The sequence below is a fragment of the Eumetopias jubatus genome, unplaced genomic scaffold, assembly GCF_037043125.1.
Source record: "Eumetopias jubatus isolate StellerSeaLion01/CBP00866 unplaced genomic scaffold, mEumJub1_p1.0 scaffold_2, whole genome shotgun sequence".
Lineage (NCBI taxonomy): Eukaryota > Metazoa > Chordata > Mammalia > Carnivora > Otariidae > Eumetopias > Eumetopias jubatus.
Window position 1 is genome coordinate 182,465,327 of NW_028274808.1, and position 71,609 is coordinate 182,536,935.

Here is a 71,609-nt window from a genome sequence, read left to right on the forward strand (position 1 = left end):
GATGGAGGGTCACGGAGATTCCATTTTAGATGAGTGGAGGTGGGGAGGCTTGGCGAAGACAGGATATGGGAGAAAAGATGAGAATGAAGTGTGGGGTGGTCCTCTGTTGAATGAAGATAGGTGATGGGCTGTTATTCCTCCCAAGGGCAGACGTGACAACGAAGGAGTCCTGTGTTGTCTTGGTCCCTGGCCTGCCTGCGTGGGGGAGGGGCTTCTTAGAGAGGAGAAGGTCTTCTCAGCATCCCTCCGCCTGCTCCCCCACTGATGAAGTTGTGTGGGATGTTGCCCAGTGTCCTCTTTGGCTGGAGACAGAGCAGCTTGGGGACTGCGGAGAGCCAGCCGGAAGAGTCAAAGTCAGAGTAACAGAAGGGAGACTGACCACCACTCAAGATCACATTCCTCCTGCCTCTTGGAAGTCCTTCATCCGTTTAGCAGAGGGGAGCATCATTTCCCAGAGCTGCTTGATCAGAACCTAATTATCCCTGGAGCCATGAGTTTGAGCAGTGGGGTTCCTGTCACCTGGCATTGGGAAATGGGTCAGCAGCCAGGACAGAATGTGCTCCCTGCCATGTGGGCAGCATCACCAAGCACACACCGCAGGGCCACAGCCCCGGTACACAGACACTTTCCCAACTGGACACACCTTATTAAAAAGGGAATCATGGACACTTGATCTCCTTGGGTGGAGAACGGCCATCTGGACCTACTACTTACTCTCCCCTCCACCAAACCCAGAGGGCAGCTCTTAGCCTGTGACCTTCTCAGTCTCAGCCCTGGACGCTGCCTCTTCTAACTTGCTTTTGTCTGTTCAGTGCTGGACAGTTTACGCTGCTCCTACCTTCCTGCTCGATCTTCCTGAAAGCCCACAGCTTCATAAAGTCAACAGTTCTGGGGGCTGGGGGGCTGGAGCTTCCATACGGAGACACGAAACCCAGAGGCGTCCTGCTGATTTCCAATGCCCAGCAATTGGTTCAGGGCAGAGCCAAGCCCCAGACTCTTCCTTCTGCTCAGAGTCACCTCCATCCTCTCTCTAGTTTGCCCTTTGCTGTCTCCTTCACTGGATTTGGTCTCTGTTACTGCTCCTTAAGAGGTGACTACAGTTCCTTCCTCAGCCGGTTCTTGCTCAAGCAAGGCCTCCCTGTTCCATGGAGACTTTGGTACATTTGACTTGAACCTCTGGCCTGTGAAAGGCCATGCTCTGCCCATGATTGCCGCAAGTTCCCAGGGCTTGGGTTGCCAAGGTCCCTCTGCCTTGGGTCTCTGCTCTGAGCACAGAGTCTTTGTGTCATCCAGTGTGGGTGACATGAAAGCTTCTTCTGTTGGCTTTTACCAAACAAAAAACAAAAAACAAAAAAACACTCATCCTGAAGCTTGTGTGTTTTGGGTGGTTATTCCAAAGATCAGGGAGTTGTGAGGAAGGGCTCCTAGCTAGCAGGAGCTTCTTCATCTCTCAGTCTCCATCCTTCCTTCTCTCCCCTTATTTCTCTGGCCCGCTTTAACCCCCAGCAAAACATTCTGTTCCTCTCCTCCCACGAGGCATTTAACCAACCTTTGGGTCTCATGCTCATACTATTTTTCCAAGCAGACCCATTGTTCTCCATGGCAAACCCCCAGGTGTCCACCTCCTTACACAGCAGTGATCTCTTCCCCATCTCTCCCAGACCCCTCCCTGACCCCGCTGTCTTCTCTGCATTTCGAAGCAAATTTCCACCTGGCCCCTGGGCACGTCCACCCGGATGTTCCAGTTCTAGACCCTCTGTTCTTCTCCCCCAGACCCTCCTCCTTCTTCACCCTCATCCTGTAGGGTGCCCTCCATGGCCAGCAGTGTCTCAAATTCAGCCACGTTAGGGACAGCGTAGGAGTGGGGATGGACTTTCAAGTCAGATGACCCGACTCTGAATCCTGAATCCACCACGGCCTCTGCAACTTTAGGCAAATTACGTAAGCTCTCTGAGCCTCAGACACTCCCCCTGTATGTTGGGGATCCTAATACCTCCTTGGTGGAGATGCATCAAATCTTAAGTTAGACAAACTTATATAAAGTGCCTGGTACAAACAGGCATTAGAAAAGTGCTAGCCGTTATTCTTGCCTTTGTTATGTATCAGTGGCTTTGCTCATTCTATTCCCTCCAGGCAGGATGATCCTCTCTTTGTATCTGTCTGCTCAGATCCTACCCATTCTTCATGGCCCGGCTCCAGCAATCGGGCCCCGGGAAGCTGGTCCTGGGAAGCCTTGCAAATTAGGAGAAATCACTCCCTCTTCTGTGCATTTATGGCTCTCTGTGCTACTAAATCCTGTTCAGCGGTGAGCGTGTAAGAAGAAATCACTGCTCATAGTCTCTCGGGTCCAGAAAGACCCGAAAATCTTTGATAGCAATTTTTCTGGAATTCCTCAGTTTTTTTTTTAACTGATCAAGCCCAAAGGTCTCTCCTTCCAATAGCAATTGTAATATGATTTCTTTCATTCCTCCTGTTATTTATCTGTTGCTTAAGTGTCAGCTCTTTTTTAAAAAGATTTTATTTATTTATTTATTTGAGAGAGAGAGAGAGAGCTAGGGGGAGGGGCGGAGGGGGAGGGAGAGGGACAAGCAGACTCGGTGCTGAGCATAGAGCCCAACATGGGGCTTGATCTCATGACCCCCGAGATCATGACCTGAGGAGAAATCAAGAGTTGGCCACTTAACTGATTTAGCCACCCAGGTGCCCCTAAGTACCAGCTCTTTGAGGGCAGGGCTTCAGTGTCAGCAAACTTTATAGCCTTAGTCCTTCACCCAGGCTTTGCCATATTCAAGTAGCTCAATAGATAGATTGAAAGTGCCCCATAGATGCTTGTGGAATCAACTGATGATGTATAAAAGAATGGAATCTAATAAGCGGCAGATATCAGCTCCTGCTAGGCAGTAAATTTCTAGGAAGCAACCACTGCTAATATTCTCTTGCGTCCAGAAAGGCCTAGAGATCTTTTATAACAGCTTTGTACCACATCCCCCGTAGTTCCTGTCAACCATCGAACCCAAATGTCTCTTTTACTATTTTTAGCAGATCCCGAGAATCACAGCTCAGGTCTCTCCTTGGGAAAGTCCAGGAGTGTGCTTAGCTGTCTCCAGCGATCAGGTCCTTTGGGATCCTCCTCGGCTTGCAAGCCAGGTCACTCTTCTCTCTGGAAACTCCTGGATTTGACTGAGCAGGGCGGTGGCACAAGGGCTGGCCATTTCTGCCTCTGGGAACTGCTGTCAAAGGCTGGCTCTGTTTCGGAGCCCCCTGCCAGGGCTGGCTGACATCTGTGGGGTCTGAATCACAGTCTAATGGTTCTCCTACCCCAGCCTGTTTCCCATCTTTTCTTTTACAGGCGTTACCCCCCTCAAGCCCCCCCCCCAAAAAGCCTTTGCACTTTCTTTCTATTCCAGCTCAGCTTCTGCTTCGCAAAGATTCCAAATAGCACACCACTGCAGACCAGTGTCCCAAGAGAGCTTGGATGGAGCCAGAAGGGAGAGTGACCTCATTTTCCGGGAGCCATGAACATTGACGGCACGTGAGGAAATACAGAATCCTGAGCTGAGCCAACATCACCAATTTCAGCCTTCAGAAGCCTTTCCAGTGGCCTGCCCATATACCAGGAAGGACAATAAAAGTCCTTTGGTTTTTATGGGGAGATCCAGCTGTAATTACATTGTCCAGAATATTACAGTAAAATCGATCAGAAAGCACACTATTTTTGGGGAAATTTTTCTGATTTCCCAAATGAGTCCAAAAACAAGACATTATTGATGAATCCTATTATTCCTCTCAGCGGAGATATAGATAAAAATAAGTAGTGCTGCCTTGGAGTGTCCCCCTCCCCCTCAGTGGAGAACCTGTGGGATGGGGAAGGGCGTGGAGCCTGGCTGGGGGTGCTTTATCCAACTGGCCGTGTTGTGGTCTGGAGGCTCCACGATTCACCCTGCTCTCCAAGGTGACCACGTCTGTTCCTCCCTCTGCTCTTGTCAGCCTTCAGCAACTCTCTCATGGCTCCTGGGGATTGTGGCCAAAGGTCAGGCGTCCTTGGCAGCGAGGGGACTTTTGTAGGGGACCTTCATCTGCCCGTCGCTCTTTTGCCCTCAGCTAGTGCTTCCAGGGATATTTGGAGAGGTCCATCTTATAGGTCACGTATATCATCTAGAAATCATCTAGACCCACCTCTTGAAGGCTTGAAGAATGGTCCTATTCAATATGGCTTTTGGACAATAGTCCATCATGAGAGAGAAGCTTTCATCGAAGGACATTTAGGTGGTTTCCGTATCTTGGCTATGGTGACTAGTATTACAATGGACATGGGTGTGCAGATATCTCTTTGAGATTCCGATTTCATTTCCTTTAGCTAAGTATCCCCTAGTGGGACGGCTGGGATCATATGGTAGTTCTATTTTTAAGTGTTTGAGGAACATCCATACTGTTTTCCGTAAGAGCTGTACCAATTTACATTCCTACCAACAGTGGAAAAGGGGTGGGGGGGAAGACGCCTTCAAATAACCTGGGCAAGATAGAGGAAGGAATGTCACTGTTTCTGCTTTCTAGACTCTTGTGGAAAGCATTGATATGTTTATTTCCAACTCATCCCTGACCCTGGCCCCAACGCCCCCCAGCAGGATTGTGATGGAGTGACACATGGACATTGGCTGCCTGATCTTGGGGAGGCCATTTACTTTGTCCAGGCCTTGGTTTCTCCATCTGAAAACATCTTCTGTTGCAGGGTTATCGGGAAGCTGCAGCTGAGATAATGAGGGTGAAAAGGCCTTGTTAACTTTGAAACCACCGCGTGAACATCAGACCTCATATGACACCTTTCAGAGCTACTTCAGTTCTCCTGCCAGGGAGGGTAAATATCCCAACAGGGACGCTTGAGATAGAAACCCTCCCTGGACTTTGTTTTTGGGCAAGCCTTTGTCTGACATGAACCAAATGGCCTGCTGAGGACAAACTCGGGATTTACGACTGCCTTCCTCCTGAAATAACCACTCTTGAGTGTCAGCATTTGGGCCAGTGGACACACTCCTTTTCCCTTCCTTAAGTGATGGATCACCCACTCTCCCTCTGAATTAGCAGTCTTCGGGAGCCACGTAAATTCTAAGCTCTGATGATCAAGAACAAGGAGGCATGAGGTTTGTTTAAGGGGGGGATATTTGTCCCAGCACACGGCTGGATCTGGTCTTGCCCTGCTGTAAGGGGAGTATGATGGGAGGGGACTGGGCTGGAGTTGCCACCCTCCCACCCCCTGGCGAGGCTTCTGAGATTCTGCCCAATTGTCGGGGGGCTGCTAATCCAAGTGCACAGGATGTCCACCTGGATTTGCTGCATGCACAGGGCAGGCCAATGGGAGCAGGAATCCACAACTGGATCATACTTGCCATGTCCATCATTGTATTCTCAGAGTCTAGCACAGTGCCTGGCCAGTGGGAGCCACAGAGGAAATATTCCTTGAACAATTAAACCGATCTTTCCAGTTTTCAGATAAATGCATGGATTCTCTTTCTTGGGGGCTATGGAAAGAAAGTGTTGGGGAAGAACCAAGACACTTCTGAGGTACTAGCAGGCTTTTTTTTGACATAGAAATGTCTTATTTCTTTGGATACATTTTAAGCTTCTTGAGGAGAATCTATCTATATCCATAGACATATCTGTAGCCACAGTGATTTGTGGTCCTCAGTGAACAGGGAGAGACCAATTAGCTAAGTGCTTAATTAACTAACCTGTACTACTTAGAAGAATTTTCACATTCTTCAAGTGATTTCATGATTCGAGCAACCCAGGGTGATGGGCATTGTCAGGAAATCAAGGCTCCGCGAAGGTGACCTGACCAGGTCTCTTTGGTGGTAAATGGTGAAGCTGGGATTCAAACCAGGCCCTCCAACAACACATTCTGTGATGCCTCCCACTGCCTCAGCGCTTCTTAGCACCAGATTCTGAAGAGTGCGGGAAAGGGCGGCATGGGGAAGGCTCTGAAGGCAAGTTCTGGACGCTTTTCTTCAGGACAACTCTTCCTGGAAGACATGGGTGGGATGAAGAGGAGGCCCATAGCTAGGTCTGGAGGTAGCAGGGGAAGTCTTAGTCTATTTTCTGATTTCAGGGACTCTGTCTGAAATGTCCCCCTTGATGTTTAGCTTATGCCTGAGAGCTATGCTCAATCACGAAGGTCCTTGGGATTGACAGTCCAATGAATAAACAGCCACTGGGATTAAATGTGGACGCATTTCAGATATTTCCTTCAGTACACACTTTGATGTGGGCTGGGGTCAGTTGAGCAGAGAGGCGTGAGACCACAGAATAACTCAGATGCTATAGAATGGAAAAATGATAAGCCCCAAGTATCTTTAATTTAGTCTTGATTAAAATTAAGTTGAGATGAGAAGCCATAGGCTTCAATAGCAGAAATCTGGAAAAGATATATATCCTCTGAGAGTACAGAGCATTGAATTAACCATTGCTTATGGATAACAGAAGAGCTTAGAGGATATTTACAGACCCATTATTAAACATTTTAGTTACATCTGTACTCATTTGGAAACACGTCTTCTTAAAGTAGAATTTCTGTCTAAGTCTGTTTGTTAAGAAGAGCAAAGAAATTTCCCATAAAATTATCATATTGGCATATACATTTGAGATTGTGGAAGACTGTCACACAGAAAACTGTCCTTGTCTTAAGGGATAGACTTCATTTACAGACCCACTCTCTGTGACTCACAGATGTACTTCTAATCAACTCAACCCAACTCAAAGATGGGCACACGTTCTTGGAACTAGAAATGGAGCTTATAAGTCTGGCTTGTAAATATAAATAAAGAGATGTATTAGTCAGCAGTCTCCAGAGAAACAGAACCAATAAGATACATATGAAAAGATTTATTATAGAAATTGGCTGACGCAGTTTTGGAGGCTGAGAAGTCCCATGATGTGCTGTCTGCAAGCCGGAGACCCAGGAAAGCTGTTATTCAGCTTTGTCTGAACGGAGTGGGGGATGGGCAGTGGGAGAGGGATGCGGGCACACTGGTGTAAGTCCCGTTGAGTCCACAAGCCTGAGAAATAGGAGAGCCAATGCCCGAATTCGCCCTTCCTCCACCTTTTTGTTTTATTCAGGCCCTCAGTGGACTGGATGAAGCCCGCCCACACTGGTGAGGGTGATCTTTATTCATTCAACCAATTCACATGCTCATCTCTTCCTGAAACACCTTTGGGTAGACATACCCAGAAATAATATTTTACCAGTTATCTGGGCATCTTATGGCCCAGTCAAGTTAGCACATAAAGTTAGCCTTACAAGTGACTCTTATAAAATAGAGCGACTTGGAAAATAAAGTTACTCGAACTGGTCAACTTTAAAAAAAAAAAAAAAGCGCAACATTTCAGAAGTAGTAGAAGAAAACAGATGATGAAAATGAGAGCATATAGTAATGAGGAAGAAAACAAAGTCAGAGTAGAGAGAATCAACATAAGCATAACCTGATTCCTAGAGAAAACTAATAAAATAGACAAAACTTCGTCAGTATTGCTCAAAAAGAAAAATGAACCCGAACAATGCAAAAATTAAAAATTTTCCCTGAAAAGGGAAAGAAAAAGGACATTACAAACTTGGGGAATGAAGGCAAAGAGAATTGAGGGACACAGCTGTGGACATGGAGTTTTACCTGCTTCCTAGTTTCATCTTAGCATCAGGCATGTGGCCTGATGTCTGAACGGACTAGTTAAGATTCATTTGGTTGCAACAGAGCAAAACCCATACCTTGACTAATGAAGCAAATAAGGGAATTTATGGTCCCACATCACTGCAAAGTTGAATGGGATGGCTTGATCAGATGCCCAAACAATGCCATCGAGATGTCCCCCCCAGGTGGATGTCTTTCTCGGGATATGCAGTTTCTCAGGCTTGTGACCACAACTCCTAGGCCAGTGGGAAAGCGAGACTGCTTCTTGACATTTCAAGCAAAAGCCCTGACAAGGGATTTTGTTAGCCTTGATTGCTCCAGCTGGATGATGTGTTCTACCCTGAGCCAGTCACTGAGGCTGGGAGAATGGAATGTTCTGGAAAGCTCTAGTCTTGACATGAGCAACAGGAGATGGAAGTATTGATGAAATAAGTCACATGGATTAAATGTTGAGAAGGAGTCATTCCCTCCAAAGCAAAATCGTGACCTACTGTCATGAGAAGAAGCAGCTGATCCTGGGTGAGAAATATTCCACACTGGTGTTGGGGCGGAGGTGCAAGAGTCACCAGAAACCATGGGCAGCGTCCTGAGGGTCTTTCTGCTGATTGAGGAAACCGTATGAGATATCCATAGGCAGCCCTTTGAGAACATGACTGAATTCAAGAGGCCAGTCGGGGCAAATTTGGAATGAATTCCAGACTTGTAACACTCACTGAGTTTATGAAGAGGGGAAATGGCGGAAGGCAGAAATGGCATCCACATTTGATGAGCAGCCAACCACAAGAGTGGCATATTGGGGGTGATGTGGTCAAAGAGGGATTGGCACACTCTTTGATAAAAAAAAAAGTGAATGAGACTTTTTAAAATTTTTACTCCAAGGACTCCAATTTATAGCCATTCAAACCAAGTGCTTTTGAGGTTTGGATGAATAATTTTTCTTCCGTTGTTACAGCAAGCCTCCAAGCCAGGAGTGTTTGACATTAGGGAAGCCTTTCCAAAACTTACAGTTCTGGGGAGAAGACCAGCTGGGGGTGGGGGTGGAGTTTGGTTGGAAATAGGGAAGGGGGATTAGAAGCATGATGAGGTCTCCGAGATTCTTACAAGATTTACAGTTCGGCTTAGGATTTGAAGATTATTTTTGGTCTAAAAATAGATCCCCAAACTGCAATATTCTTAGATTCACGCTCTTCTGTAAGATTTCTGGTGCTCCTTTGCTGATTGCACCTGAGAGATATTTTTCTCTTGAATGTCTGTATGTCCAAAATATCATTCATTCACTCATTCATTCCTTCAACCAACCAACATGACATTGAGGACTTACTGGGGTAGAATCAATGTTTCATCCAGGGTATGAAGATTTCCCATCCACCGCCCCCCTATCATTTCCTTGCTATCCCCACTGGTCAGTTAGCTGCCAACTCAGCCGCACGTGGGTGTCTCCTGGACATTTCAGAGGCAACATCTCCAATACTAAACTGTTTATATCATTCTCCCGGCCAAACTCGCTCTTCTCGGCTTTCTCATCTCAAGAAATGGTGCTTCCATCCCCCACTGGCTCCAGTGAAACCCTGGGAGGCATTCTTGACATTTCTTCGCCTTCATGCCTAAATCCAACCCAGCACCTAGGGGGCTCTCAATCAATATTGACCGAAGGAACTGACAGGTGGTTGAATGAGAAGGGGGATGAACGAACAGTGCTTTGAGCAGCCCACCCCTGCCATTCCAGCCCCTGCAGGAACGCCTGCTCGTGTCATGGAGACACAGCTGGAGTAAGCGTACATCTGAATGAGCATTTTTACATTTTGAAAAACTCTTGCTATTTCCTGGAAACAGATTGTGTCTCTCTGATTGTCCATTAAGTTTTTTTTTTTTTTTTTAACTGCTGAAGATCCTGGAACCAAACCAAAGTAATCTGCATGTCCATTTTTATATCTTAATTTATAGACTGCCCCTTATAATTTACAAGCTTTCACTTGGTGTCTCTAACAGAGCCGAAACAAATTTCAACCCAGCCAGTTCTGCTACCCTACCTGAGTCTTCCCTCTGTGCTCTTCCCCTCAGGAACTTTCTAGTTTTTCAGGTTAGGGAGAGTAAGGACAATAATAATGATGATACGTCACATTCACTTAGGGTGGGGGAAAGAGAGAGGAAGGTCTGATTACCCCTCCATTTTACAGATGAAAAGATAGAGGTTGGAGATGGGACCGATAGGACCAAAGCCTTGCTTACGAAGAGTGAAGCTGGGCCTAGAATCTGAATTTCTGGAATTCCTCATGCCAAGGGTCTTTCCAGGACACTAGGTGAGGGTCTTTCCACCTCGGTACCAGTAATATTTTGGTCTGGATCATTCTTTGCTGTGCGTTGAGGGATGTTTAATAGTATCTCTGGCCGGTAGCGGCCACCCCACTGTGAAAACCCAAAATGTCTCCAGACATGGCCAAGTGTCACCGCTGATTGAGAACCATGGTGCTAGACTGTGTCCTTGCCCTTGATTAAAATGGAGGCACAAAAGTCAGGAAAATTCATTTCCTTTTAGAGCGCCTCTTGGCCTCCATCTCTCTCCTCCAATCCCAGGGTTTTGCTGGGAATTGCCCTGCCTGCAAGATCACATAGACCCCTGGACAAATACCCAGTCCCTCCTGTGTGGCATTGGGTGCTGTGCATTCTTGGTCACAATGAACTCCCGGGGGTGGATACAACCAGGTGAGGAAATTGAGGCTTAGAAAGGTTATCACTTGCCCACAGTTATAGCCGGTGCATGGCAGGCTGGGATACTAACCCAAACCTGTCTAGTTCTGGGGACGGAGGTTTGCCTTCTCTACCCTCCCCCCACCTCCACTCCACTCCACTCCAGTCCACTCCACAGGGCTGAGAACCGAGATTTCTTCTCCTGGGGCAGCAGGAAGTCACCGCGCTAGAAAAGCCTCACCCCTCCTCTCCATAAAGCAATAGCCCATCCCTCCGAAGGCTGGTGCCTTCCACACGTGCAGGACACACATCCGTGATGGACGGTGGGTGCCCGTGCCTGTTGCCCTCCCGAGAGTCTGTGTCCTCAGCCCCCAGCACTGGGCCCTGCTGGGTAAAGCCTCTGTGCAAGGCCTGCCAACACAGCAGAGAGCGCCTGACTCAGCAGCCAGCTCCAGAGTAGGAGCCTCCTGGCTGGGTCCTGTGTAACCTTGGGCAAGAGAAGAATAGCTCTGAGCTCAATTTTCCCATCTATTAAATGGGAAGACCCCCTTCGTGGAGTAGATGTGGCAATTAGATGGGTGATGAATGTAAACTGATGGACAGGGATGCCAGTGCTGGAAAAACAGTGCCCTGCAATGAACGTCCAACTCCATCCGTGAAGTTGCCTATAACAAACCCGCTCTCAGCTCCCGAACTTCTTCTGGTCAGCCCGTAACCCCCATGCACCATGTGGAGTGACTTCTTTAGGGCTCTCTGCCCAGCTAGACGTCAAGCTCCCCGAGGATCCCTATGGCCTGCCCCGCCCCCCCCGTCCCCTCCCACAGTGGCCAGCCCAGTTTGTGCTCAAAATTTTTTTGTGAGGGATAGATGACTGATGATTCCATTAGTAATAACCTTTTCCAGCAGGTACTGCCTTTTCTGGGTATATCTCTCTCTCTCTTTTTTGAAGATTTTATTTATTTATTTTATTTATTTTAGGGAGCGGGGAGGGGTAGAGGGCGAGGGCAAGAGAAAATCTTAAGTGGGCTCCATGCTCAGCACTGAGCTCGATGCAGGGCTCGATCTCAGGACCCTGAAATCAGGACCTGAATCAAAACCAAGAGTCCCACACTCAAACCACTGAGCCACCCAGGCGCCCCTCCGGGTATATCTTAACAGACAAAATGATTTTCCTTGGTTAGTAGCTCGGATGGTGCCCTTGATTCCCTACCCTGAGCAGTTTGGGCTCTTTGCCATTATTTTGGTTCTGCTCTGGCCATTTTCTCTGCTTCCCCCAGTTCACACCACCTTGTGGTAAGATTCAAGCTCAGTGTCTCAAATGTGCTGAGTGTAAGAGGGGCTCCGTAGGGTCCCAGTCCCCAGCCTGCTCTGATCCCCATCTCTGCCCAGCCACTTACTCCTCCACCTCCAGCCAGCTACTGTGCCTCGGTTTCCTCATCAGTGAATTGGGGAGATGAACGGGACCTGCCTCCGAAAGTTAGCAGAAGACGAAATGTACGGCGCCTCGGACGTGTGGGGCCCGCAATCTCCACGGATGTCTGTCCTTTCACTGGGATGGGGGCACTGCCCCTGAGCCTGCGGAGCCAGGGAAAACTTTCGGAGGTGTAGCTCCGTAGCAAGCCCTAGGCCGGCCCCAGAGCAGCTGGCAGGGGCGAGCACTGCTGTAGCCCCTCTTTGGTCCTGCGTTCGTTCAGCAGGGAAAGGTGGCGGGCTTCAGTCACCGCCTTCCCCTCTCGGGGGGGCTGCGGGAACGGGCGCCAGACCCCGCCGAACTCAATGGCCAAATTCACTTCATTTCCTCGCTTAAAAATTAATAAAGGCTGCTCAAAATTCTGTACTCTTCAAAGCACCCAGCCATCAAGGCAGTTACCCCGGTTCCTACTTTTTTTTTTTTTTTGGCCTCACACTTTGTCCCAGCTGAAAGGAGCCCAGTGCCTCCCCCAAATCCTTTGGAGCCTTAGGAGCGACTGCGGGGATCTGAGCCCCCCGCCGCTCAGCCTGGCCCCCGGAGAGGGGGGGGTGTCTCCGTCCAGGGCGGCCCCTCCCCCCAAGGTCACCCAACTTTTTCCCCGGGCCCCGCGGCTCCCCGGGAGGGTCGGGAGGGCCCGGTCCGGGCGCGTGGCGGGGGGCGGGCACGCGGCCCGCATTAGTCATTGGCCAGAGCGGGCGGCGGGCGCGAGTGCTGATGTCAGGCGGGCGCGAGTGCGGCGGGCGCAGCGCCGGCGGCCGCCCAGCAGCCCCGGCTCGGGTGGGGGGGGGGGCGCGAGTGGGGGTGGCGGGCAGCATGCTCCTCGGCTGCGGCTCGGCCTCCCACACCCGCGGCGCCCTCGTCCTCGCCAGCAGCGGCCGCGGCGGAGCAGCGAGCGGCGCCCGCGTTTGCGGCGGTGGCGGCGGCGGGCGCCCGGGCAGGGAGCGGGCGGCGGGGACCCGGCATGGCGCTGCGGCGGGGCGGCGGCGGCGGCGGCGGCGGCGGGGCGCTGGGGCGGCTGCTGCTCTTGCTCAGTGCCGCGTGCCTGATCCCGCCGGGCGCGCAGGTGAGGCGGCTGGCGCGCTGCCCCGCCACTTGCAGCTGTACCAAGGAGTCCATCATCTGCGTGGGCTCCTCCTGGGTGCCCAGGATCGTGCCGGGCGACATCAGCTCCCTGTGAGTGAGTGGGACCCCTCCGGTGCCCGCCCCACCCCGCGCCTGCCGCCGCCGCCGGGGAGTTGCCTCTGGCGCTGGGACCGCGCGACCCTGACCCCACTTCCCAGCCTCTTTTTGGGGCGCGCTGTGGGACGTGGGTGGAGTCTCGGGCCCTGGGGACGGTGGAGGGAACCCGAGGCCCAGAGCCTGGGAACCCAGACAAGTCCCCGTGGCAGTGTTGCTTAAAGTGTGGCCCGCGTGCCACCTGCCTCAGACCCACCTGGCGGGATGGGGTGTGTGTGTGTGGGGGGGAAGCTCGTGTCAATGCAGATTGCCGGGCCCGCGTTGAATGAAGCAGGGTTTCAGGAGTGGAGACTTGGAGTCTGCATTTGGCGTCCCAGGTGATTCTGGGAGTGCGTTAAAGTTTAAGAGGGGTATTTGGGGAGGGGTGGTCTGGTAGGGGCATGAATGTGCAGCCGAGCGTGACTGGAGTGAAGGTAAACAGGGGAGGGATGAGGCCTCACCGGCCCACCTCGCGTCTGGGGCGGTGGTTTACACCGTGGCCTCCTCCCGACCCTTCCACACTGCAGGTTGGGAAGAACCCAAGTAAAGGCATGCAGCCTCTGCAAGTGGGGGGCTACCTCCTGAGGCCTGGAAGAGGGGAGCACAGGGCTTGGCAGAGCTTTGGGGCATGTGGGGCACCCAGGCCAGTGGCCAAGTGCTGGAAGGCAGCCTGACTTGCCCGGAGTTCACAAGCTTCTTGCCCCTCTCTCCCCACCACACATTATGCTGGCTGCTTTTTCAGCGCTGGAGGAATTGACAGGAAGGGTTCCACCTTATTTCTTCACCTGCTGAGAGATGCTTTCAACCCGCCCTCACACAGCCACTCTCCCCCACAACTGGCTCTCCTAATGGCAGTGGAAGGGTCTACCCGGCCATATCTTTACTGCTGGGAAATGTTTCTGGCTGAAAGCGCTTCCTCCTTCCAGGCCAGGGTGCTGGGGTGATGCCCACTCAGTCACAGAGGCAGGGAATCCCAGGGGCGAAGTTGCTCAGGTCCCCTGTAGGACACTCCCCTGCTTCCCACCCCTGGCAAGGTCCGGGGGTGAAGGGGTTCCCACTGGCATTACAGAAACTCAGGATGACCTGGCTGGCAGGAACGGGGGGCCTTTTTGATTACTGATGTTGCTAAGTCGTGTGACATGGAGGATTCCAGAAACTGGAATTCCCCTTGTTAAATCCTTTAGAACAGCAGCTGCTTAATTGATCTGCCTGTTAACTGAAATAATTTTGAATGAATGTGTGGCCGGTCCTGCTGTGGCGAGAAAGGATAGGGGACCTGGTGGCAAAAACAGTCAAGCGGCTTGCCCCCTCAATGACCATTATATCTGGCAGATGGCATTGCCTCCCACCGCACATTCAAGTTCAGGTGTCTCTTGAGTTTTCCCCCAAGGCTTTCACAGTGCATTTAATCAGAAGTGCTCTGAGTGTCTTTCAGAGATGTGCTCCCAAGGGGAATGCTTAATCCTACCCCTTCCCCTGCGGACATTAATGCTGTGTCTACACAAACAGAATCATGGGCAGAGGTGAAGCAACTATCCATTTTCAGCCAGGGCCTCCTGTAGTTAAGAAAAGGAAGTGAGGAGATTGATTTAAACTTGCTGAGATAATGTCTGTGGAAGGAGCTAGACTGATGGTAAAGGTTTCTATTATTCAGACTAGTTTTCATATTGATCCAGCTCATTGGGAAACGGCTTGACTCTTCCCATTTCTACCCCTGAGAAGCCCCTGGTTGACTATTTTAAGCCTCATCCTGCGTGGAGGAGTTTGAAACACAGGTGGAGGATAAGACTGGTTGCCCAGCCTGCAATCAGTTCTAAAAAAAAACAAAACAAAACCCCAAAACCCTAGGCCTTGTTTTGCTTCTCTTTTGCCTATAGGAGCCTGGTAAATGGAACATTTTCAGAAATCAAGGACCGAATGTTTTCCCATCTGCCTTCGCTGCAGTTGCTGTGAGTATGGGAAGTTCTCTCTGAAAATGGGGATCCTGAAGGTGCAGTCCTGGGAGGAGCCACCTCTGCCTCTTTGGTGTCAGTCCTTCCTTAAACACCCCAATAAACTCTCAGTGTTAACTGTCCTGTGGTGTCCCCACCTATCTGAGTCTCAGGCTCTTTGCTCAGTGTCCCCTCCTTTTGACACACGTTTTCCTCAAGGACTTTATCATAGATCCCAACACCTGTATTTGGCAACTGTGGGACATGATTACACTGAATGATGGCCTGAATTTCACCTAAATGAAGTGTTTCCCAGACACCTCACTTTAAAAGAAAACCTACATTTGGGGGCGCCTGAGTGGCTCAGTCGTTGAGCGTCTGCCTTCGGCTCAGGTCATGAACCCAGGGTCCTGGGATCGAGCCCCACATCGGGCTCCCTGCTTCACGGGAAGCCTGCTTCTCCCTCTCCAACTCCCCCTGCTTGTGTTCCCTCTCTCTCTGTGTCTCTCTCTCTGTCAAAGAAATAAATAAAATCTTAAAAAAAAAAAAAAAGAAAACCTACATTTTAAACTCTTTATGTGTCTCTGGAAGTAAAAGTATTTTTAGTTGACCGACTATGTAAACGATTGGGCAGCATAATATATGTTTAAATGGAAAATTTTGTTTAATCATCCCTACGAGGAGAGTATTTTTATTTCTCCCTTTGATGGACAAGAAAATTAAGGCTCAGAGAAGTTAAGTAACTTGTCCAAAATCCCAGCCAGAATTCTTTTTTTTTTTTTAAGGATTCATTTATTTATTTGAGAGAGAGAGTGTGAGTTGGGGGAGGGGTAGAGGGAGACAGAGAGGGAAAGAGAGAATCTCAAGCAGATTTTCCGCTAAGCGTGGAGCCCCTCACGGGGCTCCATCTCAGGACCCTGAGATCATGACCTGAGCCAAACAAAATCAAGGAAATCAAGAGTCAGATGCTCAACCACTCAACCAACTGAGCCACCCAGGCGCCCTCCCCTCCTCACGCCCACCCCCAAGCCAGAATTCTTTTTTTTTTTTAAGATTTTATTTATTTATTTGACAGAGAGAGACAGCGAGAGAGGGCATACAAGCAGGGGGAGTGGGAGAGGGAGAAGCAGGCTCCCCATGGAGCAGGGAGCCCGATGCGGGGCTTGATCCCAGGACCCTGGGATCATGACCTGAGCTGAAGGCAGATGCTTAACAACTGAGCCACCCAGGCGCCCCCCCAGCCAGAATTCTAACCCACACTCATAAATGCTCTGCATCCAGCCACTCTTGGCGAGTACTCATGTTATGCCCGGTATCCCAGTTCAGTTATTGTTTGCTGATGAAAGAAATGTCCAAAAAACAGTTTTCAAAAGCAAGTCAGTGATAGGCAAAGTCATGAGTACATAGCTCATTCTGTTTGTTCTGTTTCTTAAATTTGAGATGAGATTAAAAATAAGCAATGTACTACAGAAAAATATGAGGAAATAGCCTTTAGGAGGTCACTTCTCATCCTAAATAAACTTAATGTTGATATTTTTGTTCTTGAAATGTTATGGACCTACGCATAACATTGTACTTAACATTTTAAAATCTGTAATTTCTTGGAAATTTTAGTTCTATTAAAATATACTTTCCATATGCTAGAAATGCAATTTTGGGTATCTCACCAAATAGACTTAAGTGGTGACTAATAGAAACCTATGTGCTGATAAAGAGTGTTCTGAAGATTTCTTAAACTTTATTATTTCTCATGGGAATGTATAATAGAGAAGAAAGGATTTTATTTATTTATTTATTTATTTTGGTCTCAGCTGTGTGACTTTGGTCAAGTCACTTAACTTCTCTGGGCACACATTTCCCCCTTTAAAAATCGAGTCGGATTGGGTCCTTTTAGATCTCTGATTCCAGGATTGCTTGTGCATGTTAAAGCATTCACTGGCTGTTTAGTTGTGGTGAGTTTAGAATGTTTTGAGATACAACTATCAGGTCTTATTTACTGAGACCCACCGGGGAGAAAGGGTGGAGCAGTGGGGGTGACCAGAAAAATCTAGCCAAAAGGAATCCACTTGCCACCATCCATCAGCATCTGTGAATCGGGCTGTGCACCTAATGAGCCAGTCTTAGGCTGGGAAGAGACCATGTTTGCCATGGATCAGAACATAGCGAAAGAAACTGAAAGAGTTTCGCTATGTTACTCAAGGTGCCCATCTCTGCACTGAAATCCATCCTCTACTTTCAGATTGCTGAATTCTAACTCATTTACCGTCATCCGGGATGATGCTTTTGCTGGACTTTTCCATCTTGAATACCTGTAAGTTCTGTGCTTTGTCTCTTTGCTGAGCCTTTGGCATGTCCATAGAATCGCTGTCTTGCTTTCCAAGCAGGAACAGCATCTCTCAGAGAGCTTAGGGGTGGAGAAAAAGGAGAAAACCCCATTCTCTTTTCAGCACTGACCTTTTATAGTTTACTTGTGTATAAACATGCTGGGACAGGGGGAGGTTGGAGACAAAGCGGGTGAAAGCAAACAAAGAAGGAAAGATATTCATTCATTCTCTGCTGACATTTAATTTGGCATGTAGTAAGCACAACTGGAAATTGCGTTGGATATTTTTACCTCTCATAACTAGGCATGGATTTGCTGATGAGCCAGAAACAAAGCTGAAGGATTCTGAGCGTTACTTATTTTTAAGTAAAGTCTCCCTATATGGGGATACACCTTCATGTTTTTAATTTGACTCTCCTAGATCCCGTTTGCAGTATCTCCTGTGGGCTGCTGCTGAGAGTCTAATTTTATTTTTTCTTCTTTAAAAGAAGACGGTTTTTGTTTTTGTTTTTGTTTTTTCCTTTTCAGGTGTGCAGTTTTCTTCCCGTAGCAATGAGCTTTGCCCATGTTCTGATTTCGTTTCCTGATTTCTTTTCTGATTTGCCCCTCCCTGCCCCCTTCATGTCCTTTTCCCCCTTAAAAGCTTTCATCCTTGTCTTTTGTAACTTTGTAATAATATTAATCCTGCTATCAGATGGGATTTCCTTACTTAGCATTCAGAGGGATTCTTAAAGCCTCGTCTCTGCTTTCTTATCTGAGGTTAACAGGTAGATGTTTGAATTCTAAACACATCCTGGGTCTAAAAAAACTCTGCTGATTTTATGTCCTTAGGAAAGAGGTCTCTGAGGGAATTCTTCCTCCAGAGTACACATAATAAGTATACTTTCCTAACCACCTTGATGGTATACGTAATATGGAAAGCAGGGTATGACGGAAGCTAAGCCTAACCAGGTTCTATCAAAGCACACGAACAGCTGGTGGCGGTAGTGAATGTAAAGCTATCGGTTTTCTCCTGTGAGCAGTTCATCTTATTGCCAAGGTTATTGAGGGGAAGTTCGCTTATCAGTCTATACTGAATTCTATTACTGAATAGACCCCTGATTAAAAAAAAACAAAACACATCAAAGATGTCAGTACAAGAATCAAGAACGATTTCACTAACGAATGGCTTCGTGTTGCAAAGCCTCTCCCTTGGACTATCTCATCAAAGGCCCTCTTACATTTGATGTCATGGGATGCCATAATCTAAAATTTAGTTCCCTGTAGTCCTAGGGAATAGTTGGAGTGCATTCGCTTCATGTATTTCCCATAAAGACTTTAAAGCATGGTCAGAGTTATTACTGCAAGGTCCTGTGTGCAAGCCCTAAACCATTTTAGCACAGAGCAAGAGGTTTGGCCCATGCTCAACTTCATTATATTTCCTATTTTCTAGTGGCTTAGAGATCTTGAGAGAATCCTGCCTTGTTACCCATTTGTTCAGAGATTAGACTGTGTAGGACATGCTGAAGTGAAGTTTGCCAGAAGCCAAGCTTAATGGAATTCTCCCTCGGCAAAAACTTGAAGGCAGAGATGTAAAACAATGAGTTCCCCTCAAGAGACAATGATATTAATGAAAGTATTAATAGCCAGGCACTGTGAAATATAAGAAGGTTGGAGTGGGGAAGATGTCTGGAAGCATTCCAGTCTTGCAGAGATTTAAGAATTTCTTGCTTTTGTATAGGGCTTTCTTTCCCCCCCAAGATGTTTTTACCCATGTTGCCAGCTCTGAATGTGAAGCTTTCCATGCTGCTTCTGGAAGGAGCGCAGAACATACACTTGTGTGCATGCATTCTTGCACACAAACCCAGCTCCCATTTGGCAGCCAGTGCAGCTGACCTAACCCTCAGAGATGAGTGTTTTAAATTCATGCATGTTTTCAGATTTTGTTTTGAATATCACTTTTTAGAGATACTAAGTCGAGAAAATTCCGTTGAATGCTACTGCTTTTCTCTTTAGGTTCATTGAAGGGAACAAAATAGAAACCATTTCAAGAAATGCATTTCGTGGTCTCCGGGACCTGACTCACCTGTAAGTCCTGTGAAAAATGTTGCGGGTCCTTTAATGGGTGGCATAAAATCCACTTCCTGGTGCCTTGTGCTTTCTTGGCTGTACTGTCCATATTGTTAACATTCTCTCAAGGAAACTAATTTCCAGGTTGCCCCAAAGGTTTCTGTGTTGTTGATCGGACACCAGCCTAGTGTCATTACCCATGCACTTGGCTTTATGATCTTTTCCATCATCCTGATGAGCTGTTGTGGACCATGTGACTGTACGTGCCGTAAGGAGTCCGCTGAGCCATGAGGGGAGGGCGGCCGGTTATGGAGGAGGTGGGGAGGAAACCTCCACCCACCCACACCTGCTGTGTGCCGGGCACATGCCTGCGTGCTTCATGAGCCTTCTCTTCTTTATCTTTCACGATACTTAGTGAGTCTCCATTTTACAGATTTGGGAACTGAGGCTTCCCTGACTCATTGAAGAATGTTGAGTGCGGGATCAAAATTAGGAAGAAGTGGAATAGAGACATTTTTGTGGTTGCTCTAATTTGAATGCAGATAGCTTTTTCTTTTATGTTGGATTAATCTGCAGCTTAAGCTAAGCTCTCTGGCTTCTTTAATAGCTTTCTGGAGGAAAAAAAATTAAACAAATTGATTTGAATTGGCATATCAGAATGAAGCAAGTACACACACTTGGCAAACTTAGGAAGCTGGAAAACATTGTGGCGGTGTTTATGAAAATGTAAAAATAGTCATTGTCTTGGTAGAAGCAATTTATTAACCAGGGCCAGGTCCCATGTGCATGATAGATATTTTGTGATTGAGTAAGATAGCATGTCTCATCTTGGTGATAAAAGGAAAATTGGGAGAATAGGAGATTGTTGAGTGGGGGTTTTGGGCAGGGGTGATAGAACCTTCAGCAGGTGTAGCCTTGACTGATACACATCTAAGGAGATAATCATTTACATCAAGTCCTGATACAGCCAAAGGTGTCTGTCGACAGGCTCAGGGAGCACTTGATTCTGGAAGCCTACCAAGCAGAAGCCCTGCCTGAGTTAAATAAAGTTCCTAGAGTAAGAAGATGAGGGAGGAGCGTGGGAGGGAGGTCCAAACATCTGGATCGGCACTATCGCTACCGGAGAGTTTCAGACTTTTGTTGCCATTATTGCTCCAGGTTTTCCTTCCTTTCTGGAAAAGTCTTGTTTTGTTGTTGTTGTTGTCTCGTTTTGTTTTGTTTTGTTTTGTTTTTTCAGATTGAACCCAGATACCAAATCCCCATATTCCTGTAAAGGTTAAGATAATGGATTTGGAGTCATGTAGACTTGGGTTCAAATCTCAAAGTCATCATTTATTAACATCGCTTAGCCTTTCTGAGCCAGAGTTTCCTTATCCTGAAGATGTGGGTGATTACACTGACCCCATAGGATTATTGCACATGGTGGGTTAATGCTTGCTTGCGAAGCATCCAGCCCATTACCCTTGGTAAACGCTCAAGGGCTCAAGGTATGGTTGGCGTTGCTACCATCATCATCATCAACAGCAATATCATTGCCTCCGTCCACTCATGAAGAAGTCTCCATTTTCTCTATGGACTGTTGAGGACCCTTGGCAGTGCGAGCGGCCAGACAGGGTCTGCTAAGAAGACAGCTGTGGGTGTCTGGAGAGGAACAGCTGTAGCCAGACAGATCTGGTTCCCAGAAGTCAGGAATGAGGGGCTTTGTTTTTGAGCAAAAGCTCTGGGCAGATCATGAACCTAAGCAAAGCCCATGTGACTGACTGAATTAGCCCAGATGTCATTTTCATTTGACCAATTGGCTATGGGTCATTGGTCTGAACACAGGTGTGACCATGCAGGTATTGTGCATGCATGTTTGCATATCTTCGCACAGGTTTGCTCAGGGATGCATGGACTTCTATACATGGGTAGATATGTGTATATAGTGTGTGCGTTCATAACTGTGTGTGCATGCTTGTTATTTGTGCACACAACCACATGTGTATACAATGCGTGCTTATGTGTTAAGAGGCACCTCCTATTCTGTGTGACATGTAGAAAGCAAGAGTCCTTTGGGTACTTTTTTTTTTTTTTTTAGAAAGAGAGAGAGAGAACATGCAGTGGTGGGGGAGGAATAGAGGGAGAGGGAGAGAGGAATCAAGCAGGCTCCACGCCCAGCGCAGAATTCAACCCAGGGCTCTATCTCATGACCCTGAGATCATGACCTGAGCTGAAATCAAGAGTCAGATGCTTAACCAACTGAGCCACCGAGGCGCCCCAGGTCCAGAGTACTCTCCCAATGCAATAATACACCTGTTCCAGTGTGCATTGCCATTCTGTAGTCAAGCCTATAGAACCCGCCTCTCCCCAGTTCTCCATCCTCATTTCCTGAAATGTCTGCAGAGCACTGATCTCTCCGTGGACCCCCGTGCACACCTGACTCATCTTATAACGGCTTTTCCTCACATCCTTCCCTTGCCTGGAATGTTGTTTCTTCTACCTTCCACCTCCTATAATCTGCTTTTCCTTCAAAGTCCAGATTAAGTTCTGTCTCCCCTCCTGGAGCCATTCTTGATCTCCCCTCTGCCCTTCCCAGAGCCCTTGCTCTGGTTCCACACACCCAACACTTGACTGTGGCAGTGGCCATACTGGTTGGTACTGTTTCATGATGTCAGTTTTATCACCCCACTCCCCAACTGCATTGAAAGCTCCCTGAGGGCAGGGCCCAGGCAGATGGTTCATTAGCTCTGCTCTTCCCCCAGGCGTCTAGCTCAGGACTGAAAGCCAGCACGACATTCTTTCTGATTACCTGGTTGATCAATCGGTTCCTTACTGAGTTGGATTTTCCTTACATACTCTGCTTCTGGGCAAATCAGGTGACTTTCAAAATTGACTCCTTAGGTTGGAGATGTAGGTAGTAATTAAAGCATTTAATGCATTGTCTAAAGAATGAACCAGTCCTCCCCACTTCATCCCAGTTTCTGTAAACTTCTAAGCAAAGGGACCAAGAAGTCACTATCTGGACTTTGATCTGGTTTTTATCTTTTATGACTTTTTCCAACACCTACAGGCTCACATTCTTGTTCTCGAGAAGCATAGATCAGCTTTCAACGCATTGAAGAAGCGGTCCCAATCTGTAACTAAAATCTAGGACATTTGTTTTCCAGCAGTCCTATAAAGCCCAAGGGACAGGTTGCTGTTAAGTAGTTTTAGAAATGAAGTAAGTGCCATAAATTTGTAGACAAAATGAAGTGGAAAGTGAGATGTTATGCACTTAGCGTGAGTGGAGTGGATAGTCCATCTGAAGAATTTGGCTTTCTGAAATCTAAATTGAACACTTGGAAAGGTTGCTAAACATAGTGCTTTTTTTTAGCTTTGACCATTCCATCTATTCTTGTCACTTCAGTACTATACGTTTCAATTAACTAAAAATGTTTAGCTAAATAATTAACCTTTAATTAGCTAAAAAAGTTGTTTGGACTTTCCAGAAAAAATGGCCCTCAACCAACAAAAAAGCAAAACAAACTTTTTTTTTTTTTTAATTTCAGAAAGCTACTTCTAGGGCATGTTCTCTCTGATTCCATAGTCGGCCTATTTTCCAACATCTTTAAAGATGTACCAATAAATCATTTAGGAAAGAAAGGTAAAATAATAGATGAAATTGTATTTTAATCCATTTGTGGTTACCTAGGTGGGAAGGCACATAATTCTGAAATGATTAAGTCTCCCCATAGTCTCTTGGTATCTTGCAGCAAGTATGTTTGGGCAAAAATGGGCTCAAAGTTTTCTCTGAGAGCTGATGCTAAGGAGGGAGGAATGCCCTTTTCTTTAATTCCTCTTTCTACAGTGGATCACTGTGAGGCTACGGAAGGCTAATTTCATATATATTTTAAAGAGGTTGGTGCTGACTCGCCTGCGTGTTTATGATTTATGCGTCTTGCTGTTTGTACTCCCCCGTACAAGAGAAAACAAAAGTAGACATCAGTTTCTTGGCTGACTCCCGTTAGAGCGTGATGCCCAGGGGGGAAGCACAGACTTGATGTGCATCTTTCAAGACCCAGCATCTTTCTACGTCAGCCGCCCAGCACCACGGACATTCATCTTCAGCAGGATGATGACAGGGCACTGCATGATCCTGAATCATCAGGAAAAGAGTTGATGATATTCGTTCTTCCTGGAGAGGGAGAGCAGACTGGGACATTTTGGAAAGATCTTCAACACTGAGAGCAAAAATGCAAAATGGTTTCTGGTCAACCTTCGTTAGTGAGAAGATGCAATTGATCACAATCAGTTGTTCTCTAAACATTGTGGTTCTTTGCGCTTTTATATTATCATGGGGCTAGAGCTGAGCACCGTTATGTGAAAGAGAATTTACTGAATCCTTTCTTAGAGTCACAAGTCATAGAATTCACTTAGATGGGCTGTGAGGGAACTTCTTGGACGAGACTATACACCTTTTCTTTTATCTTTCTCTCTTAAGTGCTTCCTTCATTCACTCAACAAAGACTTAGTGAGTTCCTGTTAGGTGCCAGGCACTGTTTAGATGCTGGGGATACAGATGTGGACTAACCCAAAGTCTCTGTCCCCATGTTGCTTATGTATAGGGAGAATACACAGCCAATAAATGAAGAGGTAATTAAAGTAGGTAGTATGCCAAGGGACAGTCGTGGAGTGAGGATCAACAGAACAGGGAAGGGAGACGGTAGAGGTCAGGGAAGGTGTGATCGTTGAGGACAGACCTAAAGGAGAGCGGGCTGTGTGCTGGAATGAGCTGTGTGGGTAGCTGGAGGAAGACCATTCAGGCAGACGAATCACAAGTTCGGAGGCATCGGGGTGGGAGCATGCCTTGCCCGTTTGAGCAATAGCAAGGGGCCCAGTGTGGGTGTTCTGAGTAGTCAGAGATTCAGTCCATCGGTAAGTGGGAATGGGGGTAACTTGACAATGGAGAGTCTTGTACGCCATCAAAGGGATTTGGCTTTTATTCTGAGAAACATAAGATGCCGTCCAAAGTTTAAGAAATGTATATAAATAAAGAGCTTAATAAATGCTTCTTTAAAAAACAAAGCAAAAAAAAACTTATATTGTACTTCAGCATCTATAATGCTGTCTTTGTACAACAAAACTCATTTCTTTATCTCAGTATCCATATGCAAAGCCAGAAATTGAACCGGGTTGTGCTGAAGAGGGTTAGAGCTCTGTTTTAAATCATTAGCTTTGTTTCAGGGACTTTGGAGTGACAAGGCATGAGGATAATAACCACATTAAAATATGACTTTCTTGTTCTAGTTCTTTGGCCAATAACCACATAAAAGCACTCCCAAGGGATGTCTTCAGTGATTTAGACTCTCTGATTGAACTGTAAGTAAGGAAAATTAAGTTTATGTGTGCTTGTCATTGTGCCCCAGTTAATCATGTCTTTAAGCCCCCTCTCCCCGTCACTGCATTTCTTGTATGCTGTAGTTAGGAATCGGTGACAAGAGTGCATGGTGGGAAACAGCATACATACAGTTTATATTGTATTAGTTAGATCTTGCCATGTTGGAATACACTTAGTAGCATTAGGCCAATGGTAAGGTAGGCTTGCTGGTGTGAGATTTCCCTTCTCAAGATAGCAGATCCCTTTGTTTTATCTTCTAGTGTTTGTCACTTCTCACTGGACATTGATCAACAAGATCTTAAAGTTTTGATCGTGTTCACAAAAGTGATCTTCTTAGAATGTCCTGATTTTGTTTGTGAGAACCTCCGTCTTGGAGGGGAGGCGGTGTTCTAATGTCAACCCTGTCCCCCATCCCCCTCTCCAGCATGGCATGGTGACAGTTTCAGGACAGTTTGGAGACATGGTAATAGGTTAGCTCTGTGAGCTCTCTGCAGGCTCTAGTTAAAATCATGATAAGTATAAGAAGTAAGATGTATTAAATACAAATTTTTGAAATTTCATATAAGTATATGAGGATGTTAAATCCTGCCGGAGTTCCATATGACCGCTGAAACATTTCAGGCCTGTTTCTCCGTCGATGCATTTGTGTTTCATTTTGTTTCTTAGCGATTTAAGGGGCAATAAATTCGAATGTGACTGCAAAGCCAAGTGGTTGTATTTGTGGTTGAAGATGACCAATTCCACTGTCTCCGATGTCCTCTGTATCGGTCCACCAGAATACCAGGAAAAGAAGCTAAATGATGTGCCCAGCTTCGACTACGAATGTACCACTACAGGTATTCAGAACCTCTATCATTGAAGACTGTTGTGGAGGATAATAGCTTTGTTTTTCTTTTAGGTCATCCACAGGGAATGGAGAAAAGCGGGTGTGAAGGTGTTCTGTCCAGATTATTTTAGGCAACGTTTAAGCGTTCTAAAAGAGATGAATTGATGCGGTCAGGAAAATATCTCAGCAGTTTGGAAGGATTTTTGTTAACTGCCCTTTGCCTTAATTTTGATTCTTTACACAATTCCAATCTCTCTGACTTTTTTTTTTTTTTAAGGGCCAAAGTATAAACTGATGAGTTGGGCATAAACACATTTACAAGTCAGGTTTCACGGAAGGTCAGTGCAGAGAGGCCCGCATTCCTGCTCTCGGGATCTACTCTGGTCACTCCTCTCCTGATTGAATAATGTGAAGTTTACTGAATATTCAGCTAATAAATACCAGCCTTTAACTTCCATAAATTCCTTTTGTAGTTCTACGTACAAAGAGATAACTTGGTGAATTACAACAAATGGCAAAATAGAAACATGAGGGAACAACTAGCTATCTAAAGGAAAAAAAAAAAAAACTCCCGTTGAGGAAAAATGTACAGAAACTTTGATTTTGCATTTTTCCATGGCCTGCCTCAAGGTTTCCGTTTATACATTTTACAGGTTATAAGACAAAATTAAAATACTAACTGCTTCCCCTGTCGCGTCTCATGGGGAGCAGGGGCGTGTCTCCGTCTGAGAGGCCTTGGTGGAGTTCCTCCCGGCTTCTAAGGCCAGCTTTTAAAGGAAAGCAGATCAATCCCCAGTATGAAACCTGCTTACGAAACTCATAAAAATAACCATTTCAGCTGAGAGCTGATACCTACAAAGCCTCAAGGCATGTCAGGGGGAATAACAGGCATGAGAACTCAGAAAACAGTGACAGAAACTCAAAAGGAAAACAAACAAAAAAACAAAACAAAAAACCCTCCAGGAACCAACTGTGACATTTAGGCCAGTCTGCTGCCCTCCAAACAAATAAACAAATAAGAACCCACAAAGTAAAAACTATTTCTAGATATCTTCGTAAGTAAGGGACTTGGCAAGTTCTCTCTCTGCCGGGAGAGAAGCCACAGACTCGTGGCTGCCCATGTCTTCCAGTTTGAAAAGGGCCTTACTCAGCTGTGTAATTGGGAGGTACCCTTCGGCCAGCAGAGACCACGAGCAGGTTATTTGTTATATCACAGAGCAGCGCAGTAGATCAGAGCTCAGAGTCAATGACATCTGCACCAAAAGGTGGCATTCAAGGCCATTTGGTGTGAAATGCCAAACCACAGCTCCCCGGGGCTCCTTTCTGCCTCCGCTCCAGTTTTTCTGGAGAGTTCTCTATCTAAACCTCAGGTGAAGTGAGCCGCTTTTTCATTGTTCTCTTCACACCTGGCCAGAGTGGCTGAAAATTTTGCCAGTCTCTGGGAAACATGACATGGGCTATCCAGGGCCTGGGAACAGGGAATAATTTATATGAGAAAACAGGATTTCTGATTTTTGCACCCTGGGGACGGTTATGAAAATGATCTGGGCCCTCAGAATTGTCTCAAGGGTAAAGGGGGCTTGGAACCAAGGTAGCCAGCTCTGGAAACCTGTCCTAAACCCAGAACCCATGGGGCAGCATGAGCCCCCTAACATTTTAGGGCATCCTCCCTCTCTTATATATGTCTTTGCTAGAAACCTTCCTACTAAAATTTAGATAGTCAGCACTACTCCCTGGTAACAGGCAGGTGATGATTCTGTCTCTGCTACTGTTTTCTCCCTTTAAGACCCACGAACAAATTAGCTTTCGCTTATGGTTTCCTCCATCAAGAATAAGTGGCGTACCCAAGCGGCGCCCACCCCTAGATATAGTCCCTGCCTTGTAAGAACGAAGTCAATAAATTCTGATTTTTTTTTTTTTTTTTTTGGTGCCTGTCTTCCACTCATATCAAGCCTCCTCCTTTGGTGCTTTATTAAAGGCTGGGAGGGAAATGCGTGAGGCTGGAAGGCAGATAGAAAGCCCAATCTAAGAGCTTGGGGACTAGTGAGGACGGCATCCTCACTACATTTTTGGGAAGAAGTGCATTCGCTGAGGGCATTATTTTTCTCTTAGCTCAGATTTTTGGGAAAGGCGGAAATTCTTCAGGTAAGGGAAGGAGAGGAAGATCCTATTTTTCCCAGAGAGAGGAAGGTTCTCTTGCCATTGTGTTGTGGTGCCCGTGTATAATTCACCCGGCAGAACCACCGCCGGACTGTTTCAGCTTCTAGCGTAATCACAATCCTTCCCTAACCCTCCGCTTTCAAGTCTATTTTTAACCACCTCAAAAATCCCTGTCATCTACTCATGATTCCCCGTGTTAGGTGGGTAATTCGCTAAATTCCTTAGAGGGAGTGCATTTTGCATCATAATTGTCCTGTTAGCTTCCCTATCGCTGGGCTGATGAAATGCAAAGAGAAATAATGCATTAATGTGCAGTTTCTCTCCCAATAGGATCGGCATCATGTATAATTTATTTCCTGCAAGGGCTATAAATAGCTGTGTAAAAATCTGTTGATTCCAGTGGGAGCAAGGCCTAAATTGTAAGCGTCCCACTGACATCATGAACTTAATCCAACGTGAATGGCCGCACTTTGTGTGGAGCGTGCTGTTAATACTTTAACACTCGGAAATTGATGTCATATCAATGTGTGTATTGTTGGAGATCTTGGCACGACAAATGTGCTTTCGCCGGTCGTGAAAGACGGATTAAAATGGGGACGGGAGAGGATCTTTACATTCCTCCAGCCCTCCCCACCCCCCACCCAATACGTAGTGACCAGTCATTTTCTTTTCTTCCTTTCTTCCTTTTCTCTTCTTCCTCCTCCTCCTTTCTGGGGGTCGGGGTGGGGGACAGGGAGAGGGACTCTCCTATTAAGAATTAGATTTATAATTCAGATGATTTAACAGTCTGTGTTGTGCCAGATAGTCAGCATATAGAAAATATTATGAAACCAATGTTTTGGGAAAACAAATGAAAATAGAACCGTTAAAAGCGAGATTTGTAAAATGCTGTCTAATTTTGGCAGCTCTGTTTCTTTCTGGTTTTTTTTTTTTTAAATAAAAAACTGAAACTTTTTGGTCTGCCCTTTAAACAGCCTGCATTTTTCAGCGAATGCTCATGTTTCCGAGACGTCGGCGTGCAGGCGGGAGACGTGGGTTGGAGGCAAGGCAGGACCGTTTGGAACCTTCGGGGCTTGCGTTAGCAGAAGGCAGCCCGAGAGGCAGAAGGGGTCTGTGGCTGTCCCAGAATTAAAAGGCCGCAGCCGAATTCTCGGAGTCCTTTTCTGTCTCCAGAAAAGGAAGCAGACGATGACTGCTACCATTTCCTTTTTTCTGTGTATCTACAGGTTGAGTTTTGTCCGTTTTTACTCTTTGATGTGCTCTAGTATCTGGGGGGTTTGACAAGGGACGGGGCTGGGAGCCATCGTGATCCTTCCTGAGCGTTCACGCAGCAACTCAACACGGTCATTGTTCTACAGCCTACAAAGCTAAGGTATCAAACTCCCCATACACGACTCTAATGCTAACGCTTACACTCTCTTCCATAGTCGCTACGGCAACCTCACGAAATAGGTGTCACCCTTATTTCACTGATGCGGACCCTGAGGCTCAAGTTTCTTGCCCAAGGTCACAGAGCTGCAGATAGAAGTGGGAACCCGAAGCCTAGCCTGTCTTAGCTAAAGCCTCAGCTCTTGCGGCTGCTGTGCTCCCGGCTCTGGGGGTGAGGGCACCCTCCGTCCACTACTGTCACTTGTCCCTGCTCTCCCTCGGCGACTTCGGGCTGTCAGGTGCAGAGGCGGCCTGCTCTTTCCTTCCCCCTCCTGTCCCTGCACCTGCGTGCATCGTTCATTCATCCCCAGCCTCCTCCCCACACGGTCTGCAGAGTGGACCACAGGGTGGGCGAGGCCAGCCCTCCCACACTCCTATGCCAGCAAGCATTTATGAGGCACCTACTGTGCACTCAGAATGGGGATGGGAACACCTCCAAAAGTGAGCATGTACTGAGCCCTCACTATGCTACGCACCACTCTATGTGAGTAAGAATTAAAATATCCAATGAGGACACTAAGCCAGGCAGAGGTGCAATAACTTCCCCGAGGTCACTCAGCCAGACGTCAGTCACAGCTCTGCCATGTCATCTTAGATGCCGTTAGGATGGACACTTCCTCAAGAGACAGCCCAGGGATGGCTGGGACGGAGGAGGCAGGCAGCCCTTTCTCAGACCTCAATTCCATATTTATGAAGCCCCTACTACGTGCCAGGCCCCGAGATGGGCGCTTCCACCAACATTACCAATGCGTCCCTGCCATCAAGCTAGGCAGGTAAAAATTCGTCGCCCCCGTCTGGCACCGAAGTAAACTGAGGCCTTGTCAGGGAAAGGGCGCAGCCTCGGGCCTCAAGTGCAGGGGGTGGTTTCAGGGAGTCTGAACCCAGGCACAGGGCTCTTTCCTGTACCGCATGCCATCCTGGTTCCCTCAGCCCTGTTCCCTTCTCCCGCCCCTCACGATACCTGCTCTTCTCATTCCCGCTCTACCCTTCCCACCTCAACCCTTGCTCGGCGTCTCTCAGGCTCTCCCTTCCTTTCCTGCCTCTGCCCCATCAGCGTTATCCTGCCTTTGCTCACCACTGAGTGGCTCACCCCTTTACTGTCTTTCTCACTCGACCTCTTTTATGAGGCTTCCTCCGAACCAGAGTTATTTCTTGAGTGGCCACCATGGGCTTATGCCGTGGGAGGCTCTCAGGAGGGTGGGACCCAGGCCTGACCTCAGGAAGCCCTTGGTTCAGGAGGCACAAGACGCTGGCTGTGCGGGCGCACACGCTGTCTGAGCTTCAGCTTCTGGCTCTGTGAAAGGGCTCAAGGCTCTAAGATCTTTCCCATTTCTCCAAAGCTGACTCTGCAGTTGCCGTGCTGGAGATTCGTGAAGAATGAGATCGAAAGAGCCATGCCTTATGATGGACCCAGTGAGGGGGGAGAGAGTCCTGTGCATTGGATCTGGGACGGCTCTGCAGGAGAGATGGGGCCGGAGTGGGCACAGCTAAGGGGTGGGTGGGCAGGGGATGGGCCGAGCCAGGGTTTTCTCAGAGGAACGACTTCCCTCAGCCAGACGTCCACCATCATTTGACCTTGGGTGTGCTTAGCCTGCCAAGAAGCGGTGCACATGGAAGCATCTCTAGCCGAAGAAATAACTTACCTTCAGCTTTCTTAGTGTTTTGTTCAATTGTTTGTTTTAATTCTTTCTTCATTGCTTCCCTAGCTCCCACACACTACCCCTCCTTGCATCCCACGGCACGCTCACCCTGTTCCTTGGTAAGCTGGTACCTCCCTTCCAAGAGAACACAGTGAGTCAGCGGTAGCTGAGGGGGCCATACCCCGAGGAGTGCTGACTTAGCACTAAGTGTAGGAGTAGAACACGTGTTCTGATAGGATGGTTCCACATGGCTTGAAGATCCAACAGAACTGTCATTGTTCGCGGACCGCGGGAGACTGTCCACATCACAGGCATAGCCGTCCCTCACCCCCAAGTCCAACAACCAATACACGTCCTTCGGTTCACTTCCCTGCTCTGCGGGCTTCACAAATCTCTGGGTCTGTATCAGAGGGCTTGGTTTGGTTCCCCGAAGTGCAGCGTGCCCTGTGGGAGTTTACCTTTGGTTTTGAACCTGGAGTTGGGGAGCGTGGGAGTGTAACCACGGCCGAAACAATCACCTTGGCAGGTAAGCTTGAGCAGCGCCCCAGCAAGCAAAGCAAGACAGGTTTTTTGCTTCCAGGGCCATCCTGAGAGGGCTAGAAACAGCATTTCCCAAACCCATGCGACCACTGCCAGTCTCTTCCCAGAGTGATTTGCATCTGGGCAGTGTTGAGGCAGTGCTGTTCCGTGGCATCTTTGTGCTGGTGTTTTCGAGAGCCAGGTCTCCCCAAATTTGTTTTAAACTTTGCAATCCGGCAGCCAAGCTGTGAGCTATTCATCATCCTGTCCAAGGCAGAACCCTTCTGGAACCTTCCAGAGTAAAACATGCTGTGATATGCGTGTTGCTTCTCTCCGGTCCCCCCTCCTCCCTGCTCATCTTTGGAACCAATGCTACAAAGGGTAGAAGGGAAATGGAGGGCAATAATTCCCACAGGGGATCTCATGGAGACTTTTTTTTTTCTTTAAATACCCATTCCCAGATTTTGTTGTTCATCAGACTTTGCCCTACCAGTCGGTTTCGGTGGATACGTTCAACTCCAAGAATGACGTGTATGTGGCCATCGCTCAGCCCAGCATGGAGAACTGCATGGTGCTGGAGTGGGACCACATCGAAATGAATTTCCGGAGCTATGACAACATTACAGGTGTGTTGTGACTTCAATCAGATGTATTGACGGCCTCAAGCCGGTGAGAGAAACAGCATTCTGGCATCCCAAGGAGGGGAGGCGTGGCTCTCTGACTTGGCTAGAGTTGGGGAACACGTTCCAGCCCACCCTCTTCTCTCTGATTTCTTCTCGACTTGGTCAGTTATTGGTGAGAACAGAAACTGGGGGTGGTGATCTTATTTGTCGTTTGTGATCCTTTGAAAGGGGAGAGAGGATGGGTTTCATATAGTGGGAGGCATTTTCCGGTAGTGGTGAGAAGTCACCTGAGAATCCCTTAATCCTGAGCGCTTTGGGCAGCCTAAGACCGCAACAGCTTTTTATACAGCTAAATGATACCTTTGACTTCTGTTATGCTGATCGTTAACTAATGTGCTAACATATGCTCATGCACACATGCGCATGCACAGACACACATCCATCCATGCATGCACACACAGACCGCATCCATCCACGCACACACACACAGACCGCATCCATCCACACATGCACACACAGTCACACATCCATCCATTCACGCACACACAGGCGCATATCTATCCAGGCACATACACACAGGCGCACATCCATCCATGCACACACACAAAGACGCACATCCATCCAGGCACACACACACAGGCGGACATCCATCCAGGCACGCACACACAGACACACATCCATCCAGGCACACACACACAGGCGCACACCCATCCAGGCACACACACACAGACGCATATCCATCCAGGCACACACACACAGGCACACATCCATCCATGCACACACACAGACACACACACATCCATGCATGCACACACACACAGGCACACATCCATGCATGCACACACAGACACACATCCATCCAGGCACGCACACACAGGCACACATCCATGCATGCACGCACAGACCACATCAATCCATGCACGCACACACAGGCACACATCCATCCATGCACACACACACAGGCACACATCCTTGCATGCACACACAGACCACATCAGTCCATGCATGCATACACAGACACACAACCATCCATGCATGCACACACAGACACACATCCATCCAGGCATGCACATATCTGTGCATGCACACACAGACACACATCCACCCATGCACACACACACAGACACACATCCATCCAGGCATGCACACACAGGCACACATCCAGGCACGCACACACAGACACACATCCATCCAGGCACGCACACACAGACCCACATCCATCCATGCACGCACATACAGACACACTGTATGGCTTGTTCCTGCTGTCCTCTTGCCAGGTCCTGGTGATCACTGCTTCCTTTAAATAAGTGCAAACAAAATAAGAATAAATGGCTATCTAAATTCATGCCTTTGGGTTGAGGCCTAGTTAATGCTTCTTTCAACACTGTCAGGAACCCAGTGTCTCAGTGCTACTAAAAATGGGCCGTCTACTTGCTTTTTATTTTTTAATTTATTTTTTCCTTGCTTTTTAAATAAGTAGGTTAAGTTGATAACGTTTTAAAGACTTCTCATTTATCAAGTGCAATCTGATAATAATATTGACTTTATAGACAGCACCACAGTAGCCTAATTGTGACCCCACAAGAGGATTTCCTTTAGTGCTTCCCGATTTGGGGTCAGAGCAGTATTTTGCTGTTGCAGCATATCAGGTAGACATTCTGGATCAGGAGGCTCCTAGGAAGCTCGCAGGTGCAAAGTGGTTTTGCAGCAGGTGCAGGGGTGGAGGGAGGCAGGGAGAGCGAGGTTCCACCCCTCCCAGAGCAGAGATGGTAATGAGCCTGATCTTGCAGCACTGGGAGGTCTTTGAGGTGCACAGGCGCCCCAGAAGCTCCAAAGATGCCATGTCAGATGCGCCTCCGCGGTGCGGCCACCTGGCCTCCTAGTGCTGAGCTCACACTCCCGAGAGCAGCCCCACCCCCGCCAAGCACGCACTCAGCACAGAGCACCGCAGGTGAACCTGGCGAGAAAGCTCAGGCATTTGGACCCTAAACCTGGTACATATTAAAGGAAACAAGGAAGGGGGGACCCGCTATCCATGTGCTCTTTGCTTCCCTCTTTTTCCAGACTTGGGAAATGGGTGAGGGATGAATGGGCTGGCCCCCTGGCCTCCCCTCCTCCCACCCCATGCTAGGAGATGGGAGCAGAGTGAAGCTTTGCTTTATGCGGGGTGGGGAGTGGGGTCCACACCAGGGCTGGTTGCCAGGCTGCTTGCAGGCCCATGAGGTGCCAGGAGCCGGTTTGTCTCATTGGAAACTCACCACAGCCCCTTGAGGTCTTAGCGCAGGTTGCCTGCCTGCAGGTAGAGGACAGAAGCCCTGTTCAAGAGAAAGGGGGCATAGAGATGATAAAGAGCTCGGCTTGTGAAAACTGATGGACGTGGATTGTACTCCGGACTCTGCCAGGCACTGAGATATAATATGGACTGTGGCCTCTAGGGCTCGGTCTCCTCATCTGTAGGATGGGCAGCGCATGTACTTTATATGGATGCTGTGAGGAGTCAGTGAGTGCCAGGCACCAAGTGAGCAGTTCTTTTTTTTTTTTTTTTAAGAATTTTATTTATTTATTCATGAAAGACAGAGAGAGAGAGAGGCAGAGGGAGAAGCAGGCTCCCAAGGAGCAGGGAGCCCGACGCGGGACTCGATCCCAGGACCCGAGTGAGCAGTTCTTAATGAATGTCAGCTTCCTTCTCACACCTTCACAGATGGAGAGATCAAGGCTCAGGCGTGTTGAATCACTTTGGGGGCAAAGCCCAGGGCCTGTCACTGCTGCATCTCACCCCTTTCTTCTCTTAGGTTGACCTCGGTAGGAAGGGACGGTACTGCCCTCTGCTTGCCCTTCCGACAATCTGCAGCTGGTTGCATCCCTACGTGCATCAAGTCATTCATTCATTCATTCATTCATTCATTCACAAGGATTTCTTGAGCCTTTAATCCGAGCTAGGCACAGTCTAGGTGCTGGGGTCACAGCCATGCACGGGCCAGATGAAAACCTCCATCCTCAACGGGTTTGTATTATAATGGGAGCAAGAGACAATAAAAAAGACAATTATAATACAGCTAACACATCAGATAGCAACACACTAAGAAGGGAAAGGAAGAGGGTGCTGGGAGTTTTGAAGAGCTGGCCATGGGAGTGTTGACATTTTAGATTGTGACGTTTAGATAGGCCTCGTGAGAAAGGTTGTTTGGAGAAGCCAAGTGGGACATGAGGAGTTGATCCATGGGGACAATGTGAGGAGGAAGCAGTCCAGACAGAGGCAAGAGCAAGTGCAAAGGTCCTGCGGCGGGTGGCTATCTTTCCTGTTTGGCTCCTCCAGGGGGCACAACGTTTACCCCAGCAATGCCTACCTTTAAGAACACTGCCAGATGGTTTTCAAAAAAGATTGCTCTACAAGGAAACATGTTACTTAAAATAATGAAAAGCTAGAAATAACTGCAATGTCCAACAGTAGGGGATTTGTTAAAAATAGGATACACCTGTACAGTGCAATACCTTATAGTATTTAAAAATCAAGTTGTAGAAGGTGCAGTAGCAGGGGAAAATGTTCACAATGTCATGGTCAAATAAAAAAAAGTAGGTTATAAAAAGCCCATGTATCCTATAAGCCCAAGTTTATTTATTTATTTATTTTTAAAGATTTTTATTTCTTTTTTTGAGAGACAGAGAGCATGAGCAGGGGGGAGGGGTCGTCAGAGGGAGAGGGACAAGCAGAGCAGGGACCCCATGCAGAGCTCGACCCCAGGACCCTGGGTCCGTGACCTGAGCCGAAGGCAGACGCTTAACCGACTGAGCCACCCAGGTGCCCCCCAAATTTATTTTTAAAAAGCACATTTGAGTATGTGTGTAGAGTAACGATTAAGGAAGTACATCAAGACGTTAAGTGTTATTTCAACTTTGCAGTACCAGTAATTCTGATTTTCTTTTTGGTGCTTTTTGGTCTGTTTGCAGCTGAGTGTAAACTGGAGCCAGACTACCCAGATTCAGATCCCAGGCTCTACCACATACTAGCTGTATAAGTTACTTCACTTCTCTGTGCCTCAGTTTTACCCTTTACAAAATGGGGATGATGCTGATGATGATAGTACTGGTCTTATTGGGTTGTGTTAAGGATTAAATGAGTGAATACATGTAAAATGCTTAGTATAGTGCTCGGTCATAGTACACACTATAATTGTTACCTATTATTTTTGTAAAATTTGCTTTGGGGAATGTTGAAAACTTTTATACTCAGGAAAAAAAAGGAATAATTAGTTTAAACAAAATAATTTGTTTAAACAAAAGAAAGGAACCAAGTTCTTGCAAGAAGGCCAAAATAGTGAAAGAGAAGAGTAAGTATCACTCTAAAAACTACCCACTGGCTGCCCCCAAAGTTAATACTGAGGACAGGAATTGGATAATTACCCTGTAATTTACAGACTAAATTCACTTTGGTCCAATCGCCTAGAAAATCAGGGGGGAAAGAAATAAGTTTTAATCCAATGACCTAGTTGGAGGGTCAGTCCTCTTTGGGTTGTGGGTGGTCCATTGCTCGCTGGCCGGCTGAGGAGGCTGGGGGACAGTCTAGGGGTCCGGGTGCAGCGTGGGAGAAGACTGTAGGCGGTGGTCCAGACAGAAGACTTCCCCTTTTCCAGCAGAGTTCCGGTTCTGGGCCGCCTGAGCTAGATCATTCTCGTCATTGACCATTCTTCAGGTACTTACGCAGCGCCTGTTATAGGAGATTTTAGAGGGGCGAGGTCAGGACAGTCGTTTCAATTAGCCAGTAATGATAGCTACTAATTGTTGACCACTTCCTGTTTGTGGGTGCTGTGTTCTAAAAACACCAGGAATTTTCTCACTTAGTCTTTACTGACCCTGGAAGGTCAGCGCTAATAGCGCCTCATTTTATAGATGAGGAGCCTGAGCCGAGACAGTTAACTGGCACAGGGCCAGAAAGCTTATACGGTATGGGCTGCATTTCAAACCCTGGGCCACCTGGTCTAGAGTTACAGGGCTTAACACTTCTCTGTTCTGTCTCTGCCTCTGTTCAGCTTCCCTTGGCTCCAGAAATCAGAAGGAGCCAGATGTCTTCATTACATTCTTTTCCTCCTGTCTCTGAGACCTGACTCCTACCTTTTTACCCTCCCTTACCCCCATGCCAGGAACAGAAGCCCATCTGTCTCATTCCACTGTCCGGAGTTGGGAAATACTTTTTTGAAGAACATGAAGACAATACCTTTGGTGTTGGTGCCTTCCCTGAATTGTACTCCGGCCTCTAAAGATACCAGAGACCAGGAGACCAGCCCTTAATGGAGACACATTTTTTTTTTTTAAGTTTTTAAAAATGTTTTAATTGTAGGGAAATATGCAGAACATAAAACTTACCATCTTAGCCATTTTTAAGTGTACTGTTCAGTAGCATTAAGTGCATTCACGGTGTTGTGCAAACAATCTCCGGAACGCTTTTCATCTTGAAAAACTAAAACTCTCTATCCATTAAACACTAACTCCCCATTCTCCCCTAGCCCCTGGCCCCCATCATTCTGTTTTCTGTCTCTCTGAATCTGACTACTTTAGGGACCTCGTGTAAGTGGAGTCAGATATTATTTATCTTTTTGTGACTACCTTTATTTCACTTAGGATAATGCCCTCAACGTTCATCCATATTGTCATGTGTCCTATGTGAGGATTTCCTTCCTTTTTAAGGCTGAGCAATGTTCCATGTGTGTCTACACCACATTTCGGTTATCCATTCATCCATCAGTGGACACTAGGGTTGCTTCTACCTTTTGGCTATTGTGAATAATGCTGTTGTGAACATGTGTGTGCACATCTCTTAGAGACCCTGCTTTCTTTACTTTTGGGTATGGACCCGGAAGTGGAATTGCTGGATCACATGGTATTTCTGTGTTCAGATTGTCGAGAAGCCGCCATGCTGTTCCGTGCGTCGGCTACCCCATTTTCTCACATTTCTTTACATCTGTCCGCATTTGCCAGCTCACGAGGGTTCCAATATCACTACGGAGGACCATTTCTCCCTGCGGTGCCCTAATGCCCTCTCGTTTCTCTTGGGGCACAGGTCAGTCCATTGTGGGCTGTAAGGCCATCCTCATCGACGACCAGGTTTTCGTGGTGGTGGCCCAGCTCTTCGGCGGCTCTCACATCTACAAATACGACGAGAGCTGGACCAAGTTTGTCAAATTCCAGGACATTGAAGTCTCTCGCATTTCGAAGCCCAACGACATCGAGCTGTTTCAGATTGAGGACGAGACGTTCTTCATCATCGCAGATAGCTCTAAAGCTGGTCTGTCCACGGTGTATAAATGGAACACCAAAGGGTTCTACTCCTACCAGTCTCTGCACGAGTGGTTCAGGGACACGGATGCAGAATTTGTTGACATAGACGGGAAGTCGCACCTGATTCTGTCCAGCCGCTCCCAGGTCCCCATCATCCTCCAGTGGAATAAAAGCTCTAAGAAGTTTGTCCCCCACAGTGATATCCCCAACATGGAGGACGTACTGGCCGTGAAGAGCTTTAGGATGCAGAATGCCCTCTACCTTTCCCTCACCCGCTTCATCGGGGACTCCAGGGTCATGACGTGGAACAGTAAGCAGTTTGTGGAGATCCAGGCTCTTCCATCCCGGGGGGCCATGACACTGCAGCCCTTTTCTTTTAAAGATAATCACTACCTGGCCCTGGGGAGTGACTATACATTCTCCCAGATCTACCAGTGGGATAAAGAAAAGCAGCTATTCAAAAAATTCAAGGAGATTTATGTGCAGGCACCTCGTTCCTTCACAGCTGTCTCCACTGACAGGAGAGATTTCTTTTTTGCATCCAGTTTCAAAGGGAAAACAAAGATTTTTGAACATATAGTCGTTGACTTAAGTTTGTGAAGAGGTGACTGGTGAATTTAAGAGACACATAGTGCTAGCTTTCACAAGAGAGGCCCGAGAAACAAACACAAGGCCAAGTTCAGAGCTCCGCAATTAAAAACGCACTGGGGAAATAGAAATTTTCAACATTTTAGAACTCACATTTCAATCAGGGATTGCTTTTATTGGCTAACTGCATGACATGTCCATTCTCCCATTTCAAAAGACATCTTAAAGCCTGTTATCTCTGAGAAAAGAGTAGAGCATTAACTCTTACCATCTAGAAAAGTAATGTGCTTTTTTCTTTTTCTTTTTTTTTTAATGAGGAAGGAGGAAATCGGATAAGATGGGGCGGTTCTTATGATGAAATTAAAAAAAAAACAAACCACCAAACTATGGGCCCTTCTCATTCCATTTCAGCAATCTTGTTGGGTAAGAATGCTTAAAGCCAAAGTCAGCTGAAAAAATTTGCTGATGATTCATTTAAAAATCTGATAACACTCAGCAATACTATTTTGAGTCATTTCAGTTTCCTGAATGCCCCTTCATAGCAGAACGTTGGCTGTTTCATTGGCTCGGGCGATGCTCGTGATGGGGGGTGTTCACAAAATAACGTTGGGCGTTGCTTCCTTTGCCACAAAGAAAATACTCTGCTGACACGCGTCCAGGCCCAGCATGGGCCATAGGCCCATGAGTGAGACAAAGGCGGTTTCCCCTCTTCCTTGTAGTTCAGAGCCCACCCCGTGGCGCCTGGAGCAATATTGCTTTTAGATGCCCTCCATGACTTGGCTGCTTCCCTGAACCCATTCTTTGAATTTGTGGGTAACCAGCAGACAGGCCAAAGACTGAACGGTGCTTTTCATCCCATCCTTTAAAGCAATAGAACAGGGCTTTCCAGCTGATGAGCATTCGGTAGAATTTCTGAAGCAAGATTTTGTGGGATCAAAGAGGACTTTACACAAGTCTCGTTGTACTTTGAAACCTAGAGGTGGCCCTTTGATTTGTGCATGTCTGTGCCCTCTGGGCAGCTTCCTGTTTCGAGTCATTGAGTACCAGCCTACCTTCCTGCCTCCCTGCCTTCCTCCCTACTCCTACGTCGGTCCTGCTTTGTTGATGTGCTGTTGCTGCCGCCGCCAATGCGGACAGGCTGGGGCACCACATTGCAGAACCCAGGGTGCTCCTGACACCGGTGCCCCTTCCTTTCCCAGTAGTTTAGCCGAGGAAAACCCCCTGGGGCTCACACCCTGACGTGGGACCACATACTGGCAGGGGGCTCATCCTGAATAGGCTGGGGCGGGGAGGGGGGCGGGCTCGGGCTGATCACTGGGGACCAGCTTTGGAGCTAGACACACAGCATCCCACAGACCAGGTCTGCGCTCAGGGGGCCAGAGGGTCTATTTCAAACTGGCCTTCTCTGGTGTGGATTATTGGGAAGCCCATGGGGTCTGGTTTTGTGGAAGCTTCCCAGTGGATGCTCTGCCTAATTAGCTGGTTCTCTTGAAGTGGATTTTAGGAGTGACTCTGAAAGAGCCCCCCAACAGCATCTCTGGTAGCCCCCAAATCAGCACAATCATGTTGTACTGGAGTGTTATTTTTTAATGATCATTTGCCAAGTCATGAGTTGGTAGATGTTTTGCCGCAGATCTGAGCACGGTGTTGTTTCGGGTTGAAGCGATGCAGATCAAGGCAATGAGTAGCCTCGATGCTGGCTACATTCGGAACTGCAGACTGCGGGCTTCCAGCCTCAGACACCGGGGATTTTAAAGAACTCGGTCACCCACACGGAGTATAGCGTTGCTGCTTGAAGCTTTCCAGTAGGCACCAACCGAACAGGAGAAAAGTGGCTTGTTTTCATTTTTGAAGCATCAAAATCCAGATTCTTTTGCCTTTCCGGTTGATTTGCATTGACTGCAAATGCCCAGATCCCTGCATCATCGGTGGCTGAAAGTGGGACAGCTCTGCTATTCCTCTGGCTGTTGAGATGGGCAAGCAATTCTTTCTGGCACATGGAACCCCTCAGGCAAGCCTGGGCGGAAAAACAGGCCCTTGGCAAACAAGGTAGGGGGCATTTTGGCAGCCCTAGCACTTGTGCAAGCTCGAAATGATGTTCCCGAGTCCAGCCACTTGTTGAGAAGGCAACCTGGGCATCTTTTCGCAGGGCTGCCCATGGGGAAGCATCACTGGCTCCACAGCTTCCCCTCTGAGGGGGTAAGTGGCTGGAGAAACCGTTGGCATTCACCGTTTCCAATAATGAATCTGGGAAACTGGGAAGCCCGGGGTATGGGGCTGGGGACAGGGGTGCTTGCTGAGTCCAAGGGAGACATTGGCCGGTGGAAGAAAGATCTAAGGAACCGTAGGTGAGGTGAGGGCAAGAGGGCGGGTAGTCCATGCGGCTGCAGCCAGGTTCTCTTTTCCTTCTTAAGAAATTAGACAAGATCAGAATCTGCAGCCTCCAAGAGTCTCGGCACCGAGGGAGGAGGTATTTGTTCTGGCCGGCTTGCTAAAGGAGCATAGATGTTCTTGGCGTGAGGTGGTGGAAGCTTTGCTTCATTAATCTCACTGCTTCATCCCAAGAATCCCTCCAGTTTTAAACAATTTCTGCAAGAAGCTTTTTCCCAGTAATAATGTAAGACAAAAGAACACCACCACCAACAAAACCCCCCAAACCCCAACAACAACAACAGAAACCCAAGGCAGAGAGACACGTGGGGCCATCACCTGTGGAGCGAGTTCTGGGAAGGGCTGCTCTCGTCCATTCCTTTCCCATCACCCATGGGTTGCCTTCTTGCTAGCTTGTTTCTTCTTTACAGTCTCTGTGGCTAGGGCTAAGTACCCCCACGTAGCCAAGTGGCCACACCACACAGCCTTAAAGCGTGGGATCAGGAACCGATCTCTCACGAAGACTAAAAACGAGCCTTTGGTGTGAAGGCAGGGTGTTCTCGGGCAACGGATAATAAGCCCACCCTGCATTTCAGCAAAGCTTTATGTTCTTTCAGTGTACATTTGTGTCCATCTCATTTGTTCATAAATAGTTCAGTTTATTGGTGGGCGGGTATTCTAATTTCAGGAGAATGAAATCGGCGTAAAAAATCTAAGTCAGTTGCCTGCTCGAGATTATCCAGTAGTGAGGCAAAAGCAGAGCTTTGCCCCTGCACAGCGGGCTTTGTATTTTCTTTGTGATACTCTGACATGCCTTCCAAATGAAGACTTTTTTCTCATGATTCAGAATATAGCAGTACCTTGAGATAAAATAAAAAATACAACAAAATATGCATAGCCAGAAGGAAAATAGAGTTGAATAGACACCATCTCATCAGCTGGTCCCTTTAACAATTAAACGCTACGGGATCGCTATTACACGTGAGGCCCCATTCTTGAAAGTCTTCCAGAAATTTCAGATAGTGTTCTGCTCTAAAGAGGATTTCTAGCCGGCAGGGCTGCTTCTCCACACACTCCCCCTGACCCCAATAGCAATGGGGCGATGTTGAGGTTGAGACACATCTGGTTCTTGTCACAATGTCCACAAGATAAACAAGAGAGTTCTATCAGGGAACAACTAAAAACTCGAATGCACAAGTGATGATGAATTGCTCCGGGTCATAATCAGCCTTTGGGGAGCACGCTGAAAATGCCAGTGTTGCATTTTTCTTCCCCATGGATTGAGAGGCTGTGTATTTTTAGGAAAGAAATCAGCGTGGGATGCTGGAGGTTTGGCTGCCAGGAACACTCACGATGGAAATTTCTCTGACCTGGGGTATAATGAAAGAGAGATGAAGGTCTGCAGGAGGGGAGTCTATCTGCATGCCACCTAAAGAAAATCTCTTTAGCCAGCTTCCTGATTCTTCCGAAAAGGTGTCAGCCCCTCTGCTCTGCAGTTTTGGAAGAGAGTTCTTTAATTAGGCAGTGGCCAAAGATTCTGTTGAGCAGGGCTCTGAAGTGGAATGCAATAATCTAGTTGTTGACGCTGTGAGTAAGGTGGTCCAGACTTAGGACAGTCTAAAGGGAATGGGCAGAAAAGCAGGGCAGATGGCTGTGGAGGAAACTCTTTTGGGAAAGTAGAAATAAACTGGAAGAAAAAAAGATCATCATGATTTCCTTTGCCTCAGCCAGGCAAGTAGAGGGTGGACCAACTAGGCAAATTAACAGACAGTTATTAACGAAGAGAGCCCATTGTAATGCTAATTGAAATAAGAATTGTGTTGTAAAACTACTGAGATCTAAACCTAGCGAGGCACTCTTATCCTTAACATTATTCCATTACTTGTATCAGAATCTACCTTTTTCTCTAGTAGGAAACTATGCATTCCCTATCAATCCCTTTGACTATCAGGAATGTATAAGAACTGTGATAAAATAAGCCAATATGCCATTTGGTACCATTTTTATGTATCTTAGATGCATAACTTAGGTAAAATAAGAATAATTTATATGTATATGAAAGCAAATTTTGCAGTATGCAAGCTACAATGGATGCATTTAAAGGCTGGATATATATTTAGCTCTTTTTTGGTAAATACAGTTAACAAACAACATGCCTCTTAATTCGATATATTCTGTAAGTCTATGAATAAAAAGTAGCTCATGCCTAATGTGGCTTTGATCTCTGGTCTGCTTGAATATGGATGTCCACTCGGAGTCACAGAGCTGAGGGACTGATGGGCTATTGTGGAAGGGTGGAGTTTGCCCATTTATCTTTGTGGCTTACTCCCTGTTTAAATGGAAAATGGGTACCGCGGCGGACTTTTGCTTCTACTGGCAAACTAAAAAGTCACTAAAAAGTCACTGAGGTTCTTTACAGCCACACCTCTACCTGATCTGCCAAATCATAATCTTGACAGACTGACAAAGAACTCTAGGGATCTTTGGGCATCTGATTCTGCATGGTGAGAAGATGAGGTTCCGAAATCCCATTGATTGGGTTGAACCATGAACAAATTGAGGACAAGACTTTTGTCTTGTTCTCTGCATGTCTGGGCTCTCACCTGGTACACAGCAGGAGTGCAGTGCAAGTTTGCCTCATGTCTCCATGTCTTTAGACCCATTAGGTTTCATTGGACAAATGAAGGGTCAAAAACTCAAATCACATATGACTGTGTACTTACTGTGTATCAATTACTTTGATATGCTGTGGAGTTTTTTAAGATCTCTGAGAGCAGAGGGGCGTCTGGGTGGCTCAGTTGGGTGTCTGCCTTCGGCTCATGTCATGATCACAGGGTCCTGGGATCAAGTCCCACATCAGGCTCCTTGCTCAGCGGAGAGCCTGCTTCTCCCTCTTCCTCGGCCCCTCCCCCTGCTCAAGGGCTTGCGTGCTCTCTCTCTCTCTCAAATAGACAAAATCTTTTAAAAAGTACAAAAGCAGAGTTCTTGGCCTCAGGAGACTTAAAGCTAGTTAGGAAAAGTCACACTTGCTGGAAGCTATAGTTACAACACTAGGTCTAGTGTTTCTGCATCACGCAGCAGTGATGAAAATTGCTGACTGTGCAATGAAATAGGTAGTGGTGATAACCAATTATTTAACTACTGGCATGGCATATGTGTTGAATTAGTGCTCTATTGCTGTGCAACAAAAGACCACAAATGTCGGGGCTTAAAACAAAGCATGGTCATTCACTCACAGTCCCCGTGGGTCAGGAGTCCTGGCACAGCTAGGCTGGGTCCTCTGCTCAGGGTCTCATGATGTCAGCCAGACTGTGTTCTCATTTGGAGGCTCAACTATGGAAAGATCTTCTTTCAGCCTCATTCTGGTTGTTGGCAGAATTCATTTCCTTGCGATGTTGGGACTCAGGACCCTGTATTTTCTCCATCTCTTGACTGGGGGGCCTCTTTCAGCTTCACGGGGGCCACACACAGCTCCACACTGGTGGCCTTCCCCACTGATCCTCTCATGACAGAAGTCTTCTGCAAAGTCATCAGGAGTCCTAGGTGTGAGATCCCATCACCTTTGTCCTATTCTGTTAGTTTGAAGCAGGTCATAGGTCCTGCAGTCACTCAAAGTGGGTGGGGGATTATAAAGGGGTCCTTTATAAGGGGTCCCCTTAGGGTGTGTCCATCATAGGCACCAAGCAAAGAGAATGATGCCCAGCTGATCAGGTTGATACTAGCCATAAACAACCATTGACTTAGGCACAGTGCATGCCAGTGAAATATGAATTATGAATACAGATCATAAATTCATAGGAAGAAGGGTCGCTTCAGGCCAGAGCAAGTATTCTTTCGACCAGGATAGAGGGGAGAATGGCCTGGTTCCTTTTCATTATCGTTCTACCACTAAATTGTTGTTTTTCTATTTGTGAAGTACAGAAAACTGAATTTTTCCAGACCTGCAAGTCAGAAACTCATTAATCCCAATATTTCAGCACATTTCATCTTGGAGCTAAAATGCTGTGTAAATTGCTCAGTCTCGACCATGTGGTCATTAGCAAGGCAAGTACACTTATTTTCTCTATTTCTCAGAGAGCTAATTGAGGATTGTCTAAGAAGAATTGGAGGCATGAGTAATGTGTCACTTTCATTGATCACCTGTTCTTACAATTGGCTCCTCTCCCCGCCTCCCAGACAGGACAACCCTTTACTAACCAGAGCCTAATTGGCACAAATGACTTTTTCCAGCAAATTGGTAGCGGAGCTGAGACGCCAGGCCTGGGGTGAGCCCCACCTCTTGGTCTTAGCTCCAGGCAGCCTCTTGTTAAGCCTCAGCTTCTGCCTTCAGCCAGGCAACAAACCAAGGCAACACAGGGAGAGGCCTACAGGATTTTAAGTGCTATCCCCAAATTCCTGGCACTTTCTGAAATCTATATGTGAGCCCTGAAGAATATTCTCCTGCATTTGTCTCCAGGTGTCTACTCCAGGAAGTCTACTAGAGACCAAGAAAAAAAAAATACAGCTAAGTTCTTTCATCTTGCAAGACACGTTAGGGCAGAGGTTCTGTCCAGCTCTGCAAGCCCCACCTGAGCCCTTGCATCATCCCCAGAACTGACCCAGACCCTCACTGGCATCTCCAACAGTAGGGCTGAGAGATCCCTGCTTATGTCACCACGCCCACTTAGTTCGGTCATCTCCCTGTTTGCTTTCAAGGGTTGTGTGGGCTGAAGAGCATGTGAAAGTAAGGTTGGGGCCTCCAGAGAAAATAGTAGTCTTGACACTTGTCCAGGCTCCCAGGCTCCACTCTGCTCATTCCTGATGTGATTTACCCTGGATCTCCTACACTTGTTTCTTCTAACCCATCTAGGCATTCTGGGCACATGGCAACCCCCAAATATTTTTATTTCAAGTTTACATCTTTCCTCTGTCCCTTTGGATCATAGCATCTTCTTGGCTCATAAATCATGTGAAAATCCAAATGAACTTTTTTCGCTTGATTCTTTCCAGTACCCACTGTGCGAACAGTGCTGTGCTAGGTCCCAAGAATACAAATATCTTAAAGAAGATACAAAAGCATTTGAGAGGCTTTAAAAGCAATGCTTCCTCGCTATTTTACATTTGTGGTGGGAATTCTCAGGGAATGTAAATGTAGCCCGAGTAAATATTAAGACCCAGGCGATTCAGTCTCACCACAGTGCAGAGTTTAATGAAACAACCCCCAAACAAGGGAGTAATTACAAGTAGCTCTGGTCTCTCCTTGTGTCCCTGAAAGAAGAGGAAAGCTTGGTCATAACCCTCCACATGCTGCTGCTGCTGCTTCTTTTTTTTAAAGATTTTATTTATTTATTTGAGAGAGAGAGCGAGCATGGGTGGGGCGGGGGGCGGGTAGAGGGAGAGGGAGAAGCAGGCTCCCCCCTGAGCAGGGAGCCTCACTCGGGGCTCTATCCCAGGACCTTGAGATCATGACCTGAGCTGAAGGCAGATGTTTAATTGACTAAGCCACCCAGGCGTCCCCCGACATGCTGCTTCTTAAAACCAGTCTCCCCCAAGCTTCCTGCTCTCTAACATCTCACATTCTGCAGCAGCCCCTCCTGACCCTCCAATGTCCAAAACCCCCTCCCATATGCCACTGTTCCATCCACTGCCTGGCCTCCGTCTCATCTCTCCACATCAGTTTTCCTGGGAAGACAGTGGAGGGGAAAAAGGTCTGAATCTTCAAATGTTACTATATTTTATTCCTGCCATAGCACGTTCAGTAAATTTTAAGATTCTTCTGCCTTTGCTTCTCTTTTTCTGCACCGTGTTACCCATGGTGGTTTTAAAATGTGTTCACAAATTCTTTGGGGCCCGGCATTGGGGAGGTGGAGACTGATTTCCCTCCCATGAATGCAAGCTGTACTCACTGACTTGTTTCCAAGGAACGGAATGTGGCTGAAGTGTCGATGGGTAACTTCTGAGAATAGGCCTTCAAAGGCAAGGGGCTATCCTCTGGCTCTCTCTTAGATAGCTCACTGGGGGAGGCCAGCGTCATGCTGTGAGGCTGTTCAAACAGCTGTTGAGAGGCCCACATGGAAGGGCCTGAGGCCTCTTGCCAACAGCCAGCACCACGGTGTGAGTGACCCACCTACGAGGTGGGTCTGTCAGCCCTAGTTGGGCCTTCAGATGACTACAGCTCTGGCTGGCATCTTGACTACAGCCTCATGAGAAACCCAGTGCCATTAAGCCACTCATGGATTCCTGGCCACAGAGGCTGGGATAATAAGTGTCTACGTTTTAAGCTGCTTAGTTTTGGAGTAATTTGTTGTGCAGTGATGAATGACCTATACACCATCTTTAATGGCTTGTAGGAATGAGAGTGCTGCCAAATGAACCCTTAATTGGAGAAAGTTGAGGAACCAGCATACACCACCCCCACACCCCGCACACAAGCCACATCACACACACACACACACACACACACACATATTACACATACACATGCACACACACACACCACACTACACCCTACACCACACACACCCACTGCACCCCCCAACACACACACACATACACCACACTATACTACATACCACACTGCACACCCCCTTCATTTCCCACTACACACAAACCCCACGCTACACCACACCCCCACCACACCCCTACCACACACACATTATACCATACACTGCACACCCCTTTACTCGCCACCACACATACACACCCCACACTACACCACACACCATGTACACCCCTACCACCCCCCCCACACACTACACTATACCACACACCACACATACATCCACTTCACTCCATACTACACACACCCCTTACCACCCCCACCCCCCCCACACCACACTACACCACATACCACACACACACATACACACCACAAACATACATACATACACACTCCACCACTCCCCCTGCCCTTCATATGCATTGTTTGAGGGACAGGCACCATTTCCACAGTACTCACGGAAGGGTGAAGGCATTTAAGCAGAGTCTTGACTGGGAATTGAATATGGAAGAGGAATGTAATTGCCTTGGCTTCCTTGACCATTCCCAAGAAGATTTCTTATTGACAGTGAGGCTTCTGGCCTGTGTTTTGTGGGTTGTGGCTGAAGTAGAGAAAGGCAATGATGCTCTGAAGACCGTCCAGGGTACCTCAGAGATAGCTTTGTCGACTCCCGGGCTTGGAGGTAAGTTGGTCACTAGCTGCTATGGACTGAATGTTTCTTTCTCTTAAAATTCATATTTTGAAGCCTAAACCCCAAGCCCCAAGGGGATTTGGAGGTGAAACCTTTGGGAGGTGATTAGATTATGAGGATGAAGCCCTCATAAATGGGATTAGGGGCCCCTATGAAAAGAGGAGGAGACATAGGATCTCTTTCTCTATCTGTTCTCTGTCATGTGAAGATATAGGGGAAGGTGGCCAACTGCGAGGTAGGAAGAGGGTCCTCACCAGACACCAAACCTACCAGCACCTTGATCTTGGACTCCCAGCCTCCAGAATGGTGAGGAATAAATGTTAAGCCACGCAGTCTATGGTGTTCTGTGATATCAGCTCAATTAGACTAAGAGACAAGCTCCTATTCTCCATCTGAAAACTGTACGCATTGAGAAGCAGTAAAATGCCAGAATAGCACCTTTATTGCTGATGGGGTTTGTATCAGAAACTGTGACTCCTTACCCGCGGGCAGGTGGGCTTCCGAACACTCAACCCTGAAACAGACAGACATCCCCGGTCACAGACGTACAGTATGGAGGAGCAGGGGACAGCCCTCTTTGTGGGCGCCGCAGGAGGGGGAAGATGAGGTTGGCTTCAGTGTGCCCGTTTCTCTGGGTGAACTCACCAGTCACATCAGGACGCCCACCTCGTCTCAGCGGAGAGAGGAAGTGCGCAGGTTGTTGTCAGAAGTACGATGCTCCTGGGGGTCCCGCCGCATGGAAGGAAACGTCAGGAGTAGGAAAGAAGTCTTTTCCCTGCTCACATCAACAACTCAGGACAGGGCAGTGTTTCTGTATCCGTGAGCGGATCTGGGGACCAAGGACTCCCTATTTCCTACCTCTGTGTATAAGTCATCCACAGAGACCAGGAGAATATATTTTTTCCCACTTGCAAAAGATCTTTCTGGGATGAAATAGACCCATAGAAGAGGAAAATTGGCCAGGCCTGAGAGAGGATGTTTTCTGTGGGTGATGGAAGTTGGTGGAGCTTAGCAGATCTCTCTTCTCCTGTATAACCCCCTCCTAGTGTGTTATTCGCTACCTCATCAGCCTTTTCACACTGAATGGCCCCCAATACGGTGAAATATAATGTCATTCCGGGGTCCCGAAAGACGACGCAGGTCAACTTCAAGTGTCTTTCAGTAACATAGGAAGTCAGGAAAAATTTTCTGGCATTTCATATTTTCAGCAAAGTGGAGTATCTGCTCTACTTACTAAAAATGACACTCTCTCCCCACCGTTTCCATCTGCATTTACGTTCTGTGCATACTGCTGAGGTAGCTTTTTTCCCCTTATGTTTACTGCCAACCCATTTGCATTTTCTGTCACAATAAATAACCCAGTAAAACCCTCCAATGAATAGGTTCTAGCTCTGGCTCTTTCTAAGCCTGGAATCACGAGACAATGATTTATAGTCATGATGGCCCAGGGGAATGGAAAAGTGGACATTTGCAAAGGAATAATAAGTGAATTCAAACAAACACTCGATGGTTGTTAGGGAATTAAAGACATGCAACTTCTAGAACCATTAAAGTCATGGGTGGTTAAAGGAGGCCATGGCGGGAGGCCTCTAAATGGAGGCCTGGGTCTGCACGGGTCACCACTGTTTCCCTAGCACCCAGTGTGTCGCCTACCTAAAAAAGTTTCCCAATTCATATTCTCCGGAAAAATGCTGTTTGAATGATGGTTGGCATTTGTTGAGCGTTGGGCAGAGTGTTACATGCATGAACTCATTTATTCTCGTGACTCTTCTATGAGGCAGGCACCCTCATCTCCCCATTTTACAGATGAGGAAATGAAGGTACAAAGAGGTTGAGGGCTTCCCTGGTCACACAGCTAAAGACTGGCAAAGCCAGGAAACCATGCATGGCCCAGAGCAGTTGGGTAACTTGCTCAAGTTTGTACAGTGAGTAAGACCTGGGATAGGAACACAATTAGTTCGACTGCAGAATTGGGTTTAAATTGCGGGATGCCCAATTGAATCTGAATTTCAGATAAACAAGTATTTTTTTGTCCCAAATATTGCATAAGACATATGCTAAAAAAAATTATTCTTTGTTTTTCTAAAATTCAAATTTAACAGAGCATCCCATGTTTTTATTTGCTAAATCTGGCCACCCTAACCCAGAACCCACTCTTTTAACCGCTGCACCGTACCGTCTTCAAGATGCTCAAAGTGCAGTCAGGGAGAATGAGCCCCTTCTCCTTTTAGTTTGTATGTCTGTATCATTAACATTGCATATAACATATTTGCATCTGATCCTTATAACAAAGGGGCAGGGCCAATATTATTATCTTCTTTTACAGATGAAGAAACTGAGACTCAGATAGCTCACATCACTTGCCCAGGGTCACACTGAAAATACTAAGCATATCTAACCCTTACATGGCACTTGCCCAATGCCAGGTACTGTGTAAGAGCTTTCTACCTGTTGTTGTTGTTGTTGTTGTTTTAATTTCATCCTTGCCAATTCTGCAAGGTAGGTCCAATCATTCTCCTACTTTCACAGATGAAGCAACAGAGGCACAGAGGGGTTAAGGAACTCACCTGGGTCCAGAGACCTGGTTCCTGTGGGCCTGAAATCCTTTGGAAGCCCTTGCTCCAACATCGTTGTGTTTTAGCTGAGAAGCCAAGGCCCAGAAATGATGTATGTATTAGCCACAGCTCTCCAGAGAAGCTGAAACAATTGGAGAGAGAGAGAGAGAGAGAGAGAGAGATGATAGATTTATTAGAAATTGGTGCACATCATAATGGAGGCTGAGAACTTCCCAGATCTGTCGTCCGAACACCTGAGAACTGCAAGAGCCAGTGGTGGAAGCTCCGGTCTGAGTCTGAAGGCTGGAGAAGACCAGTGTCCCAGCTCCAAGACCATCAGGCAGAGAGCATGAATTCTATATTGCTCAGTCTTTTGTTCTATATAGGCCTTCAGTAAACGGGATGAGGCCCCCTCCATACTGGGGAGGGCAGGTGCTTTGCTCAGTCTACCGATTCAAATGCAAATCTTATTCGGAAGCACCCTCACAGACACACCCAGAGATAATGTCTAACCGTACATCTGGGCACCCCATGACACACAAAATTAACCATCACAGCGTGTGTTGCCCAAGGGTCGTAGGCTCAGCAATTTCCTGCTTCTGCTTTGTCTTTGAAGTAGAAGATTTTGAACATGGCAGCCCCTTGGAATTTGCAGCTTTAACCATCTCGGTTCCAAGTAATTAAGACTGTAAAAGCCTCTGGCCTTGTGATTGACTGGAGTACAACCAGGGGGCCGGGGATGCTGTGGCTCCTTGAGCTAGGGCTGAGCCAGCTGTGCACCCATCCCTCCATCTTCTTTTGGCTCAGCCACTCTCTCGGTCTCACGTGGCAGCAGTTCTAAAGCAAAAGCTGTGCGTCTGCGTGGAAGGTCACAAAAACGCTTGGTTTATTGGCAGACTCTGTGTTAATTGCTACACAATGCACTGCCTTGCATGTTTGCATTTTGTTGGGGAAATTCATTCGTTCGTTCGTTCGTTCGTTCATTCAACAAATATTTGTTTAAGAGCCTGTTATGTGTCAAGTATTGTGCTAAGCCCTGGGGACATTTGGTACCAGTTCGTGTGGACCCATTTTCTATTAGGATGCCCAGAAATTAAGTGGTTCCCTGAGGCCTGTGGTCACATCCCAAATGTGTCAGGCCTACACAGTGATTTGTAATTTTTTGGAGGATCCCCTTTGGATAAGCTGAATAAAGTCCTGAATCGTCCCAGAAAAAAAAAAAAAAAAGCATATTTCCATTTAAAAATATGTCCAGAATCTAACCATTCCTTGTCACGATTGTCTTCTGCCTCAGTGATTGCACTGGTCACCTCACTGGTCCCCTCCTTGCTTCCCTGACTAGCCCCTGTCTGTTCTCCACGTAGTGGCTGAAGAGATCCTGTTCAAATGTAGTTCAGATCAGGTGGCTCCAAGAAAAGTTAGGGATGCTATCATTCACAGAGCAGAAGTCATGTCCCACCAGCAGCCTATGAGACCCTAAACTACTCTCTCTGTTCCTGTCTGTCTGCCTCTCTTTCTCACACACACACACACACACACACACACACACACACACACACACACACACAACCTCTCTGACTTCCTCTCCTACCCTACTCGGCTTGCTTGCTCAGCTTCAGCCCCTCCAGCCCTGTCCTTGCTACTCCTGAAATATTCCTTAGGCATGGAGGAACAAAAGATGGAAAGAACCTGGATCCCAAAGGTGGCTCACCTCCAGACTGTTAACAGAGGAGAGAAATAAGCTTTTCTCCTAACTAAGTCACTATATTTGGGGGTCTCCTTGTTATTGTGTAGCCCTGTACCCTAACCCAGGCACCAGCAAACTAAGACTCGAGTCAAATCTGGCTCTGGTTTTTATAAATAAAGTTTTATTAGAACACAGCTATGCTCATCCATTTATGGATTGTCTGTGGCTACTTTTGTGCATCGGGAGCAGAGTTGAAGAGTTGCAATAGAGATTCAATGAACTGCAAAGTCTAAAGTATTTATTCTCTGGCCTCTTTTGGAAAATGTTTACTGGTCTCTGGCTCAAACAATATTTACTTATGATTGTCATTTAACATGTGAAGAAGATGTAGCCATAGAGGGTTAAGTTGTTCAAAGTCCAAAAGCAAATGAGCAGCTCAGTTGGAGTTCAGACCCAGAATTTTCCGACTCTCAAGTTCAGACCAAATTGTTCCTTAGATATAAGCCAGGCTAAGAAACAAAGTCAAGTCATGGAGTGACTTGCATTCCACTCAAACATGTAAAAGAATTAAGCTTCTGCAGTTTTTCTCTAATTGACCTAATATTTTTTGTGGACCCCTCCCCGTTGGGTGGTCAACGAGTCAGTGTAGGCCAAGCCAGTAAACTCAGTTTAATCCAACTATTTAAATAGTCTAGTGAGATCATTCAGGCTGTGGCGAGTAAAATGCACAGTGTTTCAGATTCCCCCCCCCCCCCCTTGGCTTCTCCTTCAGGAGAACTTTCAGGGTCCTTGTGGCAGTGGGAGTCAGGTAGAAAGGATCCTTGCACGCATACAGAATTTTCTGGATACTCCCCAGCCGGTCTCTGCCCTGCCCTGGTTTGCTCCCTGGCCTTGGGACTACTAAGGTCTGGCTGGTTCTATCTAATCTTGCTAAGGGGCTTCAGACAGGTTTCCTTGTCTGCAAAAACTGGATCACCATAGTACCTACCTCACAAGATGAATTCAAAGACTGAATGAGATGACAAACAGAAAGGTCTTAGAGCAACACCTCGCATTCACTAAGTGGTCACTATGGGTCAGACATTGTTGGCCAGGCCGTCACTGGGTGTTGGCCATTTGCCCCAGTCTTAGGTGCCTACCTGCAGTGGCCTATTTGTCCCCCTGCAGGCCACTCTGCCAGCTCTCCTCAGCAGCCCCTGGTCTCCTCACTAAGGCATATAAACTCTGAGATCCCCGGGGGCTAGAAGTACGGCTCTGTCAGACTTACTGTCCCTCACCTTGCACCATGTTGGAAGCGCCCACTTGGTGGGCTGCTCCTAGACCCTGGCAGTCTCTGCCGGGATGCATGGGGAAGTGTGTCATGGCTCTGCAGAGTTCTTGGCCCTCCCCTTGACCTCTGCAGCACACCCCCGAATCCAGGACCTTAGCCAGCCTCTCTGCTTCCCCTGCCTCTCTCTCCGCTTCCTCCCATCTTCTCGCAAAGTAGGAGGAATGGTCTTCGCGTTGTCCCCGCCTCAGACGATGGCTTCTTCCTCCTCTGTCTCTATCTAGGTAAAACTCTAGGATCCAGTCAGCCGAACTCCAATATCACAATGACACCGGAGGAATTTAGAAAATCCTTCCCTCCTGACAAAGCCTGGCTGTCAAGGCTATTGTCTTGCTAAAGAGGTCAAGGAAAGCAGCTTAGAGACTCAAGCTGATGAATGGCCTCTTTCTTCTGGATAGAACCTACCCTTTCCTTCCCTGGGGCAACTGAAAGTTATGATTATCCCCACTGGAGAAGCACTCTGGCAGGCCCACTAGGTGGGGATGTTGTAGAAGGGAACTGAGCCCCAGATGTCTGCTTGGCCTGAATGTCCTCCCAGGCCTTCCTAACTGGAGGCACCGGAGATGGGGAAGTGGGGGCCTCGCTAAAGGTCAGCCTGTTTCCAAGGCCACTTCTCATGGTGCCAAGGCCCACACTTCCAGTTGGCTCAGGACAATCATGCTTTCCTAGGCTCAACCAATGGATCCAGCCACTAGGAGCAACAAAGGTGGGCTGAAGGAAAATCTATAAAAATTAAAAAAATGTTTCTATCATCTATCAAGGCATCATGAGGAAATGTCCGACTGAAGAGTCACCAAATGTGGGCAGTGTGTTTGGAAAAGCCTGTTTTATAATATACGCAGGTATTGTGACACCAGCTCGTGCTGTGTCTTCTCAAAGGAACAGACAGACATCCTCCGGGGTTTCAAATGAGCCTCCACGTGAGGGCCAATTGGAGAAAACGTGCGGTGTCAATGAAAATGATGTAGATGCGGGAAGCAAGCTACAGTTTCAAATATGAGCCATGAATTAAGATTCAATGATGCAGGTGCCACACGCTATATTTTCCAAATTTGGCCGCAGCAGTACCACCAGTCCCGATATTTGAATCTGGGTGGGCTGGTGGTTCACTTGCACCCAAATGAAACACAGCAGAGCTTGTGCTGTGACTTTCAAGGCTGGATCATAAAAGGGGGGTGTGGTTTCCATGATGCATAACAGAAGACCACACGCTTAGTGGCTTCCCACAACATGTGTTACCATTTCACACTTTTTGTGGGTCAGAAGTCCAGGCAGGGCTTGGCGGAATTCTCTGCCCGGGGTCTCTCAAGGATGAAATCAAGGTGATGGCTGGCTGGGTGGTGGTCTTATCTGGAGGCTCAACCAGGGAAGGATCCACTTCCAAGCGTCTCTGGGGTTTTGGCAGAATTCATTTCCCGTGAAATGAATTTATGGCAGCTAATTTCTTCCAAGGCAAGTGTATTCATTTGCTAAGGCCACCATAACAAAATACCGCAGAGCAGGTAGCTTATACCACAGAAATTTATTTTCTCACAGTTTTGGAAGCTGGGAACCCGAGATCAAGGCACTGACAGGTTTGGTTTCTTCTGAGGTTTGGCCCTTCTCTTTGGCTTGCAGACAGCTACCTTGTTGCTGTGTCTCCACATGGTCCTTACTCTCTGCACATGCCTCCCAGGTGTCTCTTTGGGTGTCCTAATTTCCTTTTTTTTTTTTTAAGATTTTATTTATTTATTTGACAGAGAGATAGCAAGAGCAGGAACACAAGCAGGGGGAGTGGGAGAGGGAGAAGCAGGCTTCCCGCTGAGCAGGGAGCCCAATGTGGGACTTGATCCTGGGACTTCAGGACCCTGACCTGAGCAGAAGGCAGACGCTTAACTGACTGAGCCACCCAGGTGTCCTCTAATGGTCTCATTTTTATCATAATCACCTCTTTGAAGGCCCTGTCTCCAAATAGTCACATTTTGAGGTCCTAGGGGTTAGAACTTCCACATATGAAATTTTATGTTTGGGGGACACAGTTCAGCCCATAACAGCAAGCAATGGACCGAGAGTCTCTGCCTCTTAGGGTCTCTCACTTCCGGGAAAGTCTAGGTCTCCTCCTGGATGACTCACATGATTTGGAGGGGGCCCAGTCAGGATCACCTCCCTTTTGATGAACTCAAAGTCAACAGCTTAAGGACCTTTGCTGCATCTGAAAAAAATCCTTACACTTTGCCGTCCAGTGTAACATCGTCATGGGAATGACAGCCCCACTGCCTTTTTGTATTCCATTGGTTGGTTGGAATCTGGTCACGGCTCTTGCCAACCTCAAGACGGGGGATTCCACAGGGTGTAAACATTAGGAGACAGGAACCATGAGGTCTCCCTAAGGCATGTGCAGCTCAAAAGGTGTCACACCTTCTGTCTGGTTTGCTGGGACACTCCCCTGGAGCTCTGTGCCATCCCGTCAGTGGTCTTACTGCACTGAGGCCTCCATGCCGTGAGGAAGCGCAGACACTCCCACACAGAGAAAGCCCCTGGAGAAACCTGGAGCCTACATTAGAGAGATGCTCAGCAGCCCCCGGCTGCTCCAGGCTCCAGCTCAGACTCCACTGCTGGCGAGACTCCAAGCCAAAACCACCTGGCTGAGCACTTCCCCAAATTCCTGGCCAACAGAAACACTGCAAGATGATAACAGAATTCTTGTGTTTGGCCACTCTCTGTGAAGCCATCCCTTAGGCAGCAGGAATTGAAAGGGCAGGCCTTCCGGATGAGAGCCCGTTCAGAGAGTGCTGCCCCTTATTGATAACGCTATTGGCCGCAGATCAGAAGGAATTTATTCCCTCAGCAACCCTCCCCTGTACCCTATCTCCCATGTTTCTCAAGCCCTCACCTGTTTTTCAGGTCCCCATTGCCCTCGCCATCTGGCACACGCTGTGTTTAGCTGTGTACCTGTTGTCTGTGCCCCAGCCTGCCCCTCCCCGCCAGGCAGGAACTCCATAATGACAAGCCCTTGTTCCTTCTGCCAGTGCCTGGCGGGAGTGGATGCTCAAGACAAACTTCACCAGTTCAACTGTGGATGGCTGATCTAACAGCTGCAGGGAGGCCAGAACAAGAAAACAAGTGTCCAGAAAAAGTCAGGCGGCCAGAAAACCGTACAGAAATAGAGCAGGGCTGGTCCTTAGTGAGCATACAGTTCAATGACACATTGTATCCTTGGGAGAAGGATTGGAGTGGACCTACCAGGAGGTTAATGGCAGGGCTGACTCTAAGCACCAAGGCCCCTGACTCTGCTTCTACGGTTCTCAGTGCTAGGTCACGTTCACGGTGAATCTACACAAAGCGGCCATATCTACGCCACCCCCCGAGTCTTCTGGTACAATTTTGCCTGAACCTATACCAATTGAAAGGTACTTAATTTTTTCTTTATAGATCACTTCCTTTTATTTCTCCATTAAAATACAGTTAGAGCATTATATTGATTTTAAAAAATACTAGGTGTGGAGGTAGGTTGTTATGAATGAATGAATGAATGAATGAATGAATGAAGTTCAGGAGAGTCCACGGGGGTTGACTGAGCCTGGGTTCCCTGGCTCCCCAGGGCCTGAGACAAAGCCTTCCTTGCAAGGGGCTCCAATCAGGGAGCGTGACCCATGGGGGCAGGAGTGAGGAGCAGGGGGAGGAAACGAGTTCGCTGATGTGCTGGGGGTTGCTGCCCGGTCCCACGAGGCCCTTCCAAGTGGCCCGTGAACTGTACTTTAGAGCTGCCTGCTGAGGGGGTGAAACGTGAGCATTTATGCTTCAACTCTCATCCCCTATTAGCCAAGAGGTGGCCTTGTAGGCATCCACCACTGCCCACTTCTGGGGGCGCCCAGCCTCTGGGGGTGCCCTGGAGGATGGCATCAGGGTGCGTGTCCTCCCAAGGCAGGAGGACATAGGTGCAGGGCGAATCCCACCCAGCGTGCCTGGTCGCACACGTGTGAAGCTGTTCAGGGGCTTTGGGGGAGCGAGGGTTAAGAGGCGAGGCCCTGGGGATGGTAAGGGGCGTTAGAGAGAGAGCTTGGTCATATCTCAAACCTCAGTTCTTTCCAGCGCAGACAGGTGTCAGTAAGTCAGCAGGGGGAGGCCGCTCAGAGCCTCTGCTGTGAGCCTGTGGTATTTCTGGCTAATCACATGGCCCAGATTTGTCACCACCAAGTCCTCTAGGAAATTCCATCCACAGCGTCAAAGTCATCGAGAAGTTCAATGTGCCTTTATATTTGGAAAGAACTGAAACGAAATCCCACTTCTGGGAATTCTTGGTCGCCTAAGTTTTCCAACTACCTTGCTGCCACCATGGGTGTCAGATTTGTCCCCACACGGGCGCTGAGTATGTGGAGGTTGGTGAGGCAGAGCTAGGATCCAGCTTGCCAGCCGGGGAGGGTGCTGCGGGAAAATGCACCTGCGCCAACAGGTAACAGCCATCGGTTGCTGAGAACATACTTTTTCCAGGCCCTGGGCTAAGTTCGTAAGAGCCGTTTTTCTCAGTTAATTCTCACGGCAAACCTCCAAAATAAATATTATTCCCATTTTGTAGAGGAGCAGCACTGGCTACCTAATTTGCAAGGCCCCATGCAAAGTGAAAATGCAGGGCCCCTTGTCCAAAAATTGAGAATTTCAGGGCTCCTGGGTGGCTCAGGTTGTGATCTCGGGGTCGTGAGATTGAGCCCCGCGTCGGGCTCTGCGCTCAGCTGGGAGTCTGGGGTTCTCTCTCTCCCTCTCTCTCTGCCCCTTCCCCCTGCTCTCTCTCTCTATAAAATAAATAAATAATCTTTATAAAAAGCTGAGAATTTCAAGATGGCAACAGCAAAGCATGAAACTAAGTCCCGGGACCCTCTAAGTTAACAAGGTCCTATGTGACTGCACGGGTCACATGAGCACGAACCAGCCCCACAGAGGAGGAAACTAAAGCTCACAGAGGTTAAGCAAGCTGCCTGAGGTCAGAGAGCGAGGAAGTGTTGGTACAGTGATTGGAATCCGGGTTGTCTAACTCTGCATACACTTTCTTGGGCTAAGGCAGAGGGTTGAGCCAGGAGACTGAGGCTTGAACAACTCCTCACTCCTCACAGGGGTCTGGTCTCTGCCTACTTTCCTTGTCAGTGCTTTCAACCCCAGAAGCCCAGTACTGGGGCGGTGGGGGAGGGGGCTTTGGAAATGAGATGAGTGGAGGTAACAGGAGCCGTCTGGCATTTTGCCCGCGACACAGAGGCTTAAGGTAAGATGGGCCTGATCTCAGACGGGCCGCTTCTACTGAGGAGCTAAGGGCTCAGGGTCTTTCCTTGGGGACTGGAATTTAACAGGAGACTGTGAAGGAGCGGGACGGTCAGGCCTCTGAGTCACCGGCAACAGACGCCGGCTGACATGGGCCGGTCAAGGAGAAAAGCTGTTTATTAAAAGGCTGCTGGGCACACTGCCTGCATCCCCCTCTCGGGTTTCTCCAAAGTGAAGTCTCCCTTCCAACGGTCTGAGCGGCAGAGCCTTGTGCTGGGAAGGGCCTGGCATTTGTGTTTTCTGAGTTCTGCCACAGAGAGGCCCAGCTCTTACTGTTGGAATTTCCCCAAACATAGCAAGGATGCTCCAATGTTCGGGACAGACTGAAAAGGTGCTAAATATCCATGGCATAGACTCCAAAATGTAATGATGCTGACCAGTTAGACTCATGTTCAACTCATGTAACAGAAACCCAACTGCAGGGGAATAACCTAGACGTGTTCGTTCTGCTCACATCATGAAGAGTCTGGGGATGGGCTGGGTGGGCCTGTGATGCTGCTCAAGCAACCGGTCTCCTTCCTCCCCCCACCCCTCGTAGAGTGTGGCTGTCAACCCTTATGGTTCCAAAAAGGCTGCCCTACCTCCAGACATTGTGCCTGCATTCCAGGAAGGAAAAGGGGGGAAGAGCAACGGGCAAAAGGCACGTGTCAGCCAGGTCCCCTTTTTCTCACCTGAATGATGGCTTTCCTAGAGGCCCCATCCAGTAAACTCCCATTTGTACCCTTTGGGCAAGAACTGGTTTACATGGGAAGCCAAGGAAAGGAGCCTTCTAACACAAGGCCATCTGAAACACAATCCGGATTTTGTCAGTCCAGGAGAAACAGAACCCAGATATTGGCTGGGCTGGTCTAGCAGCATTCGCTACAGCAGCTCTGATACCGTAGGGCTCAAAAACCCTTCCACAGCGTCCCACTGTTCGTGCCGGCACCAGCCGGATAGGAATATAACACAAACCACAAACTCAAGCTGCAGGTGGACTTCGACATTCTCTAGTGGTCAGATTAAAAAAAAAAGTAAAAAGAAACAGGTGAAATTAATTTAAATATCTTAGTTAACACAACATAGCCAAGGCGTCATGATTTCATCGTGGTATCAATATTTTAAAATACTCCTGAGATACTTCAGGGTCTTGTTTTTTTTTTTTTTTTTTCATGCCAAGTCTTCAAAATCCAGCGTGTATTATTGTACTACCTATAGCACATCTCAGTTAGGACGAGCTTCATTTCAAGCCCCCCCATATCCACAATGTGGCCCGCTTTCGTCCTGCACAGCACCCACCTGGGCTTTAAGAAAATGGTTCTCAGCTGGGTATTTTTAAAAGCGCAGGGGAGTCAAAAGTCATTTGTGAGGGTGCACTCGCTGCGCTCTGTGAGTAGAGATGCTGAGGGTCCCGCAAGCCCCTTGCCGATCATACACTGCCTGGATGGTCCCAAAGAGGATGAAGAATTGCCCTGCTGAATCGAATAGGGCTGTTAGTGGAGATCACTGCTTTAATACATGCAGAGTGCTCAGAACAGTGCTTGGCTCATCGTGAGCACTCAATGCAAGTTTACTATTATTATCATTAGCCGGTCAAGGCCAGGTGTCATCCCCTGGCATATAAGAAACACACACACAGAATACCCACAGTAATATAGGAGGGTAGTTGGTCTACTATGCATATTACGGATGTGTGTGTGTATAGGTATGTGTGTGTATAGGTATGTGTCAATATATATGTATATCTACCTCCAGGCTCTTCATATTTCATTGGTCCTCCAATCTGCCTGGGAATAGGTAAGCGTTATTAGTCCCATTGTACAGATGAGAAAACGAAGGCCAGAGAAGTTGAGCTGATTGCTTCAGTTCGCACAGCCAGTGAGTGTGACTTCAAGTCTCTTCGTGAGAGGTTATCACGAGTCTGGGAGTCATCCCGATGCTGAGGCTGTGGGCATCGTGGCTGGGCCAGTGCATTTTCCATTTCCAAAGATCTGCCAAGCCTTACCTGGGGCGACACACTGGAAGAATGCTTCTCCCCACCTCGGGCCTCAGACTTACCACCGTTTCACTCCTATCCTGGAAATGAGCGTGGAGCAGGCGACAAAGAGAAACATCCCAGCGCAATTGCAGCCTCGACAATGAAACTGATGAGGCACAATAGCAGGGTCTGGCCTGTAATCAGTCTCAAGCTAGACTCAGCCATTTAGACGTCCATTCTGCTCGCTCCAGAGAGGGTGCGGGGAGAGGCACACACCCCGCAAGTTGGGTTCCTTGCTCATCATCACAGCGCACCACAAGGAAAAAGGACCCCTTTGTGACAGCACCGCAAATTACAGCCCAGGCAATCTGGAGTCTCAGCTAGAGCAGGCTCTTCTCTCTCTCCTAAAAGAAAAATCTGTTTTAAGCTTAATTATAGTCTGTCATTACCCGCAATCTTGTAATGATCCAAAGTCCCTGGCAAAATGATAATAATAAAAAAGAGAGAGAGAAAGAGAGAAAGAGAGAGAATCAATTCAAACAGGAGTTGAAAAGACACAGACAAGTGTGGGAAGGGAGGTGATGGTGGCATTCTTCAGACACAATTGTGAAATGAGGATCAGAGCTTTAGAATGGTAAATAGTTATTCTGGCTCGATTGTCAATTTACCAGGCCCAAGGGCTCAGTGTTAACCTTACCCACTTTCTGAATCTTTAATATTGTTGTCCCAAAATTCACCTTGTAAAATGTAGGAGCAGCTCCCAAGATAAACTGATGCCCAAAATCAAATGACCTAGATTTAATAGGACAATGCTTCTCAGATCCCAGAAGGATGCACTGAACAGACTAAAAGTGTTTAGTGATTGTTCTTGGTATGTTAGCAAGAAGATGCTGAGGTTTATCAGAAGACACCTTTTAAATCAAATTTTGTCAGTTTCCATGGCCTGGACTAGAATTCCTTTTCAGGTACAGCCGGCCATTGAGAGCTCCCTCTTGTGGCCACGTCGGGTATGGAAATGTCCGTATCTCTTCCCACCTCCCCACTCACCCCCAAAAGCAAAACAAGAGAAGACCAGTTGACCCAAGCTGGTCCATCTAGGATTGGATAGTAGAGAGACAGGCTTTCTGGGAGTGTCAGAGGTCACGCTTAACCTACATAGAGGCTGGATATCCCCCTGAAGCCCTGAAGCTTTGTGAAATGATGTGAACATCAGGAGAAATTTCTTCCTTTCTTTGCCCGTTTACCTTCCTCCTTGGTTGTTGCTCATAAGTAATTTGTGGAAACAATTATTTTACATTGTCTATAAAAGAACTCCTTCGTTATTTTTTATTGATTGCTCTGTGAGAATTTGTGGAGCATCAAAGAAAAATTTAAACCTTTGTGCTCCCACAGGAAGATTCTTGGTGTGAATTTAGTTTTCTGGAATAAACGTCAGTGCATTAGACACAGAATTTGGGTTGAAACATGGAGCTGACGGTGTTTAGAGAGAGTTGAAAGAGTTCCCTAGTAAGATCCCCTTCGCTGGAATGGCCACCGGGTCACAAAAAGAACTTGGCCATGAGCTAATGTGTCTCCTCATTCTTTTACTATTGTGTTCTGGTTTCAGGAAGGAAGAGAGAGCATGACTTACCCATCAGCCCCGCTTCCTGGTTTTGAAGCCACAGGGAGTCTTCTCAGTTATGGGAACAAAGCTAGGAACGAAATGAGTTAGGAATAATTGTTATAAGTAACAGAAAACTCAGCTCAAACCAGATTAAACAGTATATGACATTTATAGGTGCAGGTAGATAAGAAGTCTAGAGATAGGTTTCAGGTAAGGCTTGATCCAACAGACCAGAACTATCTTGCTTAACTATCTTAAGATCTTGCTTCTTTCCACCTCTTCTGTCTTCTATGTAGCACCCACCTTCTCTGTGCTCTGCCCGTTTTCCTCATTTCAATCTTTCGTAAAGGTCACTGGCAGACATTTCTTGTATGCGCTAAAGTTTCCTTGGATCTTTCCACCTGAGGGCATTCTCTGTCTTCAGTAGTATACTGAACAAGCTGGAAATACCAGAGAGTTCATATCTCAAGACCGACCCTCAACATCAAGGAATAAAAGTTAACGAATAAATATCCCAGCTTACTCACCCCCAGTGAGACCATTGGGAAATGCTCCACACCCTTTCTCAACATGTTCCCCAAGGAACTTAGCCCCCTTTACCTACAGTGATCTTATCAAACTACCTTTAGGGTCGTCCATCCTTTCCTTGTCTCACCCCTACTCCCACACAGGGCTTTTTGGAATCCCTTTTCCTCCAAATCACTTGCACTGAAATCCTTGTCTCAGGATCTCTTTTTGGGGGGTAGCCCAGGCTAAGCTCACTGTGTTCAGAGAGGGGGGTATGGATGTTGGCCAACGGACCACAAATCTCACCCCATTGAGAAATCCGAAGACACACAAGAGGCAAAAAGCCAGTGGATCTCCCTTCTGGGTGTGGGGCATTCCAGGGAAGGAGGTCAGTGAGCACAGGTGGAGGAGACCCTGCAGCAAGACACTGCAGCAAGATCCCCATGGAAGTCGCACACAGGACGCTGAGACCACTCCATTCTGTGGAAGGCAGTGGGTTAGAAGTGGGGGGAGGCATAATGGGAAACAGGAAGGCAGGTCATTTTATCCTCCGGGCAGATTAGAGGCAACAACCAAACAAGACTGTTTCCAAATGGCGCCCCGGCCCCAACCCACCCCCTGATTTGAGGTTTGTCTGATTTTCCCGACTGCTCTAGAGCCCGCTGACCTCCCACATCAATAACACACCATCCCCCACAATTTAGGCTCATGGGGTCCGGTGGGAGTATAAGATGAGCCTAAATTCAAGTCATACATGGGATTTAATTTTTTCTAGTATCCACGTCACATGAGGGAAAAGAAATAGGTGAAAGTAATTTTAATAATAAATTGCATTTAACTAATACATCACAAATATCCTTTCCACGGGTAATCATTATAAAAATTGCTAATGTGATAGCTACATTATTTTTTTATTTTTATTTTTTTATTTTTTATTTTTTTTTAAAGATTTTATTTATTTATTTGAGAGACAGAGAGAATGAGAGAGAAAGCACATGAGATGGGGGGAGGGTCAGAGGGAGAAGCAGACTCCCTGCTGAGCAGGGAGCCCGATGCGGGACTCGATCCAGGGACTCCAGGATCATGACCTGAGCCGAAGGCAGTCGCTTAACCAACTGAGCCACCCAGGCGCCCGCTACATTATTTTTTTAAAAAATACTTAGTCTTTGAAAGCTGGCGTGCACTTTACAGTTATAGCACATTTCAGTTTAGCCTAGCCCTATTTTAAGTGCTTAGTAGCCGCTTGTGGCTACTGTGTAGGACCAGACAGATTTAGAACATGATTTTTTGCTGTTTGCACTGGGCTTTAGAACTGCAAAATGCTTTCATATGCATGTTATCATTTGGTCAATATTCCTAAGAGGCAGACTTCTGGGGTATCATCATCCCTATATTGCTAATACCTTAGGGAAAGGCGTTATCAGGAGAGGGTAAACTATTTTCTACCCCTTGGAGATTGTGGGACTGGCACTTGAGCCAGACTCCGGTGCTGCGTGTCTTCCTTTACATACATGCGTTTCATCTGGGCTTATAGTGTCTTTTTTTATCTTCTTCAATATCAAGTAATTGCTAGAGATGTTTTTCAATTACCAGATAATATTATTAAGGATTTATTTGGCACAAATGGCAGAAACTCAATTCGAAATGGTTTAAACTGAGAGAGAGAGAGAGAGAGAGAGAGAGAGAGAGAGACAATATTGGTTTATAAAATGAATGCATGTGGTTTCAGGAATGGTTGGATCAAGGGGGAAAAAACTGATGTTTTCTGGCTCATCACTCTGCTTTTGTCTACGCTTAGTATCATTCTCAGGCAGGATCTACCCCAGAGATGGCATAGAGGATCACCATCCTGCCAGCTTGATATTCTCAGTGGAAAAAGGATACCTCTTTCCTAATAGTTATAGCAAAAATCTTTCGGAGGGATCTCCTTAGTCTGGTGTGGGCCCATGCCCATCCTTGACCCAGTAACCATATACCAGTATTGACATGTGTCCACCCCTGGAGTTATAGAGCAAAATAGAAGCACCGGAACTCCCCCAAAGAAAGAGAGAATAATGAGGGCTGGGCAGGCAGAAACCACAGATATCTCTCCTGTGGATCTCACAAGCCTGTCTTAGGATTTGCGTAATTAAGAGTAAGTTTTTTCTGCTCAGGGCCCTCAGCTAACTCAAGCTTGGAGAGGAGTAACTGGAAGTGCATGGGCTCTGCTCTGGGTGATCCATGGATATTCCTTCGGTGGCCAGATGTCCCCATGTCTGGCATCACTTCCAAATGCCCCCATGGCTCAGAGCCCATGTGAATCACACAGCACAGCTGACAATGCTTCTGGTGACATCCTCTGGGCAGGACACAGTACCATCATAGGCCCAATGACGACACAGTTTGGGTAACCGTGTCCTGATGCTCTTCCAACCCTTCACCATTTCCACCCTCTCCCTGCCCCTCCTTAGAGTCACACTTCTACCCTTCGGTCTCTCCACACAGACCCAGTTCCAGGGCCAAACCATATCCAAGCAGGAAGGATAACCCTGGCCCCAGCAAGGGACTGCACTGCTCCCCATGTTGCTTTGCTTGCTAAGTGGGCCCTGGGATGACTCTGAGGGGCCCGGGTGTGTTAGTGAGGACCCCTTTGAGTACCAGTTCCTCTTAAAAAAACATGAAACTGACTTTAGGGAGAAGGTCATTTATTGCCCTGTATAACTGAAAAACCCAGCGTGAGCACAGGCTGAACAGAGAGGGCTCAAGAGCTTGTCACCAGATCTCTTCCCTCCCCTCCTAAAATGGACAAGCATCTGAGTTTGGGAGAGACAAACAGACAAGAAATGCACAAAAGGGAACAAGATAATTTCAGAGGGTGACATGTTCAGTGAAGTCAGAGATGGAGGGAAGGTCCCCCTTGGACACGGGAACCAGGGAGGCGGCAGCTGAGCCGAGCCCTGAGTGAGAGAATTTGTCAGCTTCCCACAAAGCCAGGGACGGAACATTCTAGACTGAGGAAACAGCGGGAGACAGAACAATGTCTGAGAAACATTGAGGCGGGCAATGCTGAAGGCGACGCGATTTGCAAGATGAGGCCAGATCACTAGGGCTCTGAAGATCATGGCGAGGAGTCTGGGTTTTCTTCTAAATGCCAGGTAAAGCCACTAGAAGTTTCCAAGCAGGGGAGAGCTGGGATCAGAGCCATACCTATCTCCTGGGGTCCTCGATGTCTCTGTTTTGAGACATCAGCCCTGACCCCAAGTAGGCTTCAGCGGAACAAGGACAGATGGAGATCCCCATAGACTCAGAGAAGCTTCCTACCAGCTTTGAGTGGGCCAGCAGACATAGACACCCTCAGAGTCAGGGAGAGCCCGGGCCCCACCACTGGAGGCCATACAGCCCAATGTGAGAAGATGTGGTTCAGTCATACACTCATTGGGCAGACACTTACTGAGCACTTACTGTGTGTAGTATGGTGTGGTGGTGTAGAGATGACCTGGACTTGCTTCCCTCCCCTCTCCTCTTCCACACACACACACACACACACACACACACACACACACACACACACACTCCCCTCCCCTCTCCCCCCTCACACACACTGGAGAAGCTCAGAATCTAAGAGAAGAGAAAAAGGAAAGTCACATTGCTAGAGCACTTCCTACATCCCAGAGAATTATCTCATTAAATCCTTCGATGAGTCAGCCAGGAAGAGACAGAAAGTCCAGTTCTCTCTGGGTGTGACAGAGGAGCTGGGAGGTCTTGTTAGCTCTGCCTGGCTCCAGGGGGTCGCTCTGCCCTCTGGCGCCATACGTTGGCCCCTTGAAAAGACATCTCCCAGCCTTGCTGACAGAGCAAAGGAGTGTGGGTACCCTTGGTGGAATTTGAGGGGTTTTCATCCCACTGGGTTCTGGGTTGGAGTGGGGGCACCCCTCCTCCCCCGTGGACATGGGGGGCCTGCAGCCAATGGCGTCCCAGGCCCGTTCCAGGTCTGAGTCTCAAACCACAGACGGCTGATTGGTGGGGAAAGGAGCCGGCACCTGCAGGTCACCGTCGGGAACAAACTGTCAAAAGGAGTTGTGCCTGAGGCTGACCTAGTTTGACAGTGGGCTGCACACAGGCCCTCTCCTTTTCAGGATTTGTTCCAGGCATTTGTTTATTTGCAAACCACTCTATTTGTCACTAAAAATAATCCTCCAAAGCAGATGCGCAACTGACCGTGACTCTGGGTGAAACAGCCCAGCTCCCAAGCACTGAAGACTTCCCCCTGGGGCCTCTAGGCTCAGGGACCACAGGAGAATAGGGGAAGGCCTTCCAGCCTTAAGACAGGCAGCAATGGTCATTCCCTATGCCCCCAGTGAATCCCTCCCTAAGATATGTGCCGATTATGAACGGCCTCTCTGGCTGGCTATGAATAGTATTATGTTGAACTCTTCAGTTGCAACAGAGTCAAATAAGCTCAGACTGAGGTCACACACACACACACACACACACACACACACACGCACAGATGTATTGCCTCACTGAGCAACAATTCCAGGGGTAGTTTCAGGCGCAGCTGGATCCAGGTGCTCAATGGATCACCAGAATCTGATTTTTTCTGGCCTTCATACAGTTCTGTTTTCTTCTGGGTTGGCTTCACTCTCAAGCAAGTTTTCTCCTCACAATGTCAAGCTGGCTGCCAGTAGCCCGTGGCTTATATATTCACAGCGCCAAGTTCAACCGAAAGAAGGCTTTTTTCCCCAATAATTTTTTTAACAGTTTTATTGAGGTACAGCTGACATACAGGAAACTGTACATAGTGAAAGTGCATGATTCGATAAATTTTCACATACATACACACTCATGAAACTAATGACCACAGTCAAGGTAGCAAGTATATCCATGACCCCCGAAAGTTTCCTTGTGTCCCTTCGTACTCTCCCCCGTCTTCCTTTCCCCCCATCCCCAACTAACTATTGATCTGCTTTTTGTCACTTTTGATTAGTTTGCCTACTCTAGTGTTTTCTGTAAATGGAATCATACAGTATGTACCCCTTGGGGGAAGGGGGAGTCCTGGATTACTCCAAGTTTAATTGGCTCTTGTTTTCCAAGTTTCTTAAGGTAGAAGCTGAGATCATTGATATGGGACCTGTCTTACGTCTGACGTACGTGTTTAACGCCATAAATTTCTCCCTGAGAGCTGCTTTAGTAACGGGTCACACACTCTGTCTTGTGTTTTCAGTTCCATTCCCTTCAAACTATTCCTAACTTAGTGGTTAATTTCTTCCCTGACCCACACAATTTAGAAGTGTGTGATTTAGTTTTAAACATTTGGGAATTTTCTAGAGATATTTCTGTTATTGATTTCAAATTGTTTCCACTGTGGTCAGAGAACACACTTGCTATGACTTAAATCTTTTTATAGTTTTCTTTAGGGGCTGCTGCAGGTATTTCAATATCCCTAGAAGTCTGACCAAGGACAGACTTTTGCAGTCTGATGGCTGAGTCATTGGTCCACGGGGCTGTTTCGTGTCCCTCCTGCAGTGGGTACTGCAGTTCGGGGAGGTTAAGGAACTGTTATACCTTATGTCTGCTCTCAGGGCTCCATGCCTCTCCCCGAGACCCTCCTGTTCCCTGTCTTCTAATCCTGCCCTTTCCAGGCCTCTTCTCAACTGCCTAAGTCAGGAGTCAGCCATCCTTTTCTGTAAAGGGCCAGAGAGAACATGTTATAGACTTTGCCGGCCATACACGTGGTCTCTGTCATAAGCACTCAACTCTACGCTGCAGTACAGATGCGCCAACAGAGTATGAAAGTGAATGCTGTGGCTGGGTTCCAATAAAACTTTATTATACAACAGGCATGAGGCTGGGTTTGGCCCCCAGGCCGGAGCTGGCCAGCTGTGATCTAAGTCAATTCCCATTGCCCCTGAGAACACGCGTTCCCTTGACTCCATCTCTTATTGCTCTGTGCAGAATGGATGACCAGCCGCAATGCCCAAGGGAAGATTTTCTCTCGCTACTTTCAGGACCACTGCCCAGTGGGGCTGTCTTGTGGCGGTGGTCCATTTTAGGCCAACGTGTACGTATCAAGTCAGTGAATCAGTGGGGTGGGCTTGGGCTAGTTCCTCCTCTTTCAAAGTGTTGTAGGGAACCCCACGTGAGGTTGGAGGTGGGTGCTGCCAGAGAGTTGGGGAAACACTGGTGGGTTTTTCCATGAGATCTGGGCCACTTGTTTGTGATGCTTCTTGTGCCCTCTGACCCCGCTTCGGTCTGACCTGGGAGGTCCATGTCTGTCTTACAATGGACAGTCACTCGGTCTGTCTGTGTTATTGCTTGGTTGGTTTGACAGTCCCAGCAGATGACAGGCAGCTCTGGCCATATAGTCACTTGATGTCCCATGGTCAGCAACTCAGTTCCCACCAGAGTCCAGTTACATGTGAGCAGCTGTGTTTCGAATGGCATAGGGTTCTCTGCTGTAGACTTCATCGCCTGTTCCAGAACTCGAGGGGTCTGTGTTGTGTCCCTGCTATCAGGACCAGAGATTCCACAAAGCTCTTTCTCTTGCACAAATACCTCTAATGCCATGGGACTTCTTGGTCACATAGCATGAACTACAGAGATGCTCATACTTCAGTGCAGTCCTTCTTCAGAACCGTTCTGTGCTCTGGGCTCCACTCAAAGCTGGAAGCTTTCCAGCTCACCTGATGAATTGGATTGTACTGGTTTTCTCAAATGTGAAATATGCTGCCTCCAAAACCCAAAGAGCCTAATAAGTGTGAGTTTCCTTCTTAGTGCCAGGAGGTCCCGTCCTGCCTCAGACCACTGAACATCTATAAAGTTCACAATGTGGCAGACCCTGATTCTTTGTAAGTTTTGTCTCCCATCTCTTCAAGTGTCCCACTGTGGCATTCTACTTCTCATGCATTGGGCCCAATTCACATGATATCATTGATACAAGAGACCAATGCATCGTTCTTGAGGTCGTCCACATAGCCCAGATCCCTTCAGACTATAATAGGACAGAAAGTGGAATAATCTCGGACAAACTGTGAGTATAACTCCAGAGCAAGATTGTGACTATATTATTGTCCATCTCATGCAAATGCAAACTGCCCCTGACCCTCCTTCTTGATGGGTGTGGAAAAAACCACATTCACCATAATGACAGCCACATACCATATTTCCAAGATCATGTCAATTTGCTCTAGTAAATATATCATATACAGCACGTTAGCTGAAATCGGGGTTATTACTTTGTCAAGCTTGTGATGGTCCATGTTCATCTACCACGATCCATCGGATTTTTGCAGGGGCCAGACTGGGGAAGAGAACTGAGAAGTGATGGGGACCAACACCCATGCATCCTTTAGGCCTTTGAAGGTGACACTAATCTTAGTTGTTCCCCTCCCACAGGATTAGGTGGATAGATAGGCACATAGTCATATTTATAGTTCTAAAAATTTAATATAAAATATGTATATATGCTTTACTATCATGTCTTGGCAGGGGTGAGGGGATGCTGAAATTTCAGGAGCTTCCCCTTGGTGTTTACAGATCAAGAAGCCAATGTGAGGCCTCTGCCAATTGCTAAGCATGTCCGTTCACATTATATGTTTGACCAGAGATACTGCCCAGTGGACCCACTGTGAAACAGACCTGCCCTGGGATTCCATTTATTACCGACCTCATATGTCTTCTCTAATGGTGTTCATTTATGACTCTGGGTATCAGTGTCAATTTAGACCTTATGTCCAAAAACCTTTGAGGTCTCTGCTTACTCCCTTCCCCAAGTTACCTGAATTAATGGACATAGATCCTTTGAGGAAGGACTGACACATACTCTGTGGTTGTCAGATCTATCCTCACGAGGACTTGGCTGCTTCTTCAGTCAGGGGGTTCTGAGTCTGAGGTGTGGCTCTGGTCTGGAAACTGGGCAAAAGATCATGACTTTCTACCGAGGTGGCTAATCTTGGCCTTCAGTTCATCCATTCTTGATATCTCTCTCTCCCCCTCTCTCTTTTAAGACTTATTTATTTATTTTAGAGAGAGAGAGAGAGAGAGAGAACATGAGAGCATGGAAGGTAGGGGGAGGGGCAGAGGGAAAGGGAGAGGAGAGAAAGGATCTACCTAAGCAGACTCCGAATTGAGCACAGAGCCTGAAGCGGGGCTTGATCCCACGACCCTGAGATCATGACCTGAGCCAAAATCAAAAGTTGGACTCTAAACTGACTGAGCCACCCAGGCGCCTCCACCCTTGATCTCTTGAGTATCCATATGCAACAACAGCACCCTTGTTGGCCGCCCATCCATCTTGCCCCCGGGGGCCCCCATGCTTGGGCCAAACAGCGGTGGTGAGGCATGACATAGCTGGAGTAAGGGGTGAGTGTGCCGTGTGTGCTGGGTGTAGCTGAGGTACCG

General features: G+C 47.5%; 1 protein-coding gene across 1 annotated transcript; it reads left to right on the forward strand.

The window, feature by feature from the left end:
- Nucleotides 1–12,796: 12,796 nt before the first annotated feature.
- On the forward strand, nt 12,797–39,003 carry LGI2 (leucine rich repeat LGI family member 2). Its single transcript, XM_028089499.1, has 8 exons — nt 12,797–13,008; nt 14,928–14,999; nt 17,221–17,292; nt 19,300–19,371; nt 24,619–24,690; nt 25,376–25,545; nt 31,744–31,908; nt 37,961–39,003. The coding sequence occupies exons 1-8, from the start codon at nt 12,797–12,799 to the stop codon at nt 38,776–38,778; spliced, it is 1,653 nt and encodes a 550-aa protein (XP_027945300.1). The 3' UTR covers nt 38,779–39,003.
- The last annotated feature ends 32,606 nt before the right edge of the window (nt 39,004–71,609 follow it).

What these genes read in the sequence shown, in the direction of transcription:
- LGI2 (XM_028089499.1), top strand. Translation starts at nt 12,797, where the DNA reads ATGGCGCTGCGGCGGGGCGGCGGCGGCGGCGGCGGCGGCGGGGCGCTG. An exon ending in CTTTTCCATCTTGAATACCT is followed by an intron (nt 17,293 to 19,299) that starts GTAAGTTCTGTG and finishes TTTTCTCTTTAG; the next exon opens with GTTCATTGAAGGGAACAAAA. An exon ending in CTCCGGGACCTGACTCACCT is followed by an intron (nt 19,372 to 24,618) that starts GTAAGTCCTGTG and finishes TTCTTGTTCTAG; the next exon opens with TTCTTTGGCCAATAACCACA.